The sequence below is a fragment of the Musa acuminata genome, chromosome BXJ2-4 (assembly GCF_036884655.1).
Source record: "Musa acuminata AAA Group cultivar baxijiao chromosome BXJ2-4, Cavendish_Baxijiao_AAA, whole genome shotgun sequence".
NCBI classification, from domain to species: domain Eukaryota; kingdom Viridiplantae; phylum Streptophyta; class Magnoliopsida; order Zingiberales; family Musaceae; genus Musa; species Musa acuminata.
Genome location: NC_088341.1, coordinates 9,388,539 through 9,460,416, shown reverse-complemented (window position 1 = coordinate 9,460,416; position 71,878 = coordinate 9,388,539). Strand labels below are relative to the sequence as shown.

The following is a 71,878-nucleotide window of genomic DNA, read 5'->3' as shown; positions in this document are numbered from 1 at the left end:
CATCTTATTTACTTGCGATATATATATATATATATATATATACAGAACTCTAAAATGGGCAGGTAAAGTTTTTTTTCTTTATTTTCCATAATTAATCGACCATAGAAAAGAATGTAGAACAAAATCTAAGCAGCAGTATTGATAGATGTGGTCGACAGAAGATTGAGTCAGCATCAGGCAATTAGCTTGAATGTGATGACCACACATACACCTATCTATGGCATAACGGAGACACACACAACATTTCTATTGCAAAATCACACAAAAAATCCTGAGGTCGTAAAGTTAGTTCCACGGGATATTAACGTTAAATGTGCAACTTGTCCTATGCAGAAATTTGGTCAAAATAATTTGGCGCTATCAAGACAAACATTTCGACACAATTAAATCAATATTTGAAATATATTTTACCAACAAAAACACTATAATTCAACTCAATTATGTGAATTACTTCCCATCGTTGACCTCTTAATATAATCAATAAACAATAAGGTAAATACTTATAATAAATTTAAATACTTATAATACAATCCATATAATTGAGGTGAGAGGAAAGAAACATGAAAAAAAAACAAAAAAGACAAGATAAAAACGATCTCTGAGCTCCGACTTGATGGGCTGATAGTACCTCGTTGGGCATCAAAGTCACCTGGAAATAGTCTTTTTGCCTCGAGTGTGAGCAATTGTACCTGAAGGCAGAATGAATCTGGTGAATTAAGAGAGACGAAAATTACTGAACAACATAGATTAATAAAGAGAGACCGAAACACTTGTGTAAAGATTTTCCAAATAACTAAATGGAATAAGGCCGGCAAAAGCAAAGACCAGTGGTCTAAACCTCAATGGAATTAGCACGGCCTACAAGTTTCAACAAGAATAAACTGATTTATCTTTTTGATGTCTAAAACTTGCTCGATATCAGACATGATACAGTTTAGACAACAATATCTTGAAGGTCTGTGGTCCACAGTGGTTATAACAAATACCTGAGACCACTTGCTCATGCGGCAATTAAACATTCCGAGAAAAACTGAGTGAATCAGTAATCCTTCTTTATGCTTTAGACACAAAAGATCAATAGTTTAACTTAGTCAGCATGAATCCTGACCTTTTCTGAAAATGTCATGTGCCAACATAGTGAATCACTGTACATTATGTCCCATTTCAATTTCCATTTGTGACAAGTTGAAGTCCCACCTACTAAATTGCCATTCTAGTTTGTGTTTAGTATTTCCTGAAAAAGACACGTTCCAACATGAAACAATTTAGCATATACCTTTGATTTCAGACTAATTACATATTACCCCCTATAGTTAGCTACATTTAGCATCTTGATCTCTACATTTTAAAAATTTATATTGGCATCTCTATAGTTATAAAAGTGAAACATCTAAGTCCATTTACCCATACACCATTACTTTTACCAATGGAAAATCTTAATATTCCAGTTGGTGGTGACAAACAACGTCGGTGGTGACGAACGACGACATTACGGGTGACTGTTGTGGATGAGGAGAGCAACGATGAGAAATAAGAGTCGCTCTGCAATTGCATCGATGCTGATGCAGTTGCCGAGTAGGGAAAGGGTCACCAATGCAGATGTAAAGCGACGTTACTCAGTATATGCATCGATGGCCTTTTTGCTCGACAACTACGTCGCGCCGACGTAGATGCAAAGTGGTACCACTCAGCATTTGCATCGGCGGCCTTTGTAGATGCAAAGCGATGTCGCTAGGCAACTACGTCAACACCAACGTAAATTGAAAGCAACGTCACTCGACAATTGCATCGACATCGACGCAGATGCAGAGCGACGCCACTCGGCAACAGCTTCGGTCACTCTGTATTTGTGTCGATGCCGACGCAGATGCAATTGCCGAGCGATGAAAGAGCCACCAATTCAGATGCCGAGCGACCCTTTCATCACTCAACAACGATATCGACGCCGATGCCAACGCAAATGCAAAGCGACGCTTACCTCTCACCGCTACTCTCCTCATCCACAATAGCCACCCGTAACCCCAACATTACCACCATCCGCCACCACCGACGTCATCCACCATCATCAACTAGAATACTAAAATTACCTTTTTGTATTTTATTTTCATATTTTCGTTGATAAAACCAATAACGTTATGGTAAATAGACTTAGATGTTTTACCTTTGTAACTATAGGAATGCCCATGGAACTTTTTAAAGTACAAGGATTGAGATACTATAGGTAACTAAATACAAGGGGTAATATGTAATTAGTTCTTTGATTTCTTAAGACATATAAACACAACATATTTATATAAAAGGTATATGATTGCAACTTGGGTACGAAGATGCACAATATTTTTCAAAAGATTATTTATGTTAAACCATTTTTATTATTAAATTTATGATCATCAAGGTCCACAAACAAACATCTAAAAATAATATATTGAGAATCACGATAATCAAAAGCGACAAATGAGACAAACCTTCATGTTATGAGGCAACAGAATTAATTGCTCACATGTAGAGTCTCTTAGGCACCCCTTCTTCTAAAACATAACCTTCTCCTTGCCTTCTTGAAGTCTGCATGAGTTACCTGAGCATAAGATGATGTAGCTATAAATTACTAAGATATGTAACTGAGGGCACTCTGGGAATGTAAGATAAAGCAAATGGGTATTAGTTTAAACTCTCAATCCAATGCAGGTCAAATTCAACTAGTCGGTCCAACCACTAAAGACGTGTAGTCCAACTCAAACTAGTCAAGTGAGAGTGTCTCTTCAAAGAAGACTAGTTAATGTCCCTACCATATCAGATTTGTCAAACTTAATATGCACCAAGCCAAGGATAATATTCAAGTATTTGATGATCTTGTTTGAAAAACCTTTGATTAAAACAAAAGTTTGAAAACCATCAGAATCCATATCAACAAAATTAGTTTTGAATTATTAGTATTGTTTCTTATCAACTATCTGATCCAACATGTGCCCAAGAGCAAGAATTTTACTTATAAGTCAAACCAAATTCTTTTACGTTGAACTGATCTTATTCAGTTTATATTTTACTTTCTAAGTTGAATTTTTTCTTTATTTCATTATTTAGGGTTTTGAATGATTCTCTCCCAAATTGTCTCATTTCTCAAGGCTATGGAAGAGAATGGGGAAAAAGGAAACAAAGAACAGAAAATCAAAAATTAAGATGAGATCATAACATTTCCAAGAGCCAAGACATCACCACATCACTTCTCGATACCGGAGATAAGCTGTCATAAGAAATGGGAACAAAATAGATAAGTAGCATCTTTCCTTTCCTTTTTCTATTTTTGGAGGAAGAAGAGGATCTCTATTCTAGCAGCATGACAAACTGTTTCAGTGATCAACCACTGTTAAGACACATTGGTGGAGGTTTAGAGCCTATGACAAACCTTAATTTGCCTGAGTAAGGACCTATATGGATCATATGGTTCAGTTCCAAATGGTATTGTTTTTGTATAATCTTTTACTGATAATGTGTGAAAAAGGTTAGAATATTGCCCGATAAACTGGTGAGATACCAATACAACAAAGTGTCAAGACCAGAGGTCGACCGAGCTTCTAAACCTGGTTGTAGACCTTTAGACTTGAAAACAAGAAGTATAGGCTTGAGTGTTCAGAGATGATCAAAAATGTCACCTGAACAAATTTCCAATATGCTTTTGTAAGTAAATCTCCCTCAACAGGTAAATAAATTTATTACATCCAGGCCATAGAATGATCGTTTCCGGTTCTTTATTCTACTTCTTATAACAAGTTTTATCCAAAGCAATGATACACTAATAAAGCTTGATACAAAATTCAGCTTCCTCAAATGGTCATGTTCCTCTTGTCCCGAGAAAGAGAAGTAATAAGAACTTAAATCAAGGAACCCCCATTCGGATAAATTAGTGGCTTTATAAAATACATACTAGGAACTATAACTGGGGTCAGAAGAAGTCATCTGGACAATACAACTTTATAATATGAATCTGAAAAGCAATCTAATGGAAAACGTAGACTAAATACAGCCTACATGAATCATCACATTTAAATTATAAAGAAATGAGTTACCTTTATAGAATAGGAGAGGTAATATGAAAAGTTCTCCTATCTTTTAGTGATTAATTTCTGAACATTTAATAGGAACATAGGAAAAATTCATAAAATCCCTAGCGTATAGACAACTGGCATTCAAAAGTCAATATCAATTTTCAATAGCATGTATACATCCCAAACAAAAGGTGTATAAGACCACAATAACAATTGCTGATAATATTTATGTAATAACAAAAGCTTTATCTAACAATGACTCATATAAAAGAATACAATTTTACATGTAAATATGTGACACACCTTCATCCTATGCTCTCTTAAAGCAAGAAAGCCAGGTTCAGTACAGATTGTCTTGATATCAGCTCCAGAGAACTCGTCCTTCTTCATGACAAATTCTTCCAGGTTGACATTATTGGCCAGTGTCATTCTAGAGGTATGTATCTAAAGAAATTAACATGAGAAAAAGAATTTAGCAAGAACCCACAAAGTGTACAAAAACATGCACTGGTGTTCTATAAGCATCCTATATTTGTTTATGAAACATAACAAACCTGAAAAATACGATGTCTAGTTTTAATGTCTGGCAACGGGAATTCAATCTTCCCATCAATACGGCCAGGCCAAAGCAAGGCTGGATCAAGGCTTTCAATTCTGTTGGTTGCAAGACCTTAACATCCCCCCTTGAGTCAAAACCATCTAACTGGTTCAGCAACTCCAACATGGTTACCTGTATTTTACGCTCACCACCAGAATGAGCATCATATCTAAAATTGGTCAGATAGAATAGTCTGATAATTTTAACTATGATTTACATACAAGAGAAAGAAAAACGTGGGACTTTTATTTCTCATTTACATACCTTTTGGTGCAAACTGCTTCTATCTCATCAAGAAAGACTATCGAAGGAGAAAGTTCATCTGCCACTCTAAACAGTTCTCTAACAAGTTTTGGGCCATCACCCAAATATTTCTGAATCAACTCACTTCCAAAAACATGCAAGAAAGTTGATGAAGTTGAGTTAGCCACAGCCTGAAATTAAGCATTCATAAATAGTATGAAAAATTAGGACTTTGCAATAACTAATGCAGATACCGTAGTATTCAGATCACCATGCAACACAAATTGTATGGCAAAAACCTTCTAGGTCGCAAACCCACGAGAGAAAGATAATTCCAATTCTAAAGTGAAATTCAGTTAAGCTTTTTTTTTAATTGGCCACCACCATTGTAAATTTGTAATAATAGAAGGTCAATTAAAAAAAAAAAGACATCCATTGATAAAGAAGAAGTACATAGGCAGTAAAAACATCCTTTCTCATTTCTCTTCTCTATTTACTCATAATAAATGCCGGTAGATATACTAATCTATACGAATCAATAAAGTGTTGTCACTAGAGTTAGGGCCAATAAATAGCACACATAAACACATAATACAAATGTAACTAAATAGAGATCGAGAGAAGCTAGAGTTAGAGCTAATAAATAGCACACATAAACACATAATACAAATGTAACTAAATAGAGATAGAGAGAATAGAGAAGAGGGAGGGTAAAGAATGTGTGTGGGGTAAAGTTGTAAAGTCCATGTTATGAAAATTCACATGCTATACTCTCACCTTGGCAAGTAATGTTTTCCCAGTTCCAAGCTCCCCATCAAGGACTGAAATATCGTACCGTACCAGAGTTTCGATCTTCTCTCGGTACGATATGATATTGTATAACGAGCGGTATACCGTTCGATATATATATATATATATATATATATATATATATATATATATATATATATATATATATATATATATATATATATATATATATATATATATATATATATATATATATATCAAACAATGCACGATGTCGCCTCTCTTCTCCCTAAGCAGAGCGACGTCGTAGAAAAATGAGGTGACGTCGCCTCTCTCTCTCTCTCCCTATATATATATATATATAATTTTTTATTTATATATCTATTTATTTATATATTATATATATATATAATTTTAAAAAATGTGCGACGTCCTCTTCTCCCTAGGCAGGCGATGTCGCCTTTATATATATATATATATATATATATATATATATATATATATATATATATATATATATATATATATATATATATATATATATATATATATATATATATATTATTTTAAATAAAAAAATATCGATCGATAGCGAGCGATTCGCGTACCGGTTTCCTATCGGACCAATATGTACCGCCCGTATTGGACGGTATTATTTGAAACTATATACCTTACTCCCCGTATAGTATAACTCCCTTGGGAAACCTAATTCCAATATCTTCATACAAACTCAGGATGAGTAAGAGGAAGTTCAATAGCTTCTTTCATTTATTGAATTTGTGCATCTAAGCCGCCAATATCAGCATCTAAACCATAGGATCAACTTCATCCTGAAGAAGCCCACCAACAGACAAGATCTGCAAAAGATATTTTAATCTAATCACCCATTTATCCACTGAATAACAACATATCCTAATATAATATTTCAGAATTTAACAATTATGTGAACAAAAGCCACCAAGTAAGAAGTATATCATGATATGTCATGTCATGTGAAGATGCATAAAAGGTAAGGATTAGAAACATCTAAAGCACAGACTAAAAAAAAAGGACAAAGACCAATAACTATTTTACACTTTAGTTGAATAAGATACATGTACATAATAATTTTGCAAAATCTTCTGCATTGGAAAAATCTAGAGCTAGATGTAGCTTGACCGGTTTCTTCACCCACAACTATAAACAAGTCAAGTTGTATATTGATTCAGCCAAAAAAAATATTCCAGCCCATTCAGTGTAGGTGACACTGCAGAGGAGACAAAATAAGTGCCAACCAGCTGTAAGAAAGCTTTTCAAGAAAACTATATTTCAACCTCTGCAGCTGTTTCTTCGATAAGGATTGGACCGAACACTTGTTTTTACTCCTGGGAGAAGTCCAAAACAAGAGGTAGACAAGCTAAATAAGACATTCCTCTATTTACAAGAAATGTTTTGAGCCACTTTGAAAATATTCAAATAAGAGAAGAAGTAAAAAAAAAAAAACAAAAGGAAGAGGTGGAGGTGGAGGCAAGACATACAGGAGTGGGGGACCCAAATTTCTTGTCACATTTAGAATTTCTACTTGAAAGCAAGTACACTACCCATCAATTAAGAAGCTAAAGAGGCTACCATTTGAATAATATACAATTATTCAAACATATAGATAAAATATGAACCCAAACTGTCACTTTATCAAAGACTTTGACTAACTCACAGAATTAACTGACCACTGAAAAGAAATGAAACAATCATAAAGGATTAGAATTCAAATCAAACAGAGTAGATAATATAATTTGTAAAAACAAAATCAATGCTCTAGCTACCCAACATAGGTTTGCTTGATTGAGTGACTCAACACACAAACATTTAGATTCAAAAGAAACTAAGTGCCTAAGAAGAAAAGAACATGATGATTCTTAAGCAGGCATTATGCATCAGAACTTGGATCTCCTACAGTCCAGCCCATGAATCAAACATATTAACATGTATCCTAGCAAAATAGGGCTCAATTTACCTTCTAGACTTCAATTCTTTTGTTATATTCTTAAATTTTAGAGATTTAAGATACCCCCGACCATAAAAATTATGTGGGCAAACATATGATGCCCACAAAGGCTTCACAATGTAAGAAATTCTCTCCCACAAAAATTGACCACAAATCACTCAAACCTCAAATCTTTGGCTAACCAAGTTCGTTGAGCCTAAATACTAGTGATCTATGCAAATGCACAAAATATTGCAAGTTATTTTTAACAGGATACTAGCAAATTAGGTATATCAAGAAAACCACAACCAATTCGCACCCTAAACACCAAAAATCTTCACCAATCCGAGATCATGCGATCAAACTATAATCATTAAACCAGCGAAACTAACCTTATTGTGCATAAGAATGGCAAAGTCCAGTTCCAGTTGATCCTTGACGACAAAAGATAGGATCCTAATGTAGTACTCAGTCCGACCAACGACGAAACGATGGCATGGTTCTCGTTGATGAGCTCCTCTAGGTTTCCGATGCTCATCGGCGACTCCCGGAGATCGTCAAACTTGGAGCGGTCCACCTCGTTCTTCTCCTCTAGGGGACGGAGGCGCTCCTAGTTGGTAGCGAACTCCTCCTCCATGAGGAGGTAGTCCTTGACGTGCTCGACCTTGAGGATGCGAAGGCAGCACTTGGAGAGCGAGGTGACGGGCGGGAGCCAGGCAATAGCCTTAGAACCCTTTTGCCTGCGTTGCTTCCGTCCGACCCGGGACGACGATGTCACCGGCTCGAACTTTTTGTCCTTCTTGTTGCCATCGCGCTTCCTATCGCCGGGGAACCCCTGGTTCCCCATGCCTCCGAGGGTTCCCTAAGCCCATGGATCCTAGGGTTTTGATGAGCAGGGTCTGCCGTACCGCCCGGTACGGGCGGTACATACCGGTCCGACAGGTTTTCGGTACGCGGACCGACTGTTACCGTTCCGAGGTACTGTAGCACTATAACAGTTTACTTAGCACTGTAGCAGTGCTACAGTACTCGGTACACCCAGGTGTACCGCTCGGTATACCGTACCGTACCGGTACCGAGCCCAAGTCGAAATACCGGTACGATATGGTATTGCGAACCTTGTTGATGAGTACCACCAAAAGAGCTCGAGATCGAGAGTAATGATTGGGGGTTTGGCTTCGGAAGGGAGGCGACAAAAAGAGAAGCCGATCTAAGTTCTTATTTGCCTTCATAGTGACACAAAATTACAAATACACCCCTCTAAATATAGTTATTATCCTTGTCATTTTAAGGTAACCTCCAATCACTGTCTATTTAATTCTTAAGATTATAACTTACACCAACATTCTATACTATATGACAAGAATGCTTAAAGAATTAATTTTTAATTTAAATATATTTAAGTTACATTTAACTCTTAAGATTATAATTTACATCAATCTTATCTGATAGGAATACTTTAAAAATCATTTTTATTTTAAATATATTTAAGTAATATTATATATGGGATTAGGCTTGACTGCAATAGAAGATTAAACTAATAAAATTATATAAAATATTCAAAAAACAAACAAGTCATGTGAATGATATAAAAAGAGACCAGACATAAAAAGAATTCATCCACCCTATATAGTTGAGGCATTACGACTTATTAGAAATACCGTATAAGAGATAACACATGATTCCAATTATTAGGGATGCCTTATGAAAAATTTTTATTAGAATAATAAAACACATATGTTATATTAAAATTTAATTATTTTCATTCAAATATAATATAGCCAATTATTTAGAGCAAGACTTAAATTTTTTACCTTAATCATCAGGATGTGTTTTTTTCTCTCTTTAATGGTTCACCACATTATTCCATTATGGTAAATAAAACTCATTTGACATTTACTATGTGGAATAATATGATTGCAATCAAAACCAGATTTTAGAAGGGATCCCATCCAAAATACATAAAATAAATAAATAAATACATAGTTAATCTTACAAGAAACAAGCAAGCAAGTATTCAGAGCATAAATACAATTAGTATTTCTTATCATGAAGAGATGGGCAAAATGCTTCTGTTGATCACATCACATCTTTAAGAAACAGAATCAGTTAGCCTATTCTCTTTATAACATTAGCTTAGCAATCTTTTGATGAAATTATGCTACTTATTTTTCAGCCATTAACAATGGACACAGAAGCAGAAAAAAGAATTCTGTAACAATCAACAATGTCAAAATGGCTTATCGAATTACGTAAAACAAATAAAAGGAATAGTTTGTATCGATACTTACCAGCAAAGCAACAGGAGCATCAATGGAGTGATTCAAACATAAAGACCATTCTTGGCTTGTCTGAACTATGCAGCTCTAGGATCACCATCCATGCAATTTCATATATTTTGATCCCTTGTTGCATAACATTAATCAAGTTTTAATTACTTCTCCATGGATAGTTGTTTAAGAGATAAGGTGATTTTGTTTATGGGGGTCAAAATACAAATAAAGGTCGCAATATTTAGAAAAGAAAAAAAGGAAGTCTCTAATAAAAGTAACCTTGCATTTCTTCAGCAATTATCTTTGTGAAAATTAAGTGTTGGTTGCGGAGACGATGGATCTTTTGTTCTACATACTAAGAAAGAAATGGTTTCAGACATTTTCACGTTACCTCATCAGGTCTTGGGTGAGGATGCAGGATCGCAGGATGCTTAGGAAGCACATCTGACACCTATTTGTCCAAAATGCACTTGCCATGAATTTCTTCATAAAGGTCTATGCATCATCTCACCCAATCTTTCTTTCTGAGCACGAGCTTGATAGGCAACATCACTCCTCGAAGCTACTGCTAGAAAACCAGAGCTTTGTTCACAATGTACATGCCAAGAAAATTAATGCATTATTGTGGTGCATATCAGCTTGTGAAATATCTCTTCATAAGACTTATACACTGAGGCTAGCAATTCATATCAATATCTGATTTTTCTATTACAACTAGCATCATGAACTGGTTGACTTCTATTTCCCTGTGGTGACCTCAAAGAATTCACAGCAACCTTAAGGAATGTTTTCTGATGAAGTAATGTACTTCCTAATCTGATAAGTAAGAACAATTATGTCATCATAATTCGTTGAGGTTTCAAGTATTTTTTCCCCTGTAGTTCTAATGGTGAAGCAAACTTCCCTACATAGAAAACCTGGCGGTCAACAAATCATGCATACATCAGAACCAACTGAGAGAAAATGCAGCATAAAAACCACCAGTTGTTTTCTTCTGTTTTTATCATCCTTCCCGAGCAAAATAACATTGAGATACTATTCCTTTTACCTGTGTTGGATGCTGTCCTTGATCATCCCAGCTTTTATAAAAAAGAATACTGGTTGTAGAAGCTGCCATCTAGCAACTCCACTTTTGAAGTGTTTCAAAACAATTATATCGGTGTAACCTTCAACTGTAGTTATATCTGCAAATCATGCTTTCCACTCGTTAAGTCTTCCTTATACAATTCTGGACACCACAAAATTATCCATAATTAAGATCATACCTTCAAGAGTTTCTCCTCGTGGCTAAAGAAAATTCACGTGCTTCTTCTGTAATCAAAAACTTATCCTCCTAACCTTTTTATAGCTGGCTTAAAGGAAAGTCTGGTTGATGTTGATTGCTCAAACAGAGTTACCATAAGATACCCCTCCAGCATATTGCTTCTCAGTGAATTCTTCTCAATCTTTTCCATCTCAATTGCTATTTCAAATATTCCATTCAAAATATCTGGAACAAACTGTTGAGATTCACTGACATCATCAAGCTAGAACTTGTTGCCACATGAAGCTGAAAACTTCTAAGAATCAAATAAATAGCACTAGCTGTCACTCATGGGTAATAATTCTAAAATGACCTCCTTCAGGGTGTCTTGTCAAAGATGATGGTTTGCATAGTAGATTGGTGGAGACAGGATGTACTCTGAGAAAGAGCAATTTCTCAACACTGCTGGTTGAATGAGAAAAGATAGATGCTTGATGGCATCTCGTTGAGCGATTGCTTGAAGTCAGCATATCCTTCTGCATTACAGGACCTGATGGAGTGAACAAAGCCATTGCGGGTGAAGAGGCAACTAAAATAACGCAAAATCATTTCTTAGAACAAATTTGAGTAAAAGAAAAATTAAGTTATAAAAGGAATGTATTATACAAAAATTGTATCATAATAGAAATCAGAAGTTAATTAAAGGGGAAGAACAGAACAAACACAGATTAACTACAAGAACAGAACTAATGTGAGAATTAATCAATATGAAACCAACATCCTAAACGGTGTTAATTTGTTATTCATTTTGATAGTTAGAGGAGAAAAAAAAAGAATTGATGGTAACATGAACAACAATATATATAAATGGCATACGAGAAATTCATCATTTTAGTTATGCAAATCATTTGTTTGTACAAGTAACTTTTTTTACTGTAAATATTAACAGGATTTGCAGAGAGTTCACGCTAGCGCCACGATAGCACAGCCAGGGAGGGCTGCATGCTAGGGACAGTTGAAGTTGAGGCCATCATCTTTCCCTTTTTTTTCCACTCTTTCCAATAACTCCAATAATACTCAAATAATCACAAGTAAAACAGTAATAGTAGATTGGCCAAGTTTGATTCATGAGAGTCAATCTGAATTGAAATATTCCCTTTTTTCAAGTTTTTGTTCATGAAATTAGATTTGGAAGGTCAATAGTTTGATTGATAACTTTTTGCTTATTTTTTATATTATGTCATATTCCAGTGTAATCCTTTGATCTCTCTAAAAAACTCATTGAACAAAAAATCCAAAAAATTAATTCCCTTTTTGCAGATATAAAATTTTGATTTCTTAATTTTATTTAAAAAGTTTATATTATGTTTCTATTTATTTGGAAAATTACGTGCAGATTTTTGCAATATTGATGGTTTTTTTGTATGAGCCCTTCTAAATTTGAAATACAAATACTTAACACATATATGTTATTGTAGTTAATTTCATTAACTAAATTTAATTACTACTATTAATTCTAGATGCCAAAAATTAGCAACCATGAAAAGCCTAAAATTGAAAATGATACTAGTCAAACTATAGGAAAAGCAAACATGATGTTAAGACAAACGTTATAGTTCAGAATAAAAGCCAGCATACACATTCAAAATAGTAATCTTTGGTAATTGAATACGAAAAAGACATACCAGCATTTAGACACGATATTTGGAACCTAAAAGAATTAAACCATATGATCCTCATCTTTAATTTACCAGCCTTGTTATACTGGCAACTGACAGGGTAAGCTGTCTTAAATCTGTAAAGCCCAAATAGGCTGTCAATTTAGGCTAAATCGGTTCATCCCATCTCATCCGAAGATGGCCAAAACAATCTAGCAACAACTTGAGAAAATATCAATACACAAAATGTTCAGTAATTTGAATACTTAAATCTGCAGATCATGGGTAATGACAGCGTCAACGATTCCATGCCGAAAGTACTCAAAGAAACATCAAAAGAATTTATCATTGCTTGCTGCATAAAGCAGCAAACTTTCTAGAATCAGAGAAGTAGATACGGGGACATCCAAGATCATTTTTCACAGAAATGATGAGAATGTATCTGGAAATGGTTTTAGGACCAAATTCTTTTGCCTCCGGGTACCTGCTTTCACATTCAAGAACATGTTGGATGAAGTAAATTTCAACTGTCTTGCACTGCAATCCAACATTCCAACCATTGGCATTCCAACATAGAAGTGCCCGCCACCAAGGATCTACTCGTTATTAACTTGGCAGTAGATAGAGATTCAGAAGCCATCAAAATCTGCAGCTGCAGTATATATTGCAGGGCATTTCAGGGTTTGCTGAATCAACAACAGACAGTCGCAGAATAAGATAGCTGCAGGTGAGAACTATAATGTAGAGCCTCGGTGACTTGCAATTGTCAGCTTTGACTAAGAATCCTATTTGAAACCTCCAGTCTGCATCATTATCCGTGTAAGATATAAAAGCTATTTTACGACACAATCAGCCACACAATAATGTATAACCCTATATGATATATATTGCTATTCTTCTAGTTCAACAAGCTGAGCTGCCCTTCTCTCAGCAGCCTTTTTCCTGACAAAAATGCCCCACCTCATAGCTGCCTTGATCTTGAGCCAACCGACTACTGCTTTACCAGATGAACGATTCCTTTCATCATCAAAGTTGAAGTTAGGACATGGCAAAGGCATATACAGCGGAAAGCCATATCCATCTTCAGGGAGACCGACAGAAGCTCCACCCATGGTGAAGGTTCGGAGCAAATGTTGCATATCCTCATTCTCCAGCATCTCATGGCTTCTCAAGCGAATCTCTTCCTCAGAGAAGAAATCATCCATACAGCGGCTGTCCTGCTGACCAGACCAGTCATCATATATGTTCAAGCCTGAATGCTCCATGGAGTGGCTTGATGGTTGGAATCCAATGCTCGTCTGCTGTGGTAGAGCCAGTGCCAGACTTGTACTATCATTTCTTGTAATTAAGCTCTGTTGACCAGAGCCAATTGCCTCATTCTGTGGTGTGAAGCAGGCGCTTTCATACTGCATGTTTGTATCAGAAGCTACGTTTGGAGGACTACTTGAATATGTAACCCCTTCATTTCCACTATAAACAGCAGTTATGGTACTTCCTGAAGAAAAGAGAGCAAAAATTAGTATTCTAAGGAGTGTTGCTTTCCTTTGGATGATGGTTATAACATCCACAAGATGATATCTTCACTACATATCCTAGTGAGGCGAAAACGACCTATGATATTGCATGCACAGGATCATCTACGATATAGCATTCGGCATTTTGTGCACCTAGCTAAGTGATCATGTTGTGGTTCACAACTCGCCAGATAAACATAATTTTTATCATCACCTGCAACATCCTAAGTGCCACAACCTAGGTATTTTTAAATTAATGATAAATAAAATAAACAGAAACTTCAAAATTATTTGGGGTCACATCTATAGACCATCATTCTCGATCATCACTTTCAAGTCCGTCCTACTGCTGTACAGGAGCTAAATAACATGCTACAAGAGAAATTATTCTTATTCATGGTAGAAATTTCATACCTCCCATATCAACCAAAGGATGCTCCAAAGGAAACGAAGCTTGTAGGTTGACTTGAGACTCTTCATGATCATTTGAAGAATCTGATAGGGCTTTCTTTTTTTTGGTAAAGTTCAGAAGAGCCTTACCATCATATTCTATGACATGCATCCAATTATCATATGCCTTCTTGACCAACACATCTGTAAAGACCTGCAAAAAATAAAAGAGATTGCCACAACCTGAAAGTCAGGCACCAGCTTTATCTAGGTATTGGCATGAGAAATCCTCCAAATTAAAAAAAAAATGATTCATATGAACAGATTTTAGTATATTGAGTTTGCATCTTCATCTCCAAGCATGATCTATCAAACATATGCATATGAGAAACATGTTCATTGCAACCATAATGCTCTCGCATCAAATACATAACATCCTAGAACATACTGACGAAATTAGTCCCATTTACTTGGAGAATCAATAGCACTTTTCGATGCCAAGAGTCTGAATATCAACATTTATTATTTCCAGAAACATCTTAGAACAACAGTTGCTACTGTAACATAGCTGATAGTGCCATTGTCCATAGACATACAGGATTTTCTTTCCACTGCTGTTTATTATGACTAAAAAATGCATGACAAGAAAACAATGCAAAAGTAGATTATGACAGCTCTATATCAAGCCAACATAAGAAGACCTATGTCCTTATAAAATTCATTTATTCAATATAAGAAATATATGCATCCATCTTTCACGATAAGTTTGTCTAGATCATATACTAGAAGATATCTGCTATATGCATCTAACATAAGTATATGGTCTCGAGTGTAAATCTTAATTTATTGTCTATTTTCATGGGCTTCTGGAGGTCATCATTGATGTGGATATTTTATGCGATGCTAACAATATGCTTTAAGGAAAAACAGGATAGAAGAGACACAAACAAATGGAACAATAAAGCAAACATGTCATAGCAGTACTTAAACATTGCCAACTAAAAAATTTTCTAGAACTTGCCACGACTGCCAAAATTAGTAGCTACACAAAAATGATAACAAACATGCCATTACTGCCAACAATTCTAGCCCAAAATTTTGTGGGAGAATTTACATGTGACACTAGCTGTGAACAGTAAGTCCTCTTATGAGTGCATGACCAATCTATAAATAGTAATTTAAGAATGCAACTGTGATGATACAACACTGCTTCTCTTCAAATATGTGTTTTGCCGAAGATATTAGCTCCTCCTATTCAAGGGCTATCCAGTTCAAAGCAAGCATCAAAAGGTCAGGTCCAAAATGGAAAAAAAATGAAAAAAACATTGCATAATCTCACATCTCATTGAAGACGAAAATAGCACATCATTGGGTAACTAACAACTTTGCAACATTTGGTATTAGTTCATAGTCAATCTCGTGCACATAATCATCATGACACAAACATTAAGCAGGGTGCCTCTTTTTTAGGAGCTTCTCCATAATTGAAGAGCAATTTCTCCATCAACAGAGAAATTCAGCCCAATGCTACTGAATGCTCTATAGAAATAGCTTATTACCCTCATCTTTGTTCCTAGTTACTACTAGACCTGAGCACTCAATCTCGTATGAAAATATTTCATTCCCCATGCTATGTTTATAACTAATAGCTCAAACTCCCCCATTTACAATTACAATGGTGTGTATCATAAACAGATTATAATATTAAAATGAATTATTGAACAATAGAAATAAATATACTAAAGCTGACCTTCTGATTGTCATTCAGGTTTTCAGCAGAATAGAACTGCCCACCAGCAATCAGGCCACAAAACTCATAAATGTTATTGAAAATTGCACCAATATCCCTTGTGTCATCAGAATAATATACATAGTACTTTCCACTTAAGACACAAGTCTTGGCATGCTCCACAAGACTCTCCCACATCTTATTGGGCATACCACTTCCAAGAACCTACATTGTGAAGTAAATTATATCCACAAACAGTGGAGGTAATAAGAGACTCATTACAGCAAACAAGAAAACCAAAGACTTACCTTGCGGAGTTTCTGGGGATCCCTAACAACAAGTCTGAGAAAGTCTTCAACTGTAAAGATTCCATATTTATTCAACCTCTTGTGGAATGAACCATCCTTACCAATCTTTTCCAACCTCCAGACTTCATCTTTCAATTCAGGTGGATAGTGTTTCTTGTACACTATAAACATCAGAAAGAAAACTTAGGTAAATGGAGAAAAAGAAACCAAAGATAGTGCAAAGCTGACCTACATTCCCCTCTGTGGTCCTTCACAGTGAAAGCTTCTGTTTTCGCTTCACGGACTCGAATACCATCACAAAAACCTGAAGCAATCTTCAGTCCAAGCCTAAATTTCCTACTCCTTATCCAACTAGAATTGTCTGTAAATGTGAGCTCTTCAAGGGTTCCTACACCTTCTTTCAATGAGACATATAAGTCTCCAGTCAAAAGAGGCCTTTTTCCTTCGCGTTCTTTCACTACGTGACTGTCAAACTCTTCTTCTGTCCAATCATCATTGTCTTCATTGTTAAAATCACCCTCAAGGACTAAAACTTCTAGTTTTGCAGACGACTCAGGTCCTGATGTGACAACATGGCCAGTGTTTGCATCAATCAACACAACATGAATTTCAGTTCCCTGTTCCCCTTCTACTTTTCCTCCAGTAAAATGGGATAAGGATAGTCTTGTCCGGAAATGAAGCTGGAGATTTCTTCCATCAGGACCTTCAATTTGCTTCGGTGAAGACCTGCATTTCTTGAATTCAGAAGGATCCTAAAAGAGTATTACATAAGTAGAAATTATTCATGTAAAGAATTTTCATAGTTGGTTAAACCATAATTTCCCACCAATTGTGAACACTGAGGGAAACTTGATAAATTGGAGAACAAGAAGACTGAAGCAAAACAACAAGCCTTCTTGAATAACGTTAGTCTTTATTCATAAAGCACCTAATCCAGGAATCGAAACAAGCATAAATAGTCAAAGATGCATATTAGGCATAGGATAACTCATATGTCCAAGTGGCAGGGCTGAGTTGCAGTACCAATTCTGAAATTTGATGATTCCAAGAATGTCCTTGATCATCCCAGCTTTTATAAAAAAGAATACTGGCTGTAGAAGCTGTCATCTAGCAACTCCACTTTTGAAGTGTTTCAAAACAATTATATCGGTGTAACCTTCAACTGTAGTTATATCTGCAAATCATGCTTTCCACTCGTTAAGTCTTCCTTATACAATTCTGGACACCACAAAATTATCCATAATGAAGATCATACCTTCGAGAGTTTCTCCTCGTGGCTAAAGAAAATTCACGTGCTTCTTCTGTAATAAAAAACTTATCCTCCTAGCCTTTTTATAGCTGGCTCAAAGGAAAGTCTGGTTGATGTTGATGGCTCAAACAGAGTTACCATAAGATACCCCTCCAGCATATTGCTTCTCAGTGAATTCTTCTCAATCTTTTCCATCTCAATTGCTATTTCAAATATTCCATTCAAAATATCTGGAACAAACTGTTGAGATTCACTGACATCATCAAGCTAGAACTTGTTGCCACATGAAGCTGAAAACTTCTAAGAATCAAATAAATAGCACTGGCTGTCACTCATGGGTAATAATTCTAAAATGGCCTCCTTCAGGGTGTCTTGTCAAAGATGATGGTTTGCATAGTAGATTGGTGGAGACAGGATGTACTCTGAGAAAGAGCAATTTCTCAACACTGCTGGTTGAATGAGAAAAGATAGATGCTTGATGGCATCTCGTTGAGCGATTGCTTGAAGTCAGCATATCCTTCTGCATTACAGGACCTGATGGAGTGAACAAAGCCATTGCGGGTGAAGAGGCAACTAAAACAACGCAAAATCATTTCTTAGAACAAATTTGAGGAGTAAAAGAAAAATTAAGTTATAAAAGAAATGTATTATACAAAAACTGTATCATAATAGAATTCAGAAGTTAATTAAAGGGGAAGAACAGAACAAACACAGATTAACTACAAGAACAAAACTAATGTGAGAACTAATCAACATGAAACCAACATCCTAAACAGTGTTAATTTGTTATTCATTTTGATAGTTAGAGGAGAAAGAAAAAGAATTGATGGTAACATGAACAACAATATATATAAATGGCATACGGGAAATTCATCATTCTAGTTATGCAAATCATTTGTTTGTACAAGTAACTTTTTTTACTGTAAATATTAACAGGATTTGCGGCGAGTTCACGCTAGGGCCACGACAGCACAGCCAGGGGAGGGCTGCATGCTAGGGACAGTTGAAGTTGAGGCCATCATCTTGCCCTTTTTTTCCCACTCTTTCCAATAACTCCAATAATACTCAAATAATCACAAGTAAAACAGTAATAGTAGATTGGCCAAGTTTGATTCATGAGAGTCAATCTGAATTGAACTATTCCCTTTTTTCAAGTTTTTGTTCATGAAATTAGATTTGGAAGGTCAATAGTTTGATTGATAACTTTTTGCTTATTTTTTATATTATGTCATCTTCCAGTGTGATCCTTTGATCCCTCTTAAAAACTTATTGAACAAAAAATCCAAAAAATTAATTCCCTTTTTGCAGATGTAAGTTTTTGATTTCTTAATTTTATTTAAAAAGTTTAAATTATGTTTCTATTTATTTGGGAAATTGCGTGCAGATTTTTGCAATATTGATGGTATTTTTGTATGAGCCCTTCTAAATTTGAAATACAAATACTTAACACATATATGTTATTGCAGTTAATTTCATTAACTAAATTTAATTACTACTATTAATTCTAGATGCTAAAAATTAGCAACCATGAAAAGCCTAAAATTGAAAATGAGACTAGTCAAACTATAGGAAATGCAAACATGATGTTAAGACAAACGTTATAGTTCAGAATAAAAGCCAGCATACACATTCAAAATAGTAATCTTTGGTAATTGAATACGAAAAAGACATACCAGCATTTAGACATGATATTCGGAACCTAAAAGAATTAAACCATATGATCAGAGTGAAATAGGATAAATAAGCTCTTTAATGTCTCTATAAAGTTGATATTTTGAACTAATGTTTAAGAAATAGTTTAGTGCATCTCTATTGCAACACATAAGCTTCATTGTTACTCAAGATATGCATACAAATCTCTTCATATTATAAATAGAAGATCCAATACCTCAAAAGGTTGGCCTCAGTTACCTCTACCGTGTAAAGATCTTTGGAGACCATGTTGAGCCAATTTTCTCTGCTCCAGATATCACTCTTCATTAGCAACCAACACTCAGCACAATTATACTTGTTCTGATAAGGAAGGGATTGAAAGCCTATCATTGGCAAACACCAATGACAGTAGAACAGTTTGTTTATTTATATCCCCGGGATATTTTTCAAGTTTATCACATAAACCCAGTTACACTCCTCTGGAATTACTATAGTATAGAACGGAAATAAGGTAGTACACTTAACTATTACTTGGTTTCACAGAAAGCATTGCCTCAGTTTTGCCTTAGCATAAAGAAACCCATCTATTTATCTATCATAAGCAATCTGAATGAAGAAATTATAATGCGAGTCTGTTTCATGCATCTTATTAGTGCACTTATAAGGATATTATGTATAAATGAGTTCTTCATCCACCCTTCTGGTCTTAAAGTTCCTAAATATTATGTCGATCTATATTTAAATGAATTTTGCAACTGTAGAATACCACCAAAATTTGAAACTGGGAGTCTTGATGATGAGATGCATCAGTCAATGGTCAGTCCAAACCACCGGAAAAATGATCCTTCAGAAAGAGCATTTTTAGATTTCACTGATTCATATTGCTACAGAGAATTCAAATAAGCTTTCCATTTTCCCATGGTCTCATTTTTTACATGAATATTATAGGACTTTACCTCCATTAATCCTTTTCATTAAACTATAAGTCAATGTTCAGCACTCGAATGATAATGCTTAATTAATTGGCAAGTTCAGCCAGAGAAATAAAGCATATGTTTGGTTCCCTTATCCATTAGCATGGGCAATATTATACCGAGAAATAATTTGACAAGGTTCAATGAGTTAAAGATGTTAAGGCTGACTACGAGACATGGTGTCCAATAGAAAAAATGGGGGCGTGGATGTATTAGTACAGAGTAAGATAATGTAACAATCATGAATTAGGTGCCAAAATTGAATAATCATGAATAAAAGCCTATACTGAAAATGATAGTTGTCAAACTACAGTAAATGTCAAGATAATGTAAGACAATGTCGGTTATAGTTCAGAGTAAAGGCAAGCATAAACATTTAAAAACAGCTAACTTGGTAGATGAATATGCCTGCCAAAGATATACCTGCACTCAAGGCAAAAGTGATTGTGATAGGACTGCAGACAGCATACTTAAAACCCCAAAAATAAACAATTTAAACATATGATCAAAGCAAAGTAGGATAATTCATCTCTTATAATTGTACTTATAAGGAGATGAACAATTGAGAGTTCCTCTATGACCCTTTGAAACACAAGATGGCACTGATTGAGAAGGGATAAAAAATATGAAAGCAGTTCTTAACTCGCTAGTGTTAGATCATTGGCTAAAATATGAAAGCCTAAAATTGGATTCTGCTGTCAAGTAACTCTTTTCTGAAAGACAAAATGCATAAGAAAATCTTATTATTTCTTGAGCTAATTTAAATGGAAAGAAGTACTGAGAGGTGAACAAGTATGAAACAATGGTGTATGCAAGTCATCTATTTGGCACTCTGGTTGCTGAATAGATTTTATCAGGAAAATTTTGCACGATTTTTGTTTGAGAAGAAGCTGATTTTATTGCTCGTGGAATCAGAGGACAGATTTTGACTGTGTATCCACCTTTTTCACAATAAAAAGAAAAAAAAATACCCATTTTCCTTGTAGCTGAAGAAGTTATCGCAGATGTTGCTGGCCTACTCTTGTTGCATCAGGTGCAGCAACTCAGCGAAGGAGGCCTCATCGTTCCCGTAGAAGGTATCGGGCATACTCAGGAGCTCGTGAATCCTCATGGCAGTGGGATCGGAGGCATCGTCGACGATCGCCGCGGCGAGAGGAGGAGGAGGAGGAAGAGGATCTTGAAGCCCTAGGATGTGATGGGAGCTCGAGCACTCCGGTTCCTCCGGTAACTTAGTTCCGCTATTTCTCAGGGACAGGATCTCTGGTTCCAGCAGGGACCTCACGATGGTCCAAAGCGCCCCCTCGTCGTCCCACGCCTGGTCGACGGCAACCTCCTCCGGGGGCTTGATTTTCGGCGTTTTATTGATGCCGGGACCGGCGCCGTCACCGTACTTAGGGAGGCGGTGGATAATGCGGACCACCTCTTTCCGGTCCTGAGGCCAGGTGAGGAGGTCGGGGACGGCGCCGGGAGGTGCATCATGTGGAGCGAAGGAGATGGCGGCGACGTCGGTGGCGGTGAGGGTGGAGAGCTCATAGGCCTTCTTGAGGAAGCAGGCTCTCCTCTTCTTGAACGCGGTGCGCCGTGCCCTAGGGTCGGCGATGAACTTCACCGGCCGCTTCATCTTCGCCCGAAGAGAGATAGAGAGAGAGGAGGGCACAGAGGAGGATTGACCGCGGACGGCGAAGCCAAACACGGAGAGAGGGAGAGAGATCGAAGGCGGAAGAGAAGAGAGAGCGAGAGCGGGAGTGGGAGGGGAGAGACTGGGGATATATGTATATATAGGCCGCGTTTAGTTCGACTGGAATCGGATCTTCAAGTGAAGCGGATCCGAAGCATGTGCGATGCGACACCGACTCGAAACGGATCCGAAACATGTGCGATTCACGTGCTGAGTAGTCGTACGGGAGAGAGAAAAGGTTGCGGTGTGCTTATTCATTACAAACACAATAAAATGCTGTCTTCAGTATTTAGCGCAAAAATTATATCTATAATGATTTAATAATTAGCATAAAATGTTTTCAGAATTCTCACCAATAATATATATATATATAATTTTTATAGCAAAGGAGAAGAAGATAATCTCTCTCTCTCTCTCTCTAAACCTCACGGGCAACTAATTTTGATAATAATTATCCTGTGAGAGAGCCCAAGAAGAGTGAGCAAGCCATGAAGTTGTTCTTCCTCCTCACAATAGATAGACTTTTATTATTTGAAACATTATTATATCATTTTTATGCATGATGTAGAAATTATGTCAGATTTTAATGTGATATTGAACGTTACATTTGATTCATACATCATAACATTACATGTATGTTGTTGTACATATTAACATCCATTAGATAATAATTGTTATTCACTATGTTCACAATATACCATATAGCATGTGTTTGAGATCAGATCTTAGAAGTTCAGAACTTTAAGTTGTTCTCTATTGCTTAAGTTTTTTTAATGAAATTTTTTATGAAACTGCTAACCAAATTATTCACTTCTTTTTGTGCTTCAGTTTTCTTTCAAAAAAAAATAAGAGATTTGCCATAAAGACTTCACAAAGAAAGTGTTTTATAATCTCTCTCTCTCTCTCTCTCTCTCTCTCTCTCTCTCTCTCTCTCTCTCTACAAAAGAATTGAGCACTCTATAAAGTTAAATGGACTAACAAAATTTTGCTGCTCAAGAGATCAAATAACCAGGAAAACACAAAACAGAGAGAAGACCAGTACTGGGTGGAGTGCACCATCAAATAAAGTAGTATCCACCTCATCCCTACTTAGAGAGAAACATAGATTCAAGTCATCCCGATTGCCTCCAACAATCTTCCGCTGCTACATGAGGTGGCTTGAGTTCAAGAATTGGCAGGGATTTCATGGAGCAAATGACTCAACAATGTGATGTCAGGAGGCACAACCAGACCAAACAATGGTGTTCATGCTGATGTGTCTCATATGATGGTATAATTAGAGAACAACTGCATCAGGTTGTGAAGAGCTTCAGGATAAAATTTCCTAGCAAACAAGTAGCAAGGTCTCTTCAATCCATTCCACAAACAAGGTTTCACAGTCACCACTTTCTGCAAAATAAATAAATAAATAAATAAATACATGATTGATATGAACAAAAAAGAACCCAATACTATTGCTGCGGTTGGTCTTTGATTATAAAACACTGGGAGGACAGTTAAATAGCAGATTTGGTGTACTCAAGTTTGAGTGATTAGTTTCTCTTCCAGATTGTGTTGTATAATTGTTAGCTGAAAACAGATAGCAGCAAAGATTTTGTGACGATGAATACAAGTCAAACATGGAAAGAAAATGAAATTCTTGTAGCATTAGTTATGATTCGGCATGAACTAACCAGCATTAGTTAAACAATTATTTGATAGCTTCAAGAGTAACAGTATTCGGAACATAGCATAGTTGATCACTTTGAACAATTATTCGATATTCCAACGTAGTATACATGCTTGTCACGATTTGTAACCTATTGTTGTTGTTATTTTTAAGCATGACTTAATCTTTTAGTATGCAGAATTTGCATAATGGGTAAGAGATAGTAAAGGACCAAATAATACTATCTAAACAAAAATGAAAATTGATGCTTTTGGTGACATTATTTTTGACTTCTTTGGACAGATGACATTATTTTCTTACAAGTCATACCGGCTTGTAATTGAGTAATTCTATTTCATCCATCTGCATATTTTTTTATTTGCTTCTCTGAAGGTTCAGATTGTAGGTCATCAATCCCTCCATATTTTTTCTGTGCCGCACGAATGTATCGTGCTACTCTATATGATTGCATAGTGTTTTAAAGGTTATGGTTGACATAGACATGTAGAACAAGCATTTTCTTGCAAAGTCCTACCACTTACCACTATCTATGACAAAAATGCAAGAATTTTAGATGGATATCTGCAACATGTTCCAATTTCCTATTATATGCTTCATTCAACCTAAGCACATGAATACACTTAAGTAACTCAGAGGAAAAGAAAAACTATAGAACTTGCCAGTCAGCTTGCAAAGATTAAGTTACTTTTGCCTAATCTGATGTGCTTTCGGTGATGACAACTATAGAGAAAGGAAATCAGGAATAGTTGAACCAGAAAAAGGAAAGAATCAGCATATATGAACACAAGTTCTAAAAGATTTACCTTTTCATCACTGGTGACATGGTAACTCTCATCAATAGACTGTCAACAAAACCCATATCAGCCAATAAGAATTTAGAGGCATCTGGACATTCTAAAGTATGAATTTTTGAAAGAAAGAATGCTTACTGAAATGTTCTTCAGGATCTCAAAAGTGACATCTTGTGCTCGATATGCTTTTGGATGCCACTTTCCTTCAGACCAATCAACATGCGTTACCGACCAATTGGCAATTCCGGTAGGATCCACCATCTGCAGGATGTCGAAATGTCCTGTCTGGTTAGTGATACTATTAAATTCCCAGATAAGCTATCACTCAAGAAAGCCAAAATGCAAAATGATCTAATGTACTTACACTCAATAGAGTTGGAAGATAGTGTTCGTCAGCATAGCAGTTGCGACTATCAAAACCTGGCTGAGGTCAAGAAATGGACAAAAATAGCAATCAGTATTGCTGGTTGATCAATCTGGGGGAGCAGCCATTGGCAATGTCATGGCAATGACAATAAGTTAATGAATATTATCACTTAATCTGCCTATCATAAAAATTTATAATAGTTAGTTGAATTTATATTTACTTCAAAAGGCAGTTTGAAACTTGGGAAAATGAAACATATTAATGAGAATATCAAAATGCTTTCATAGCAAAGGAGAATAAACAGAACATAGCTCGTTGCATAGGTTCACAAAAGACAAGCAAGAAGCTATGATTCAGTTCATTATCAGAAGTGTACAAAGCTCTATCAAATGAAAGCAAATTAGCCGAACTAAAGATGTAAAGGAGAACAAGAAGTTTAGGTTTTTTTATATTTCTGTACTTCGCCTCATTTTACCCTTTTGAGGTTGTTTGAAGAGCTGTGCCTCCAATCTGTATCAGCCTCATTTCCCTTCTTTCTTCTTTTTAAAATTTTGGTAAATTATTGTCTATCAGTGATGCTGATTTAGCACTTAACAAGTATCAATAACTACATGTATCAATAACCTCAGGTTACAGCAAATTCTTTTGAATCAATTAGGAAAGTAAAACCCCATATCTTCTGTTTATAGATATCACCTGAATCTTCTACACACATGCTTTATGCATCAAGAATTAAAGAAGGATGAGCAGGTATGCGTTCACCTTGCAATAGAGCTTGAATTTTGTATAGTAAAGGCTGTCTGCCAGCACTATTAAAGCATGTCGCCGCTTCATTGAGAACCACTGCATCACATACAAGAATCTAAATGTCACAGGTACTTTAGAAAACATGCTACATAACAAAATGCAATTTATATTTACCAATATAATAATCTAAAGGCTTTCCTTCTTCTTCTCTCTCCCAAACTCCAACCTGAGCTAACCTCTCTTTTCTCCTTCCCAATACTCGACCCACCCAAGTTGAACTTCAACCCTCACATTCATCCATCTCCTCATTCTCTCAAGCTTAATCCTATCTCTTCACTCTCTTCCAATCCCCATCCAAGGTAAACCGACGCTCTTCAGTCCTCTCTCTCTCTCTCTCTAGCCCTCTCACCCACCTCACTCAGGCCATTATCAATTGTACAAGGACTTTCGAAATGGAACAGATCCAAGGACATTAACAGAACATGCTCAAACCTAACTCAAACCCACCTGGACCCCTAACAATTCCCAGTACCCATCCCGTCCCTGATTAAACTGACTTAACCCATTTCACATATGGGCTTACTTGAGGTGGCAGCTAATCTCAGAGACCAACAAATTTTGAGGTTTAGAAGGGACACCTACATAAAATCAAGATTTAGGGAGACTATATGATATTTCATACTTTTGAGCTAACGCCAGGAATAAAGCTCAGAGTGGATAGCACACTGGTAGCTTTTTTTGACAAGCAAGCTTTGTCCTTTTCTGCACAATATGGATAATAAAATTTCTAGTGGCAATTAAATAAAGGAAAAAAGTGAGCACCTGTGAACCCTTCCTGAAGTCCTTCTCTTCAATCTCAGGCAACATATGCTCGGTGTACCTGGCATTTCCATGTGGGCCAGGATCCCAGAAGCTGGCAAAAACAGGTAGCAACAAGGTTGGGAATCGGTTTGTTAATGATCAGTCAAAGATCTTGTGAAAGAAGAAATATGTTATGTAATATTTAAGGAAAAAAGAACAGCTGTTTAGAAGAGTTGCCAGAATTGGCAACATCTTCTTGATATAACAAATAGCCCAAAATGAAAGAAAGCAGAACAGGTGTTAGGGAAAACTTGATGATGACATTACCAGTCAATAAAACTGACATTTGTTCCCATAAGATAGTTGTAGACATAGTCAAAGTTATGCAGGGGAACACAGCTGTCATACAAGAAACATGAGTGTCCTTTATATTGGTATGATAAACAGGGCAAGGACATTCAAACACAAAAGTTCAATACCTGTCAGAGAGCAAAACAAAATGCTGATTATCAGGATCTTGGAGTGCATTTGCTAGGAGTCTCCTCTCTGCATCGACCATAGAAATCTTTCCCCACACAACCTACATGTAGAAACATTATTTTTATTCTCTTTTGAGTCAAAGTAGATACCTTTCGTTTGACCATTAGTTTCACATAAGCATAAACACAGGCTGGCAACATTGCTCTTGACTTGCAATTACCTCATGAACATTTCTAAAATGTTCTATAGGCAGTAAATGTACCTATGTACTATTTACAGTTGAAGCACAAATGATATCAAAGACATTCCTTTTTATTGTTTTATAGTGTAGGCCATCAATAACATGTATCAGTCCAGGAGAAGAGAGGATTTCAAGTACCTTCCCACTTTGAATGTCCCGGCCAACAAACAAAGGACTAACATGATCTGGCTTCTCTCGTGATGCATGTACATAGATGGAGAATCTCCCCTCATGGCCCTGTAAATAAAGATTTAAGCACATGCTTCAGTCTAAAAGTTGAATAAAACTCTGTATTTTGACAACTAGTGAAGTAACTTAGTTGCATTTCATTGTTAAACAATCTTCTGGTCCGAATCAGAACAGCCACCGCATGAAGAAAATTCCTTGTTCAAATCAAAAGTGTCCTAGGCAGACAGTGTACTATTTTATAATGATAAATGATAGTAGTGCGCCAACTAGGTGCCTATATATTTAGTAACTTTCTGGAATATTCATAAGTTCCAAATGAAGGGTTTGTTTCAGATGGTTGCCTTTCTCAAAGATGAAGTGGAGTTTGGAGATCATATTAAGCAAGATGAGAAATGTTGGAATGCGAGTAGCTGAGTAAGACTTTAGATTTATTTCCAATCTCCTGGGATGTCCACTATCAAGACTTGGCATGACTACATAATTGTTTCGTATTTACTATCATATTCATAAATATAAACATGGTGGTTTTCTTCCCACATTCTTTCTAGAAACTAATCAAAGAATGTGAGTCACAGATGAGCTTCTTAGTGATTTTCAAAAAATCTAAATCTCCTAGCACTTCCCTAAAAGAAAGAAATTTGTATCGAACAGTCAGGAGATGCTATTTTATGCAGGCTGGTTAAGGTCTAGGCTTAACCAAGGCCCAGGCAGAACAAACAGTCGTCACCCTTCAGTCTAAGTCCTTGAAACCAACCACCCATAATTGAATGTGAGGCTTTATACATATTAGAGTACGGTCCATAAGTTTGCCAAAAGATGAGGGCAAAAACTGATTAGAAAAAAGTTGTAAGGCAAAAAGGTAAACAGTCTAACAGAAAGCAGTTTGAAATAGGAAAGAAAAATACAAATGTACCTAAAAAATTGCAAAAAAGAATTAAGATGATACAAGAATGAAACTTCAGAAAAGGGATACACTACAAAACCATAATTTTTTCATCGATGAGATGGACAAAGACAACATGAATAACTTTCATGTGTGAGCAAACAGAAGCTAGAAACTTTGACATCAAACCTTCGAATGATATTGTCCAGTATTACCTGGGGACTTCACCTTTTGGTTTTTATCATGCCAGACACTTGGACACTTCAAACAATTCTAGGCATTCAGTCAATTTAAGAAACGATGACGCAACTAACACTAACTGAGTTTTCTGACGCTCACTGAATTGTAAGTATTAGTTGTATACAATTTTATCAAATCATTAAACAACTATTCCAGTAAATGAGATAATATCAGTGTAATTAATGAACAAACTAGTGGATATTAGTCTAACTAATGACTAAATGAGTGTGAACCCAATTCAAAAAGACAAACACATGACGTGACACATGGTTTATGATGTCTCAAATGTTTTCAACTAAATTTCATTGTTACATCAATGCATTTGTCTTGACCATTTTTACTTGCTGGAAATCTTGAGTTGCTCTATAACAATCATTTGGCTCCCAGTGAAAGACTATTAAAGGTACATTGCTGTGATAAATTATTAGCATTCATGTGTTTCCTTGATAAGTTAAGTTTTAATGTAAGGTTCAACAGGTCTCTTCTGAATATGAAGACCATTTGCATTATTTAACCTGCAAAAAACTCATAACAAGAGATTTCATGTTTTTCAACATAGTTTACAAAATGATCTTATGTGTGTATTCAGGAATAAGCAGGTAGCATATCAAAGGACAACAAAATTGGTAACAACCAAGTAAAAGTTTCTGAATGCCCTCGCAATGTAGAATAAAGGTGATAAACTAATTGTAACAGAAACATTTCAATTCATGGGAAAAGAAAGTGGTCAAATTAGAGACTTACCAAAAAGAATTTCTCCCAGAGCTTCTCGAAAGGCAGTGAACCAGGAGTCAAGAACATGAAAGCTATTTTTGGATTCTTCGGCTCTTTATATGGCGCAGAAAGAATGTCGTTAATCAAAACATGGGAAGCAAACTCATCGTCGGTAAGAACATGGGCTACAGGAGGTACCCAATCAGTAAAAGGACTACAAATGCTTGAAGCAAAAAAGTAGCAAGCTGAATATCGGTGAGGTGGATAGACATATGCCCCAATCAAAGAGACACACACCAAACATATCAAGATGATGATCCAATGAGGCCTCCTTGAAGTTGGTCTGTGTCGTTGAACCGGCATGATCTGCACATTCCCATTGCCTAAATACCATGCATGAGGCATTTTCATCTTCCGCTTCTTGTTACGACATTATGCCTTCTTTATCATCAGCTCCCGCAACCAGACTTGTATACCTCAACGACTATGGACAACCCAAGGCTGAAAGTTCCCTCAACCAAATTACGATCCAACTGCTAAGAAGAACATATACATTTCATGTTAGAGCGTCAAAATCATTGATTAAAACCAGATTCAAAGTCTAAATACCAACTTGTTTAAAGGTTAAAGCACAAACATTGCTCAAAACACGGTACATATATACCAACCAGTTTCCCCCACTCTATTTTTGGTGAAGAAAGAATGAATACCACGAATCCTATATAGCTAGACGACTCATGTCCTCGTAATGCCCCTTCTACACACAAGCCAACCTGGTGTGGTAGTTAGAAGACATGCAAAAAAACATGAAAGAAGATATTTTCCCTATGATCCTCTCAAATTCTTTACATTTCAAGACAAAAATCCGCTGGAATTTTGCCTTTTTATCTCACGTTATGTCAACTCAGTTCGAGAAAAGAATAAGGATAACAAAAGAGTCAAATCCAAATAAATCATGGTCAAAAGGAAATTAACTAAATTGACTTAGTTCTCTGGGGAAGACAAATCCAGGATTGTTGTTAACCGAACGTGCCAACTCATTACTTCTAGAACGGATTCGACAACCTACACCAGCCGTGCGACAGAAGAAACCCCACCGACATCGATCAACGAAATCAAACCAAATCCAGCTATCGAGCCACCGGAAAGTCCCAAAACCCAATTGTTTTTTCCTCCGGATCGAAAAGAAACGGCAGTAAGAGAAAAAACCAAGCCGATTCGGAGGAAGAATCGTACCAAAAGCAGCCAAAGATCGGATCTTTAATCGAAGAGGAGAGAAAGTACCTCCAAATCGAAAAGAGGTGACCCGGGGCGACGAAGAGATCTACGGAGACGAAAGCGCAGGGGAGACTTGAAAGAACTACTTAAATATGTGTAGATCGAGAACCCTCTCTTTCTCTTTCCTTTTCTGACGAGTAACTTCTCTTTCTCCTCCTCCTCGTTCGCTCCCTTCGACAGCTCTCTCGCGGAAAGGTCAAGAAGGAAGCAGTCGTAGCTCTCTCGCACCTCTCTCTCTCTCTCTCAGAAGAGAGCGGCTATGTGTTGCGTGTGTTGTCGGAGAAACCGTCTCTTTTTGTGTGCTGCTTTTCTGGCAATGGATGCGCGTATTTGTGTAGCATCCGCCGAAGACAGATATTGACAGTAATTCCACGTACGCGTATACGACCGGAATGGTACGATGCGGTCTTGAGTTGACCGGGTCCACCATGTCTGCGGCGGCGGCAACCAACCAGAAGACGACACCTCAGCCTTATATATATATATATATATATATATATATTAGCATCACTGCAATAAACTCAGCTTAAACATTCTTATTATTGTATAGTTATACATATACTTTTGTTAGTATTTTTACAATTATATAATTCGATTAATTCTTATTTATACGGTCAATGATTTAGCTCCAAGATATATATATATATATATATATATATAATTTAAAAGTGACAAAAATAAAATATTATATTTTTGGAATGTCTGCATTAATTCGACATATTAAAATTGAATTAGGTCATTTTTAATTAGGTTTGAGATGAATTCATACAAAAAAAATATATGACCAAACTCAATTTTGAATTTTGATATGATAAGATTTATATGTATTGGATGATAAATTAGGGAATATTTAAATTTGAAATTGGGTCAATTTATAGAGAAATTTTAGTTGTAATGTTCACATAAAAGAAAAGCTCGATGTATAATTGTGACTTCCAATTGCAATTGAGATAGAGAATAAAATCATGGATAGAAGTAAAGTGGTGGTCGAGAAGACTAATAATCCAATTTTGACTCATTTAGATATTTTATTTATATGTGAGTAGATTACTAGTTAATGTCACATTCAAAGAACAATAGAAACAAAGATGATCAACGATAGGATGCATATAGTTCAAGCGATAAGATCGTGGGACAATGAGACATTAGATTGTTAGGTGGGGAAGATGGTAGTTGATGGATGTTGACTAACGTATGCTTGAAAACCTTATTTCAAACATTAGAAGAAACAAAAGTCTAATATAACTAATAGAGATCCAGATAAATAATATCATCATGATATTATTTTACCCCATTCCTCTTTTCTATATTATCTTTTCGGGACGAATTATATCAAAAGAGTTATCCATAATTCGAAGGAAATTAAGACATTTCATAAAAATCCGAAATGTAGCTGAAATCCAATAATATTAGAAAACATATTTTTAGGTCGTTTATTTGTTATTTATCATCCTATATTCGAAGAAGTATTTAATATATGATAAAAGTGATTATTTCGATGATATTGAATCGTTTAGGTCGTAAAAAAATAATTTTATTGTTTAAATATTATATATATAATTATCACAAAAAATGATCAGAGTATCTATTTTTTTATCTTTATAATTATTGGTTCATAAAATACTCCAAAAATCTTCAAGGAAATTCTAATTTCAAAAAAATTGCATGCTTTAATCTATTAGGGATCATTACAACCTCATCATCACCTTCTTAAGGCATGGCATATGACAGTCTAACATTACAATTGTAAGAGCCATCAAAGGCTTTGGTCAACGCAACCGTTGACCTAACAGTATACATCCCTTGATAGTTGATTATCTGCATGCTCTGAATCCTTCAACTTTCCCTTCCACAAACAAAGTTTGACTTGATTTAGGGCGTACACCTTCTGAGATTTCATTAATTGCAGCCTCTGAATTCTTCATAGTTAAAATCATTCATTGGTACTGTGGGGAAACAATAATAATAATAATCTCTTCCTTGCAGGCAAGTAAGTTTTCAGGTAAATGGAGAAATATGGTCTACTTATATGGCTGGGGAGAAAGGGAAATTGATGCCCAGGAAATGGTCATGAGAATTGAGTGGAGATTGGTAGTAGGATATGGATTGGTTCATGAACATTGAAGTTTATAGGATGAGCATTGAGATGGAAGAGACAACAATGGAGTTCTTGTTTCCCTCATAAATGAAGAAGAAGACAGCTTCAGCTGCTACCATCATGTTATCTCTCACAGCAGGCAAATCTTGATCTCCTCTGCGTGTGAAAGTAGGCAGCAGCAATAAGATTGGTCATCAGAAATAGAAGCAAATCCATGAAGTATTCAAGTAGCATGAGAGCTCTTTCAATGATCATTAGATCTTTCAATGAGACATCACTGGTTCTTCACTCCATCTTTAGCTCATAAGGTCAATGAAGATGCCAAACAAAGTGAACACAGAACTTGAATTGAATGAGAAGAGGAGACTCGATCTCCTTGAAAAGCTAATGCAGCTCAATCTCCCAAAATTAATATTGCAGTCAATTAGAGAGGGACAAGAGGACGGTCATAGGGTTTGAAGAACTGTCCCCAACTGAAGTAACCACTCACTGCTTACTTCCACTGATGCAGCTTTGAAGAATGTAAACTAAGTGTCTTCTTTTGCTTCCAAGAAACTGAACAAGCTACCTTGATTCCATGTTTAATTCAGGATCACCAGCTTGTGTGGGAGCTGTGTCAAGTAAAGAAGAAGACTGAAACTTGCTCTAATCATTTGATTTGATCAAGGAGTGTGTCATGTGCATGCAAGTGGTCTACAAATGGCACATTGCTGCTGAGAGATAGCTTCACATGACTTGCTGATGGATCGTCCACTAAGGAGGTGCTCTTGTAGAATTGTTGTAGTTGACATTGTTAGGAACCTGCTCTTCTATGAGATTTGACCAAGGAATGCCCCCCCGGTTGTCGTTAATCTAATTCAAGTTGCATCAAGGAGATAGATAAACTAGAGAGCTTCCAAAGCTGGGAAACAAGAACATGATGCAGAGTTGGAAGAAGATTCGAAATGGAAGGAGGTACTTTGGATCCTCAGATTTGGACGGTAGTCGGAGTTCGAATGAGAACCTTGAGATGCTCGATCTCAGGATGAGTAGAGCAGGTGTTCCAGTAAACAATGGTGAAACCAAATGCTTCTTGCAGTTGGTATAATATTGGAAGACCTCACATGGGCTCTGATCTCCACCCACCTCTCCCATGTTCTTCCGAGAACCCAACTCCGTTAGAAAAAGCTCCAATGGCCGGTCGTACAAAGAGGTCACGCACACCTTAAACTTGAAGCTCGAGCAAAGCAGATAGCAGCATCACATCGATCGAACTGCGCGAAGATAACATGCTTGTCGTACTTCTGCTTGCAGTCGACCCACGGCGTGATGCAGTAACTAATCTGTGGTCCTGACATGCAAACCCACAGAACTCAAGAACACTTGATTTCTGATGCATAGTACACGAAGCAATATAAAGATCTGTCTTCGAGAGCATATAATAGTCGAAGAAGATGACCCCAAACCCCTTTAAATACTCGCAGCGTAGTGGCCATCACCCACGGAGGCTTCCATGGATTCCAAGAAGTCCAACAAGATCACGGAGATAGTGAGGCTCCAACAGATCCTGAAGAAGTGGAAGAAGCTGGCGGTGACGCCGAAGAGCGGCGGCGGCAGCAAGAGCATCAAGTTCCTGAAGAGGACCCTCTCCTTCACCGACGCGTCGGGAGACGTCCCGAAGGGATACCTGGCGGTGTGCGTCGGGGAGGAGATGCGGAGGTTCGTGATCCCCACGGAGTACCTCGGCCACAGGGCCTTCGCGGCGCTGCTGAGGGAAGCAGAGGAGGAGTTCGGGTTCCAGCAGGAAGGCGTGCTGCGGATCCCATGCGAGGTGGCCGTGTTCGAGAGCATACTGAAGGTGGTGGAGAAGAACAAGGAGGGGCTCTGCTACTGCTCCGCGGAGGCTGAGCTCGCCAGCTCCCACCTCCCACCAAAACCAGTGTGCAGATGAGCGGCAGAGGAAGGAAGCGGTGCGGGTGAGGGATGATGATGATGATGCACAAACCTTCTTCTCCCCCAACAAAATTGACCATGGCTTTCTCTCTGTGTTTATGTGCTTCCTCTGACTTCTTCTTCTTCTTCTTCTTCTTCTTGGTGGCTTGAGGTGGTGGATGTGTTCTGCACCAGTAGCAGAAATGGATACCAGTTTTGACACTTCTAATGTTGGTGCATTCTCATTACTACACAGTCAACTTTTTTTCTCTCTCATTTCTTAGAGAAAAATGGAAAGATAATTGAACATCTGATCATACTCTCACCTTCATTTTTTTATATTTATATCTAAATATAAAGAGAATATTTTCATGACTCAAACATTACTTTAAAAAAAATTATGATAAGAATTATCAATGCATATGCTAAGAATTATAAATGTAAGTAATTTATTTAAAAATGAACTAGCGAAATTAGAGCGTCATAAATGTTATGTTTTAATTTTTTATATTAATTATTCTTTTTTTTTCACATACAATATGTACTTTTTTTTTCGTCCAATAATAGTTTTTGACAGCATACGGAGATACGAATTACTTAACGAGTCCGTACAATTATGTGACCAAAAAACCCTAAATTCTTGTAGCCTCGAGCTCGGTCGAATCCAAAAGGTTCAAACTTTGTCCACCTAAAGAACGCATAACTCAGAACTCATAACATCAATTCCTTCCATATAAAGAGTGCCACGTGGTCCACTCGGAGTGGGATCCAACTAAATAGGGAGTGTGATTGGTTGTCTATGCCGTCGCGCACACTCGAGGCGGGTTCGGAATTTCGAATCGCACCAGCCCAGAAGCGCGAAGGTAGGAAAAGAATACTTTTTCTACTATTATGGTCGTTACCCGTCGGCTACCGCCGGCCCCACGATGCGTTCCATTGAAACAATACTTTTCCGGCCAATATAAATATAGGTCATAAATGTGGGTATTTTAAACTCATCCGTCAGTAATCCCTGCTCTCGTTATCTCTCTGGACTTCTCTCTCCTCTCATCCCTTCCAAGCTTCCGTCTTCCCTTGATGTCTGTGCCCCTCTTTACAAGAGCCAATTCGAATTCTAATCCTCTCTCTCTCTCTCACTCTCTCCCGTCTCTCTTCTTCTTCTTGTTCTTGTTCTTCTTCTTCTTCTTGTTCTTCTTCCATCTCCATCACTACTCTCTCTCTCTCTCTCTGGAGTTGTGGAGTTCATCTCTCTGTATCTTCCACTTTCTTTATCTCGTCTTTTTTTGCCTTTGCTGAATAAAGATGGTTGATGTCTCTTTCTTCCTCTTTATTTCTCGCTTTCTTTGATCCTTTTCAACCCTAGCGGAATAAAACCATGGAAGAAATTCTCTCCTTTTCGATCAAGAGGCCGATCGCCGCTATGGCCTCTCCGCATTCCCTTCTCGCTGGAATCCCCGGAGGGGTCCGTATAGCAAACCCCCGAGGCTAAGGTTTAGCGTCAGGATTGCAGATAATAGCAGATTGGAAGTTGGGTCGGTTTCCAGAGTAGAGCGGCGATGAAGCCCCGCGTCGTGGCGCATTCCAAGGCCAGATCGGGCGGAAAGGCGGCCGTGCCGCAGCAGGCCGTCTTCGAGATGAAGCAACGGGTGATCCTCTCGCTGAACAAGCTCGCCGACCGCGACACGTACAATATCGGCGTGGAAGAGCTCGAGAAGGCCGCTTTGAAGTTGCCCCCCGACATGATCGCTCCCTTCTTGTCGTGCGTCGCCGAGACCAATGCCGAGCAGAAGAGCGCCGTCCGCGCGGAGTGTGTCCGACTGATGGGTACCCTGGCGAGGTCCCACGGGATCCTCTTGGCTCCCTATCTCGGCAAGGTGGTCGGTTCCATTGTCAAGCGCCTCAAGGACACGGATTCCGTCGTCCGTGACGCCTGCGTCGAGGCGTGCGGCGTTTTGGCGACCAGCATTAGAGGCGGGGAAGGCGGCGGAGGGGCAACGTTCGTTGCATTGGCCAAGCCCCTTTTCGAAGCTTTGGGTGAGCAGAACCGATACGTGCAGGTGGGTGCGGCGCACTGCTTAGCGAGGGTCATCGATGAGGCCAGCGATGCTCCGCAGAACATCTTGCCACAGATGCTCACGCGTGTCATAAAGCTGCTGAAGAATCAGCATTTCATGGCTAAGCCGGCGATCATTGAGTTGATCAGAAGCATCATACAGGTTTAACTTGGTACCTTTAGCTTGCAGGTCGTTTTCATTTTACTTTTGGTACATGTCTTGAATGTGGTCTAGTTGTCAAAACAGCATCACTAGCTCGCATTTTACCATCATTGGCTACCCAAGTAGTAATATCCCATTCATTCCTGGAAGATGGTGATGTGAAGTCTAGATTAGGAGGAGAAGGATGTTAAAGAATATAATTTTGTTGGTTCCAATGGAAGTCTCTCTCGTTCACTAACCTTCTTGTCGTAGTTTGCAGCTTGTTATTTTTAATTTCATTTTCAATCATGCACATTTCTTTAATCCCATTTCATTCTGTAAGATGGTAAGATCAAGATTAGAATAGGAGGAGAAGGTTCCATTGGAGGTCGGTCTCTTGTTCTCTATTTTTCTAGATGTAGCTTGATCTGGGAAATCGTAAATTTCTCCTTAACATAATATAATCATAATTTGCATTATCTTGTGATTATCCTGGTGCATTCTAACAGACTTGTGATAGTTTACCAGTTGCTGGGAATCATCTTACTTGTTCTAACGATACAGATATTTGATCATTCAAAAGATGGATTGTTAATAGGTGCATGCTAGCAGTATATATTTTCCAACTTAAATAGTCACTTTGACATAAGGGGATAAAGTCATATGGTGGCTATGTAAAGCAGCATATGTAGCTCTTATCATTCGAATCTCTTGCCTTACTGTCCACAAGTTTATTATGCTGAATACCTTGTTTGACAAATATTTTTTGTCTTCTCAAGAAAATAACAAAGCAATGAAAATTTGGTTGAATCTTTTTATTACCCTGTTATTTAAATTTTACATCACATTTCTAACTCATATAACCAGGCAGGATGTGCTTTAGCAGAGCATACTTTATCTGCTGCAGTTACGAGCATTTTGGAAGCTCTTAAAAGTAATGATTGGACAACACGCAAAGCTGCTTCTGTGGCATTGGCTGGAATCGCCGTCAACCCTGGATCTTCTTTGGCTCCTCTGAGAAGTTCTTGCCTCCACTTCCTTGAATCCTGCAGATTTGACAAAGTCAGTTCATGCTATAGTTTCTTGTTATCTGAATGTCAGTTTTGTAGACATGTCTCCAAACTTTTCTTTTGTAGGTGAAACCTGCGCGGGATTCAATCATGCATGCCATACAGTGTTGGAGAGCTCTCCCAGTGACCCATTCTTCTGAAACTTCAGAGGCTGGATCATCCACAAAAGGTATAACTGTTTCTGGGAAAATGATCGAAGAATGCTTGTGATGCGACATTATATAGCTGCTTTTCCTTGCTTGAGCTTATTAACGTGCACACTTTTCAACAGCTGCATTAATTAGTTGAAATCTCCTTTCTCTTTGCACAGTATACTGACACCATGTGCTTCTTTCGGGACCTGTCTAGATTAAATTAATTTTGAAGTGGATGAAGCCAAAAAGATATTTAATTCCTCATCTCAGAAATTATGGTTTTTAAACATTAGAGGAAGTTTTATGTTTATGATCTGATTATATACTTAATGTGAGGATTCTACATGTCTAAATTAATTTCTTGTCACCCATTTTCGATTACATGATACCTCTACCAGCTATTTCTATAGTTCTGCTGTTCTAGTAGATTTATGATTCGACATCACCCCTTTTATAGAACTATGTTTGTATTATCAAACTATTGTTGATGATAATAGTCTTCTATGTTGACATTTCAGAAAATTTTGGCAAAGACATTAATGTAGTCACCGGTGTATGCAATAGTCGATGGAGAGACACATTGTCTAGAAAAAATGGTCCTGTTTCTGACTTATGTGGAAATTCCACCAGTACAACACAAAAAAGAGCTCCTCTATCTGTCAGGAAACCATGTACAACTAATATGCAGAGTCATCAACGTATGAAGTCAAACGATTGGCACATTGCGATATCAATCCCGAAGACTCATGGTACACCATTGGTTAATAGCAATAGTGTAAAGTCTGACAGTAATGTAATAGATCTTTTAGAAAGAAGGATGCTAAATACTGCTGAACTCCAAAATATCAACTTTGATTATGGTTCTGTGTTTGATAAGCCAGAATGCTCTTCCGTATCCGTTCCAGATTATCGGATCTATGAGATGGAGCATTTAACTGTATCTCATGACTGTGATGGGGAGAATGATTCTGAGGGCAATGATTCAATAAGTCCAACAAGAAATAATCATTCTGCCATTGAGGACAATGGACGAGAATGCCTTGGTACCCAGGAGCGGAAGAGTCCGGAGTCCACTATTTCAGATTTGTGTTCACGCAGTATGCATGGATGTTGTGTGCATGCTGCAAATGGACTGGCTGCCATCAAACAGCAACTCCTAGAAATTGAAACAAAACAATCAAATTTGCTGGATCTCTTACAGGTAATCTGTTTTCTGGATGCACTGTAAAGCACATACTTCCAAAACTAATTATTTATTTTCCAACTATTTATAAGACTGCTTTATTGATTTTCATCCTTAATAGCCAAGATGTATTAGATGAACCTCAAACATTGTATTAACAAGGAGCTTACTAAAAAAGATTTTCTCCTGGGAATTAACATTAGATTGAACAAAATAGGCTGGAATCAGAAAAATCCTTTTGTAGGTGTCTTTGTATATATAGAATTTGATATTATTGATGCATCTACCTTCTCTATCTTCAAATGTCAATTATCTGGAATTCAAGTTCTAGTTCTGCCCTACTATTTAAGCTATTGTTACAAGGATAATGGATTTTACTCGTTCTTATCTTCTAGTGTCCAATGAATTTCCTGTAAGAATATAAGTGAAAATTTTGCCTGATAATTCTAGGTTCTTCAATTTATATGCCACTTAATTACTCGTATTGACTTTCTTTCTGAATGCAGTATGAATGAACTGACTTGAATTTGAGCATGCCATAACCGAATGAATGCTTTTTGTGCTTGAAATCTTTAAGATTATAGAAAATTGTATCCTTTTCCACTCTCCAAACTATAACAAAAAATTTTCTGATAGCATCCGTTTTTCCACAACTAATGATATTTGGTTTAATTTTAATTTTTACATAAGATTGGTCAAAATTTCATATCTAGCCCAGTTTGTGGACTAACTTTGTCAGTCTTTGACAATGCACAGGCAGGACCTTGATATGCTGATGGCTTGCATTTTGTTTAGTCTTATATATATTTATATATATGTATATGTATATATGTATGTATATATATACATACATACATATATACATATACATACATATATATATATATACATATACATACATATATATATATATATACATATACATACATATACATACATATACATATATATATATATATATATATATATATACATATACATACATATATATATATATACATATACATACATATATATATATATATACATATACATACATATATATATACATATATATATATACATACATATATATATATATACATACATATATATATATATATACATATATATATATATACATATATATATATATACATATATATATATATATATATATATATATATAACATGCTACTGTTTCAAAGATGTGTGCTTTGTAAAGTATTGATCTGTTTGTGTTATCTAAAGACACATTGGGTCTTCCATGCTCATCATCCTGAAATTTTAAATTTGTGCAGGTGTTCATTCGAAACTCAATAGATAATGTTTCAAAGCTACAGTCAAAAGTGAATTTCTTGGAGCAAACTCTAGACAAGATGACACATTCTGTTGCTGAATGTGAAAATTATTCTAGCATGGTTTGCTCAAAAATATTGAAGAAAGTTCAAACAGTGTCTTCGTCCCCTAAGCTTACACCTAGGCCATCAGTGGATAACAACTACAATGATTCATCACTTTTATCTTCAAAAAGCATGGAGATTTGGCAGGATAATTTGTCTTCAAAGAGTAGATCTAGCACTTCGGTCATAGAGGAAGGGGAGATTTTGGAGGATTCATCACTTGACATACTGCAAAGTCCAATACCCAGAGGTGTAGGAAACAACTCAGGAAGAATCCTTATATCTCTAAGAAACCAAGAAAGAGATGTGAAAGATGCAAGCGTCGGGGCTAGCAATTTGAAAGATGTGAATGGATACCTGAAACGAATTAAGGAATTTCTTAGTGCAGGGAATTTGGAGTCAGCTTATGTGGAGGCAATACTTTCTGGTGATGATCGTAGTCTTGTCCTGCTCATGGATAGAACTGGCCCTGTTCTGGATAAATTGTCACACGAGACTACGAATGAAGTACTTTACATTATGGCCACAAACTTTGTCAATCGAAGATATCTGGAAGGTGCAATTCCATGGTTGCAGCAGGCAAGCTACCTATCCCTAAAGATTGTGTGACTATGCACTATGTGTGATAATCCATTAGTTACATATGTCCAAATAACATTTATTTTCTTCTTAATGCTTTCTAGGTGGTTAATTTGACCATGGCTAATGAACCGAGGAACCTCTTCCTGTCTACAAAAGCACAGATGGATTTCCTATTAGCACTGCAGGTAGCAGCAACAAGGGGATGCGCTGATCCAGTAGCAAAGACGTCCATATCGCGGTTAGCAGTAAAGTTGAGCAAATTATGGCATGGTGACCCATCCAGGTAGACTAATATAGCTTTAAACTTTCACTTCAAATCTAACTCAGGAACTTCACTTACACTAAATGATGATTTTAATGAACATATTTTCACCAAGTAACAAGTAGTTGGTTTCTTGTATTTTGCCTGACCTTATCATCTGTTATATTTTCCTTTCTATGATTGATTGAAGTCAAATGTTTATATGGTTATCAATCGATAGTCTTACCTATTTTTTAATTCAATACTTTGTGAAGTCACGGTTGCTGGATGGGGCACATCAAAATGCAGAGTTAACCATAAGAGTAGTTCATAATTGTTATGATGATGCCACTTGGATCATGGTGTTGTTTTCGGACTTACTGTATGAAATCTTTCTGGAAAGGTATTCAAACAGATAGATTTTGAGAAATTCAAAGATATAACAGTTAATTTTCATTGATTAGCGTAGTCCTCGCTATCTCATTGGGTACCTGTTCGGTGCATCAAATAATGTTCAAACAAATACCAACATGTCAAAAAAGATTCTGCATTTTTATTGTTATCCATGATATCTTTTACGGAATGCTCGTTGCTCCATATGCCATAATGAAATCAGATCATTATGCTTAGTTGCTTATTGTTGCAGGAAGGGTCTGCCTCCGAGAGGATCACAAGGGAACAAGAAATGTGCGTTCTAGAGCAAGGAGATGACATCTATTTCGCATTATATTCAACTTCTGAAGATTTTGTATCATGATACTTTCTCCTTTAAATAAATTTTCGGTTCACCCATGTCGTTTCTCCAAATCTTACAATGTAAGTGATAGAAAAATGCAAATCATGACCCATACAATGGAACAAAAATAAGATGCCTGATCCATACAATCAATATTTGTTCTATATGTTTATTTATTGTCTGTCGACTAAACCAGCATCATATCAATCATATAAGATGGCATTTTATGTGCATTGAAGTTGTTCCAATATTAGACAAACATAGTGGACGAAGTGCTTCCTGAACATTAGTGCATTTTGTTGGTCAATGGTCAAATTGCTCTTCTTTGTCGCCTGTTCGTCTGTTTCCATTTGAGCAGAATGATCCTTCTCAAGTGGAACCAAATAGAGAAAAATTTCTTGGCATTTGAACTTGCAGACCACCAGAGAAAATATAAGTATTATTTTCAAAGTTTGCTATTTATTTTTTATTGTATTGACCATTCAAATTAGACCTAACCACTAGAAAAGTAATTTACTTGCAATTGATTAAAAGCATAACAAATATGACCGGCAATACATTAACCGCCAACAATAATAACATTTCAATGGCTGCATACAGCAGAAAACGTAGCTAGAAAATATTGTTGCAGCAACACATCATAAAAGTTTTTGTTGTTCATAATTTAACCATCTGGTATAAATAGAGCTACTAAAGCAAATATTAACAAGCAGCAAGTAGGGCTTCTTAAACATATCATTGTTACTACCAAGTATTTGCTTAAACATTTCAGCTTCTTCAGCATCACGAAAAGAAAACAAAGATCGTAGGAGCGTGGAAGCTAAATTATTCATATGGCATTCCGATCGCACTTTACAAAAGCTGGTAAGAAGGACCAGATCTGCTTAAAGATTGCCGATCAGAAGGAAAACAAAATGACGAGGAAAAAAATACAGAATAGAGAGGTACCTTCTATTTCCTTTTCTCCTTTCAAATGGCAAACAAACTATACAACTGCTTCAGCAATTCAAGAGCTAATACTACTAAGCAGTCTTCCAATGTCCAATTCACCATACTATGAAGTGGTCTGGAACAGGAGAGGGTTATAGTTGTTGATCTTGCTAGCTGCTTGTTGTCGCAGGAGTAGTCTCTGATTTCTGCAGCTCGTCAGGTTTAGGAGCAACACTAACACTCAAGGAACTATTTTTATCTGTTGCTGGGTCAGCATTGTTTCTTTCTTCCAACCTGACAGCACTAATAAAGTTCTTAGATAGTCGGTTTATGAAGTCACCCGAGATGGCAGGAGGGTTTCTTTGCTCATTCCTAAAAGCAGCTCGAACAGGCCCTGCCGAGTTGTACATCTGGTGATGCTTGCGAGCCTTTCTCTCCTGCATGGCTTTCTCCCGCTCCTCATAAAACTCAAAGTCGTCAATGATTGATACTTCATATTCATGCTTCTTAAAAATTCCTAGCATCTCCAGACCCTTCTCCAATTTCACCTGCATGCATTGAAACAAAATACAAATTTAATAGACAAGGTAATTATGTGTGAATCAAATGCTAAAGAAACAACTTATGTAAAAAAACATAACCAACAAACGCAAGCCCTAGATAAAACAATGGAGTTTTGCTAAAACAAGAACCAATTTGTTAAACAGGATAATCCTTCACATAATGGTTTAGGTTAAGGAATAGTAGAAAGATTTAAGAGTGTTACATCCAAGCTCATACAAATCTCTTGATCAATATTTGAAAAAAGTCTTAAGTATTTGACCCCAGAGTGATTTATTTCACCCCACTATCATCAGCATGTTTACTGCAAAAAAGAAACAAAACTATTAATATTTGATAATAAGTTTGCTTTGAAATAAGCAGATGCATCCCAATCCTTGTGGTATAGGATCCTATAACTCCAAAAAAGGGTTCAACTCAAGGATTGTCGTTGAGATTCATATCTTGAGAGTCAAACATGATAAGCCATATGATAGCTCTCCGACGTCGCTAGCTCCATGCAGAGATGATTTGATCTAGCAGCACTACTTAGGAAAAGAACAAACATCTGATCAGAACCAAGAAACACAAACTAACACTGATCGTGTTAGCTCCAGACAGAGATGACTCTGGGTTAGCATCACTACCTAGGAAGAGGACCACAATTTGGTTAGATCCTTCCACAATGTTAAATTTAGAAGAATTCCAATGGTTAACCAATATCTGGGCATAAAACTTTTTAGAAAATCGAGGAATGAGAGATGGGGCTGTGGCAAGGAGATAAAGGGTCACTCCTGCAGCCTCTGTGAAAGCACAATAGAAACAATATTTTCGCTGGCTTCACATATTGAATATTCAGGATTTAATGGATTTTACACATATATTCCAAAGAAAGGCTGTATCATTGATTTCATATCTCATCAGATCCAGTATGACGCTTAAATATGGGCACTTGTAGAAGTCTCTTTGAAGATATTTATTGAAGTAAATCACTAGAAACAATTAGAAGTTCAAGTCTTGCAGTTATAACATGATTCAATGTTACGGTTCAACAGATCATCAGTTATTTGACACTAGAAACTAAATTGGAGTGAGAAAACTTCTGCTTGAATCCAAATGAAACATTGATGTATAACCCGATTGGATTCTGAATAAGAAACAAAAAAAACCCAGGAACCAAACAAGCTATGCACTCAAGAGTACAATCAGAATAGGTAGCAGAGTTTCTGTCAGCATGGTGTATTGGATATTTCTAGTTGGCTAAATCAGTCCAAGAAGCAACATAAGTTGGTGCACTTGAATGAAATAGAGATCCTCTTTTTATTGTTTAATTTCCTAAGTCTTCTCTACCTCTCCTCGCATCACTAGTTTTGATTGATTCAACTCATCTAACAATAGCATATATAGCTCTCCCTTGAATATGTTCATACCATTTCAAATATTTTTTCCACATTTTATTCTATTTGCTACAAAGGCATATCTCTCCATGATACTCAAAGTCACATGACTATTGATGCAACATCTTGCCTAGAGCTTAAGAAATCCATCACTCTCTCTCTCTCTCTATGTAGCAAGCATTCTCTAGTTACACTCTTAAGGGATAGTTGATATCCACAGGTAACTTGATTGCTGACTCCCTAAAATTATTATTTTAAATTTTGATCATGTTCAATAAATTGACTTTGTCAAACTAAACTAAATTTCAAAGCATTTTGTCAAAGATAAACAGCCTGTCATGTAGTTGATAAACCAAAAAGAAAAGCTTACTTCTTGGGTGTCTCTGCTGTTGGTGACAGGCTTATTTTCATTGTTTTCGAGTATAATATGTCGAAACAAATTGTTGGGTACATCTTTCACCATATGCCACTTGACAGGAAACTGACCACTCCACCTGTCTTGCTGCCAGTAATCCACACTCTTTTCAAAATCAACAGGTCCAATCATTTCAGATACCCCACAGAAATGTGCACTTGCATTTACCTGGTCATGGTTATTATTATTATTATTATTTTGCAAAGAACTAATATGATTATTCCAATTTACTAAAAAAAGGGAGCTATTAAACACAGAAACATACAAATATAACCTATGAGATTAATTTGAAAGAGTAAAGTATGAAGTTACCGAGAAAAATAAGAAAACTGGGCAAGGATCTTCTTTTTGTTTCGCTTCATGGTATGCAGAATCCAACTTCCTATTACCACTGGAAGTGCTAGCCCAAACACCATATTTAATGCTCTTGTGAACATTATCCTCACTGTAAGACTTAATTATGAAAAACATGGCATCCTTGTGCTCCGTAACAAAATCAGGACTATTATACAATTTATGATCGACCCCTGTGGTAGAACTATCTTTCTCAGTGTCAAGTGAAGAATTGCATTCAATCATCTGAATTTTTGACCTATTTGCTCGTGGTCCTCTGTTTTGCTCGTTTAGAAAATCGACAGTGCCATTGCAACTACACAATAAAGTACTTTCCTTTCCTCCCCTCCTATTTTTGTCCAGAACAAATGAGCTCTGGTCTTTAATTCCCAAGCTGGGAATAGATGTCTCAAATGTGCTATTATGATACTGCCCACTGTGCGAGTAACCTCTATCGATAGAGCTGATAGATGATCCAAAGCCATACAAAGATCTCTGTTGCTGTGAACCCTGAAAATAGTTAGAAAATAAAGTGAACAAACAAAAACAAAAAGTACAAAATTGCAGTTTACAGTGCATAAATTCAGTCTTAAGACTAAAAGGTATCAGTGGTAACATAAGCACGCCTCTAATTGGAATTTTCTAGTAAACACCTGGGTGCATTGATTTCGGATGAATAGAAAATTGATGCCACTCATACCTAACACTAATATACAGATAAGCGAAAGCAACATTAATCCAAATTCCAAGACCCAAGAATTTTCAGAGGCTTGATCTCTGGTTTTTGCTATTAAAAAAGCTAGAACAACTACATCATACTATAGTTGTTTAAAATTTCCAATGCAAGCCTTTTCCTAGAATGGACCTTGACATAAAAAAAGAAGTTTCTCAATGAGAACATTCATGAAAGATTCCTACTTCACAAAAATCTAAATGAGTATTTTTTTATTGAAATTCTGGCAATTACTATGTATTGAACAGTAAACGGTATCGCGAAATGCCACAAGTATGCATAAAAGAATGAACCTGCACCATAAAAGCTATGTCCTTAGGGAGACTATTGGGACCATAATGTAAAATCTTTTAGGATATGTCAAGACTCAATTTGGTTCACAACAGTTCATCAAAAACCATCAGATTTTGGTATTGTTGCATCATATGCTACTTGGTGGTCGTATCATAATTAACTGAAAATATCAACAAATAGCACAAAATAGAATGATCACAGCTTAAATAACTTTTAGGGTCAGATATTGGGATATTAGATTAATATTTTAAACTTACAGTAAGCTAAATGACTATCATTTACTTTTCATCTACTACATTAATAATAAAAAAGGCATCAAATCCAACTGACAAAAAGTACTGTTCCAACTACATAAAATAAGGAAACCACAACGGTAAAAAGAACAATTTTAGCATATTGAAATGATAAAATTGAAATTTATATCATGTTCAGTCAATGTTCTTGGAAAGTTGCAAAATGTAAAAGAAAAATCATGGATTAAAATACCGTTCAGACTAGCGGCGGACACATAACTAGGTCGCAGACCCAGTGTTCAGTACGATATGGACCATATCATCAGGTACACAGCGAATCATGCATACCAGGAGGTAAATAGATCAGTATTGAGCAGTATCAAATGGTAAGCCTATCTCCTAGTTTGGGTTTTATAAATTCTCACGGCCATCTCTTTCTCTTTTTTTTGTCTAGTTCTCTCTCTCTCTCTCTCTCTCTCTCCCCTCCCATGACTCCTCCCCACTGCATCGCTACTGCCTCCTACTCTCAGTGCTCTCTCCTCCCCGTCCTACCAATATGTTCCTTCCTCCTCTTCTTCCTGCTCTGCCTCCTCCTACTCTTACTCCTTCGCTTTCTCCTCCTCCTCCTCTCTTTCTCTGGTTGAGCAGTACCAACTAGTATTGATTCTATTGAACCCTATCAAGTATAAGGACGTCTGATATTGTACCAGTCCAACCACCAACTAGTGTCGATATTGAACCAAGATTTAATATATGGAACACGTACAACTGCATTTAAAAATTTGAAGGAACAAAAACAATATTTCATGTTATCCAAGATGCTAAAAGGCTATAATGTAGATAGGAAAACACTACCATTCCTGAAGTTATAGGCATGGCCCCTTGACCAAATGGCATTAGGCCACCAATTGGTTGAGGTGAAACTGAAACTGTTGGTAGTGATAATGGAGTCACAGACCCAGTGCCATCTGGGGCTCTCGTTAAATCTGACCAAAAATCACAAGAACAAAAGCCATAAATCATTGTTATGAGTCATGAAAACCATGACTGCCAGTTGTACTACATCCGAAAGAGTCACAGGATAAATGATTACCTGGTCTTGGTCCAAACATCTGGGTGTTGAAGTTTGAAGTATCAGAAGTAAATACTCCTTGTTGATCAATTGGCACTGCCAGATCAACTCGTGGTATAGGAGTTGAAGAAGACAGATACGGCATGTTAGGAGGAGCTGACTGCTGGTAGTATGCACCTGGGAACTGGAACTGATGAGGCGAGTAAAGCTGGCCATCTCCACTAAGAGAAGTTAGAGGTGTCATACCCGGGGAATACGGTCCATAAGGACTGTAACCATATCCAGTGTGATATACAAGCGAAGGGTTCTCGTTGTAGACACCCTTCAATATCATAAAAACTTAAGGTTCAAAAGAAAAATAAAAGGTAAAGAAAGAGACATATGGATGTTTATAGTATACTTACAGCCAAGCCAAATTCCACTCCTTCAACATTTACATATCGAGATTGATCTTCCCAATCACCAATTAGATTCTCATATCCTGAAAAAATTGGAAATTACAATAATGTTCATGTCCAATTTCAGATTCTAATCAAACATATAAGTAATAAAAAAAAAAGAATGATTCAGCTGAAAAAATTTGCAAGTGAACATAATTGGAAGATTCTGAACCAATTCTTGTGGAATTGCTTTAGGTTCAAAGTGAAAATAGATGCATAATAAATTTATGCAAATAATTGAACAAGAAATATAAGAGTACAAAGAACCTAATTTCAAATTGTAAATACTACTTAAGATGGAACTTAGTGCACAGTTCATAAGCCAATCCCCAGATGACTCAGATTCTTGGCCTGAAGTATAAGGGCATCTCATCCCAGAATTCTGTCCAGCATAAGGACCTATGTGTTCTCCAACAAACCTGCATGTGGGATGCATGGATAATGTTCCACTCTTCCTCCCGAGAACTCTCTCAACCTCTGTTACGAATACCTTCTCAATAGAGTTCTCGTTCTCTCACACAAACATGAATGTGAAGCCAATAGGTGAGATCCCAATGTTCCAGTCTGAAAACTCTTATCCTATATGCTCTCTCACAAACTTGAATGTGGTGCCTGTAGGCAGGTCATGAGAACCTAATCCATGACCATGATGGTCAAATCTGTAACTTGTGAGTCATATAGGATGAGAAACTTCTAGGGAGGAATCTTCATATGAGAACTCTTAATATAATATAGAATGTAGACCTAATCTTTTTTTTTCAAAAAAAACTTCAATGCCTAAGCCCCTAGATAGTGAATCATTATAGAAAATGTTGCCCTTTGTTACCTCCTTTACTAGATAAGGATGACCAGCTGATTCCACATAATAAGAGAGGCATGTAGGGAAGAGAGAGAGGATGCATCACATCTCCTACTCTACATCTTTCCTTGGCAACTTCTTGTATGTTATCTGTCCATCAAAATAAAAGGACACAAGGTTTGGCCTCCGCTACCCAGCGTCGCCAATCAGTACACCAAACAGCCAACCAACATCGTCACTAATGCTACCTGTAGGTGGTGAAGAGCCAATGGCCAACCTACGGAAAGGAGGTTGACATGACCTTTCCTTTGTCTGATCACCAACTTTCAAAGAAAAGAAAAAGATAGAAATATTAGTACTTGAGCTATGGTCTAACTTATCAGAAAGTTTCTCAACTTCATTGAAAGACTCCAAGGAATTTATCTTATGAGGGTTACTAGACAAGAGCCTATTGTCAACTAGAGGAATATGCATAACAGCTGTGCTATGTGGTACCCGGAGGCTCGTTGGATTAGATTAGATCGGGTGAAGATAGGATAACAGAAATACCTTTACCCAGTATTTTTTATTTTTTCAAATTACTTAACTTTGTGGCATAGATGAAAACTAAAAAGCACAAAAGAGCATTGCATTTTTTTCATAACAAGACTACAGGTTTTGTGCATACACGCACGCTCACAGAAGTTTCATTCTATTGATAAACTTCAGAAACCTTCTTAAGGATAAAATATGTGCATATCTCATACAAATGAACAAAAAAATATTAGGACATTTGCAATCAAGACTAGGAAGTAAGCTTTCAAATGTGACAAAAATTGTGAACATGCAAAATTGTCAATCTAGTAATGGAGTAGAGATGCTGTATATGAATCTGGCAGAAGAAAATGCTAACATGACAAGTGAATGAATATTTGGAGAAAAACTAACCACCATAGAAGAAGGAATGTGCATGAGGGGCAAAAATGTTGGATTGATAAACTGCATTATGATCAATAACTATATCAGAAGAAACCAAATGCCCATGTGCATCTCTTGAGGTATCCATGTCATTTAAATCATGTGAAGTGGTGGTGGTTGTCAGTTTCTCATCTTTAGCAGGTGGCTGACAGAAGATAAGACAATTATCATTAACAAGAAGTTCAATATAGGAAAAAGAAGTGCATTGAAGAAGAAATTACCTGTTCGTTCGGGCTTTCAACTTTGACAGGTTTCAGATCAGCATTTGTGGTTGATGATCCCAATGATTCTAATGAGTCTACCAAAAGAATTATCAAAAGAATTTGTTAATTCAACTAGATAACAATATGCAAGTAAAATACAAGTGCCTATACCTATCCTTATGTATGCATTCATATAAATATGTACCTATATAAAAGCTAATGTATAGGTAGACATATATGTCACATCCACATAACATATATACATACATATGGATATTTATGTGGATAACTGCATGCATACAAATATATAGTGGATATGTTGTGTATGTGTGTACATATAAAGCTTCAAATCCCAAGCGGCACCTAGAAACAGGAAACTAAAGGACAAAAACCAGAATATTAACATTAAAAAAAATTCAACATAATATTTGAATACAATTGCTCATCCAAATATCAGTTGTTCAGGCAGTATGGAACAGTATTCTATAAGCAATAAGATGTTAAACTGCATCAGATAGAAGACCTCTGTTTAAAGCTCTAAATTACTGAAGTAAAAAGATTCTAGAAAAAACCTCCAGAACTGTAAGCCCTTTCCAAAAAACTATATCTATGAAGAATTAAGAACCTAAAAAATTATGAAATCAACACCCATAGTCACAGAATCTAACTTCAGAAAAATCTCAGTCAAATGCTAAAATGAGCTTAAGGGAATGCCAAAGGCTCAATCTGTTCTCACCCTTTTTTGGCACAAAGGTAATCTGATTAAATAATTACAATTCTGCTGGGCCAAATCCAACAATTGCTAAGCTTAATTCTCCAAGATTACTCTCTAGGGTAAACGTAGGTCATTTGATATAACTTGTTCAATTCATGGGCAGCGAAGCTCAATGATGGAAAGGATTTGTATAATCAACCTCAAATAATGGATAAAATGGCTTCACTGTTGTAACAAATCATATGAGTTGTTGAAGCATCTGAACTCGGTACTACAACTAACCAAAGATCTAAATTCAGATTATAAATCAATTTTAAATTCATAAGCATTTCTAGTTCTCACATTTGGTAAGGAGCAACAATAGCCTAATATATACGATACATGATCGTTATGGCACAAAAAACTTGGCATTTACAAAGCACAACAAACATTTCCAACAATTTGTTTTCCAAAATTGCTTCGTTCCTCCCAACACAGAAAGATTCATATGGGTCTCTAGATAATATATTCCATGGCGAAAGCTGGAAAGTCTATGAAGATCCACCCAAGTTAAACTACAATTGTTCTCTAATGATGGTTAAAAATATCAGTAAGCCCTAGAATTAGCTGACTAAGTATTACAAATCTGTTTTCAAAATTTATAAGGTCATATGGCATGGTGTTTTTCGTCTTTTATAAAAGCACTACAAACAGTGGCAGACGTATCAAATATAAAACCAACACTTCCGATATCACCGTAATTTTAAATCAGAATGCTCGCTACAAAAGTGACTACCATTAAGACCAACTAAAATCCCCCGCAATCATCATCACCTTGCGGTCCCTTCATATAAACAAAAAAACAAAGATACTATGACTCACTCCAAACGTGAGCAGTCGAAAGCATAAAAAAGATATCAGAATCCAAATCGGAAAACATCCTCTTTGCTACGTCAACTGCACTTGATCCGGATGAAGTGGGAGGCCACGGGACACCAGCTATCTGGTGTCCAGCATCATAAATCCAGAGCAGTCCAAAATAATAGATGCAGAGAGCACAATCTTGAGAAGAAGAAATGCATATTCTCAATTTAGTAAAGAAACTTATAAACAGGACATGTCATCAGCAAAATCTTACTACAGTCGTGGATCTACCCATGTTGAAGGTCAATGCAATCTCTTTCTATTTAATCTACTGTAGAAGGCGAATATATCGAGCTTACATAAAGATTTAAAGGGAGATCTAAGAAAATTCCTCAAATGAAGCCTCCAGATCATCAACGCTTCTAGATTACACAATTCCTTAACCAGCACTGTCACACAAAGCAAAAAGAAACGGAAGAAACACAAGAAGATCACGTATTTATCGAGGTCCCAAGTCCGACACGACGCACAAACCAAAACGATCCAATCGAACCAAGCAAAGATCACATCTTTCGGATTCAAACACGCAAAAGATGCAAACTTGACAAGAAAACATCACATCAAACCCATAAATCTGGTGAAAGAACCGGAGATACCGATACGACCCGGCGGCTGCTGCGTCGTCGCCATCTGCAGCCGAGATCTCGAGGTCCGACTTCTTCTAAAAGAAGGAAAAAGATGACGAATCTAGGAACCCCCCTCGAGCTCCTCCTCGAGTCCCCTCCCTCGCGATCTCGTCGGTAGGAAGGCTGGGGTTTAAAGGAAAAGGGAGGGAGAGAGTGAGAGGGAGGAGTAGTCTTCGTTCCAAGATGCGACTTTGGATTGGGGAGACGAACAACAAAGCAGATGCGGCCTCATTAATTGCCGTCCTTCATAATAATCACAACAAAGACCAACAAGGAATATTAGAATATATATATATATATATATATATATATATATGTATATGTATATATTCCTTCGAATGCAATGAATTTTATGATATTAATTAGCTTAGTCAATAATAACATGATCATAATGTTAATTTGAATATTATATATATTCCTTCGAATGTGATGAATTTGAAGATACTACAAAGCTTAGTTAGTAACAACATGATCATCATATTAGATCTCATATTTCACTTCCTAACCTTTAGAAAAAGAAAACTCTTTTTGATATTAATATCCTCAGGTATAACTATTATTGTTATTACGAGAACATTAAAAGTTATTTTAAGTATTTTGATATTCTAGTAATTAGGATTAGCAATGAATCTCCTACGAATTAGTGTAGGATATTTATTGAAATAATTGAATTATATATATATATATATATATATATATATATATATATATATATATAAAGGCTGGGAGGGCTGTGGAGGCAAAAGGTGAGTGTTAGAGAGGGAGGTGTGTAGTGGAGCTTTTGGGGAAGAACCAATAACATAATGACTGAGATCTACTCATCTCAAACATGGTGGCTCAAATAGGAGGCTTGATGGGAGTTCTTGAGAGGGATGATGGACCCCAACACCAACAGAAGGGCAAAGAGGGATCCAAAAGATGGTGGGGGCCATTTTGGATATAGGTTGTGGTGGGACCCACTTGGAAAGGGCACAACAAAAAAAGGGGGGGGCACCATGGGAAGGTGGTGGAGATTGAGTTGGTTCTATGTTGTGAGTGGGCCATGTGTGGCTCATCATTGTGGTCAAACTTTAATTGGAATCTCTACAAAGAGAAAAAATAATAATAATATTTTGTTAATAGAAAAAAGAGTTAAAACAATAAGGACTGCCAAGTTGATGACTTGTGAATCTAATCATATTGGATTTGAGACTACTTGGGTTTATTAAAGTTAGAATTGTTTCACTCCATTAAGGTTAGGTTCTGTTGAGGTTTTGATCTCAAACACAACCATGTCCACAGGAGATCTTTTGATGTCACAATGACACATGTTTGACCCTATATAGATGATGTTGACTTTGTGTAATTTGCATAACATGTACCAATCCTCATCTGTCAAAGAAAGCAGTGTTAATGTACTATTCAGGAACTGTGGCAGTTCAAATTCAAGTGGAACAAATATACTATCTTCATCCATGAGCAAAAGTTGGAATCAGTATCACCAAGATTGATGCAAAGATATATTGCAAGGAATTCTTGCTAAATGAAGAGTACCATAACAAATGTGAGAGAAAGTACATCACAAGGCACAAGAGTTCATAGTCTAGTGAACATTATACAGATCATGTCCTTGGATCCACCAACACCTAACAAATGAGAACACCACATATAGCTGTCCTTCACAACCATGCAGCAGCAGCAGCTTGAGACGAAAGTTAGAAGAAACTGCTGTGTCTTGGCAAGAGTACAAGTCGAGAACAGAAGACCAACCATCGATCTAAATTCCAAGTATCAGTCGATTGACTTCTCGAGGTCAATATATCTGACTAGGATCGAATATAGCATCCCGGTATGGGATTTTTTGCAGCTGGAACTCCTGGGGCTGGTTGTCATATCTGCGCATGATAAATGGAAGCAGTTGGGCTTGTTGAGCTAGAGGCTGCCCGTAGATCCAGTGATTTGAGGAGTTAGCATCCACGAACTCGGTGACGGGGGGCGTTTGTCTGGGGTCAGGAGAAGCCCAAGAACTGGTTGACAGAAGAGAGAGAGCACGCCGAAGATCCGGTGCTCTGTCCAAGTTCGAAGCTCCTGCAGATGCCTCTGAACCTGTAAAGAGAGAAGAGGCGTGTATTAGCAAAACCAATCTGGAAGGTTTGTACCATGAAGGATAACTGTGTTCTAAATGAAGGATTTAGAAGGAAATTGTTTGTCGGTTTACAGAAAGACAATGTCTCGGTTGCAGCCAGAAGCACAAGCTTTGATGAAAATAGATGGCAGCTGCCTGAACGAAGATCATGGCAGCAGCAGCAACACTTGTGTAAGATATAGGACCAGTATTACCCGGATGATTGGATTTTTAAGTTCTTACCCATGACGCTACATGCCGACTGTCGGAATCTTTCGGAAAAATTCAAGTACCTCGATGCTGTTGATCTACAATAAGTTCTGATCCCATAACCATTACCATTATATCCAGAACTTAAAACTCTTGTTATTGCATAGGCCATCAAATCTCAAATCACAATATCCATACCTTCTATCAACTTAAATTAATTATGAGACAGTCATCTGACAAGCTTAGGGTACCTATATGGCAAATGGGGTTGCATATGGAACCACATGAGCTAGGTGTGTTCCCATGTCACTTTGAAGGTTCCTGGGCTGAGTCCTTTTCGGACACCTGGATATTTGATACCCTAGTCCTGATGCCATTTCTTTCTGAAAACAAACTCGTGAAACAGTGCTAAAAAGTTTTCAGGTGTATGCTCATTTAAGAAAAGAAAATTAATAATTTATCAAGAAAATCTACTCCAGATGCCACTGGTATATATAGTATAAACTGGTGAAGTAGTGCCACACGCTAGCAACTATGATTATTACATTTGGAAAGATTACTGGCATAATTGGTGGCAAAAGTCAAATTCTCAATCAGATATTTGCATGAAGTATCTTAAAAGATAACAATCTACAGAACTAAAAAAAGGACAATATTAAGTCCAGCTATAATGTAAATGCTAACTAAGATGGGCTCACAATCCGTATAGTGCACTGAAAGTACCAAAATGTGACTGTTCTGTCTCTAGGATATATAACAAAAACAAAAAAAGAGATTGAAGACATTCCCAATAGATGCTTTCTGAGTAACCGATAACATAACATTGACCAAATTTTCTATTGACTTCACTTAGAGACGAGTTTAGGTTTATATGATGAAGCTACCTTGATATTGCACAATGGATGTCGAATCAGTTTAAAGTTATTGTGACAGGTGAATTTATAATGATGACAGAAAAGCCATCTGAAGCTTATGCTTTGAAAATTCCTTTGGCGTATTTTTTTTTTTTTGCAGTTTGTCTAGGTTCCATTAATCACGTGTGCTAAAATGAACTAGACCATAAGCTTTAGTGGTCAATCTTGGTAAGCAACACAATGCTTTGTGAGGGGTGCAGACCACCAAACTTTGATTTTGTTTTGAGGTTTTTTTTTTTTGACCACCAAAACCTGTTAAGATTAATTGCAAGCTGTTGATATAGCCTATAATGGCTATTTGGTAACTCGGCCAGAGTATACTTTGCGGTGGAATGCATCACATCTTGAAGCTTTATTTAGGGGTCTGTACAGGCTTTTGGGTAAGAAATTTAGACTTCCATTGATGCCCATTTCTGGGAGAATCTGTTTGTATTTCCTTGAGGCTCTTGTATTTTCCTTTTTAGCAGTCTCCTCAGATAGATGTAGACAAAAAATCAATAAGAAGTTAACCGTTCAACAAATTAAACCAACAAAAATGACTATTTAATCTAGACATTGACAGGCTTGTTATGGTTTTTGTGGTGTTTTATCAATAGGCATTGGCCTTCTACAGTGGTTTAATACCTTCTCGGTTTAGTTAGATAACATAAAAGACCACGAGTTTGCAATGCTTAGAAAATTAACAATCATGCAGAACAATCAAGTAGACAAAACATGAATAAGAGTGAGGCAAAACATGCCATATTTTGCTTAATCGAGAAGGAAATAGGATCAACTACCTAATAAAACATGGTCAGCTTTATCAGAAACAACCGAACTAATGCAGAACAAGTCACTTGGATACAACCAAATCAAAACAAACAGCAATCAACAATCTTGGAGTCTACTTGCTTTAGAAATAAACCATGAGATCCTAGCAACAAATATTGGCTTTTACTTGCTTTAAACATATAGCTTGAGACTCTACTAAATCAAAACATGCCCAAGGTTGAAGATCTTAAGCTTAAAAAAAAAAAACTTTTTCATGATATTTTTGTTGTTGAACTTCGCTTCAGAGGCGAAGGGTTATAATGTAAAATGCCTCGAAGTGCTGTAAAAGTATGTCAAGCTTGACAGTGTTCTTAAGACATTAGATGTCTATATAATATGAGAAAGAAAGTTAAATCAGAGAACAAAGACTGATATGTAAAGTACTGCTTCTACAATTATATATGTTTTCATCAGATAACTTCTCTGCAACCATATCTGGCAAATATGAGTTTCAATTGTGAGGAGAACAATCCAGAACGTAGAGGAATCTCCATAGAACACTGGACATAAGTAGCGCATGAATGAGATCATTGAAACTAGTAACTTGCATCAAGACTTCACTTACCTTGATTTAGAACTTCGGTGGCAGTGCCTTTCAGTGGCAAGAGCTTGTCAACATCATGATAAAGTGCGGGGAAGCCATTTGATAGCTGAGTGTTTGGCAAATGCAGCTGGCCATCAATGCTGACTTCTTTTGTTGATTTCATCCATGGCGCTTTAATTTGTGTGAGCTTGAAAGTTTGAGAGCCTTCACTTTTGCTGCTTGCCATGGGTTTCATGTGACCAAAAGGAGCGTTATTCCACAAGTAGTTCATCTGATGCTTATTATCTGCAAAAGCCATGTAACTTTCATCAATGAGAACTGCAGTGCGACAGAAACATCATTTCATGTAAACATTAAGTATCTTGTTAACAAACAGTAGGAGAAGTGCACAGAAGATAAAATAGGTTGGTCAGATACAAGTACCCTATGCAATCAAAAGATTGAACAAACAAACTATTTAGCACTCAATCACCATTAGTATAATGGCACAATGGGAGCTAATCCGCAAAGTTACACTTCTACTTTGATCACCGTCTTAATAAGTTGTCATCGAATTGTTCTTACTCTTTTAGAAGAGCTAATATCGAGGATGTACAACTAATTGTTGTCAATGATTATATCAAAACTCTATGATCAACCTAGTAAGTGAAGTGAAGGATCAGATGCTCTCATTAGACCTCTGGGCTGTCATCAGTATAGGTTTCCCAGTGATAATGGCTCTTAAACCATCCAGTGACTAAAGATCTTTCGTATCTCATACTAAAACGTTCAAACACAAAATATATCAGAATGCTTTACCTGTTGTTAGAGAATAACGGTAGTGCCAGACGTATTTCCACAAGTTTATAATTTTGTAAATCCGGTAGGTTATAAAGCAATCACTTCTTGATGAGTGTGACCATGCAATTTCTTCTGTAGCATTATAAATTTGGGTCACAGCACAAGAAAAGCCCAAATACAAAGACCACAAAGCAACAGGAAGCAAATATAGTTGATAATGATCCAAATTAATGTGCCTGAGCAGTCAGTTGAAGATCATTCTTTGGAGTTTCCTTACTACGGTCATTTGACTGTCCAGATTTGACACCTATAAACTATCTTAGACACAAAATAACAGTCTTATTTTTTTTCTGAAGATAAAAGAGGGTCATAGACTATAAAGTCAAGTCAAGTAGTTGATGTTGACTTTAGGCCTACCAAGAACTAAGAATGCACGCATAAAATTACAAAGCAATAAGATGGTGAATAAAAATATATATATATAAATATATATAGGCAGATGTTTTGCCATCAACACTGGTCTAATTTAGTAAACTAGTTAAAAAAAAGAAACACAGTATTTTTAGTGTCACAAGTTGATCTTGCTACAAAAGCATACACATCGATCAAGAAATGCAAGTCTTCTTGAAGAAAAGAGAAAAAAACAAAGCACCTTTTAGAGTTCCATTTCATGTGAGAAACAATGTCTGAAAGCAGCACAGCATGAATTGTGACCAAAAAAAAGAAAACAAAACTCGAAATAGAACTGTCGGTAAAGAAAGAATTCTTTTGTACCATAAAGCAACGGAGGAAAAGTTGTTGAACTGAAGGAGATTATGTTGGGTCGTGGCTTGCGACGCCGTGCATTATGATCGGATAAACGTCTACGGCAGCTTCTCTTTCTCTGATCAAACTCGGACAAATCATGGAACCTTAAACATGAACAAATCAGAGCATGCAAGATAAGGAATGACTGTTGCATAATGATTGGGATGGTACCAAAAAAAATTCAGATGCAAGCAATATTAGCAAGAATAACTTGTATAAATTTGATTTTGTTTCTTAGAAATATACACTAAATTGTTCGATCTCAAGTAACCTGCTACACTGCTGACAAAACCGGCGCTCCTGGCCCGCGACAATGACCTTGGGGCATTTAGAATGGGTTTCACAGACCCTGTGCTTCCGGTGATAATCCTTGGCTCCACTAAGATCAATGTTACAACCTTCAACTTGGCAGCAGCTACTCTGTGCACTTTGATGAGACACCCTCGGCTTCTTGACCAGAGCAGTCGATGCCGCCGGAGAATCCAAAGATGACAAAGGGTTCTTCACGCTGCTCTCGGCAGAAACATCCTCAAAGTAGGTTCTCTTACCAAGCTTTAGCCCTATTTGTGACTCCTCCAATCCAGCCACCGACGCCGCAACCAGGGAAGAACCAGCCTCCGGTAAAAGTTGGTTCTTGCCGTGGTTCTTCAGGTTTGTGACCCACTCAGGTTCCTTTCCTGCTTTGGACGAGGAATCAACGGACGCAGAGATGGTGCTCTTGGACGAGGAACCAGTCCCCAGTTCAGAGCCAGAGGAAGCACCGCCGCCGCCCGACAGCTTGAAATTCCCACCAAATGGCGCGTGGTTGTCCCAATCCCACAGCAGCGAAGCGTTCGCATTCCAATCCATCGCCCAAGCAGAACTATCGCATGCGATATCGGTCAGCAGAGATCAAGATAAAGAATCCAAGCCCCCCAAAAGAAAAGATGCAAAAAGATCAGATTTTTCATGTGTAAGACAATCGAAACCAAGAATCAAGATTTCATGCACCACCGCACAGCATGACAAGCAAGAAACAAAAGCATTTCATGGGACCTAAAGCAGATGGGGAAGAAACCAAGAGACAGAAACCCTGAGAGGAGGGGAAGTAGTCATCGCACCTGCGCCGCTGTCGTCTCCAAGGAAGGCCAAACTCCAAAGTCAAACAGGACTATCCATTCAGTGACAAGTGAGCCATTGCATCTTTTTAATCACCTCTCTCTCTCTACAGCAACACTCTGTGAAACAGTAATCATCAAGCTCTGTTACCCACATGGGAGATTTTTACTGTTTTACCGCACTGAATCAGCCTGCATGCAGGACAGGAAGTAAGAGAAAATGGTTTTTTTTCTTTTTTCTTTGTTGCTGAATCCAATCAAACAATACTTAAGAAAAAGAAGAGTGAATCTAAGGTAGATTTGTTTTAGATCCCCCTCCTGGTACAGCAGCCGTCACATGCATTCCTGACACCAACAGTGGCAGGAACTTATTGGAGGAAGTGACATCTCTGTTGATTACTCCTCAGAGGAATTCTCCAATAAAGGAAGACAAGTGTTCTTGGAATTTTCTTCTTCACTTGCTAAGATATCAAACCATATCAAAAATACTGCATAGATTTGGACCTGATATACCATCGTCCGTACTCATCCAAACTTGACTTGTTTCAGATGGACTCGGACATGATGAAACGGAGAACTACAAACCAATAGATTTGGCAATCTCCACCTGGATCTGTCAGCTCAGGGTTGACCAGCAAATCTTGCTGTGTGCAGGCCTCATATACTACTACTACTACTTGGAATCCAGAATGGAACTACTTTATTAGCACATGGTTGTGAACAGGCAGGCTATCATTACCGAGACAGAGTTAAAAGTACACACAAGATGATCTTGGGGGGCTTTCATGACTTACTTTTTCCTCAAAAGAAAGTGATACAAGGTGAGCATTTGTGACCATTCCAAGTGCCTGTCCAGATCTTGGTCTCAACCTGGCCATCCATGGAGCAAAACCTTGGCATCAAATCCATAATTCAAGGAGAAGTGATGATGATGAACAAACAACACTGGGCAATTATAATGTAGGCCAGAACAACCATGCTTTTTCTTGGACTGGGAGACTTGAAAGGAGTAGTATAAGAACAAGGAAGCTTTGTAGCAAGAGCTTCCCGGAATTCAGGTGCTTTTCCTCAGGAAACTTTTGAGGAGAAGAGACTACTTTGTTGCATCCTTTAACATTTCTTTTCTTTTTTCTTTTTTTTTTCCCTTTCAGCCAAAACACAAAAAAAAAAAAATCTCTCTCCTGAGACTTACCCACCACATCATAGAGCAACTGAGGGTTTGTTCTTACAAGTAATAGCTGTTTCCACTGTCATAATTAGGAATGACATTTCCACTGATTTAGCAGATATGGATATCTGAAGAAAATTCAATTCCAACACCTTTTTTTTTTTCTTTCATTTTAACCTGTCTCAACCTAACATAAATGGATTGAATAGATTTGGATGTTCAAAAAACATCTAATCTATTATTGTTAATATCAATTTTGATTGTTAGTTTAAATATGCTAAGATGGATAAAATCTCTAAATTTTTAATGTTGTCTAAGATTCCTATAAAACTAATATCGATACCATATGGTCGATGAGATCTTTCCGACATTCAATTCAGAATATACTCGATGTAATGAAATAATATTATATATAAGAGAGAAAGTTTGCTTATGTCATATCAAATAGTGTTTTGACCTTAAATGGTTAGAAAAGATTTGATAAAATAAGGACTACAATAAACATAATAATTATTTAGAAACAAATGTGAAACTCTGTGTTTTTCATTGACTAATTAGTTCCAAAGCATCTTCTTTACTTATAATAATAAAATTACATATATTGAACAGAAATCATTACATAATTATGATATTATTTAGTTTTCACAACAACTAGTGATCTTCAATGGTATGACTTAACATGATCAGAATTGAGACTTCTTTTGCAATTTCTCGATAAAAAGATTAACCTTACTTGTCCATCCTCATTCACAATTGAAAACATGTGTTGGGTATCCCACTGGCCACCAAGGAAAGGAAGAGCGATGGAAGGCTTCATCTTTGAGATCCCATTTGCCACACAAATCATTTCCTTTGACATCCATGTCTTCACCCATCAATGATTTAAATCTTCAACACACAAGGAGGGAGAGTGGGTCCCAAATGTACTTACCTTACTCATCCATTATTGGACTCATAAATGTCACAATTAACATTCATAAATTGCACATAACTCTAAATGCAATTTTTGTGACCAAATTTACATCCACATCAAAATTTCATAAAGTAGCTTAAACTCAATAGAAATTTGTTAATGTAGCATGGCTAATACATGATGCAAAAGCTAATTATGAAAATCACATCAACCAAAGAGCTAGTTTATGCATAAAAATTAGAAGAAGAAGAAGAAAAAAATATGACTTAGGATTGGTCCACTAGTCTCTCAATCATCTTGGAGATGCTACTTCTATGTTGATGCATGTAAGAGCTCATTTTTCTTTGCCTACATAACAATTGTTCTCATAATTGCTCAAGTGTGTCTTAAGTTCTTAAGATATGAAAATTGATCCATATCTTAAGTTCCTAAATTTCTCATTTGCCTTTTGATTTTCTCTATCAAACTACTTTAGGCAAAAAAAAAAAAGAGGGGGGGGGGGATGGGATAGAAAAGATCAATGACATGACAAGAACCAAACTGGTTTGCTTTCCATGGCCTACTTTGATATAGATTTCTAAGTCATGCATGCACTACCTACAACTTGTAGGTGATAAAGACCATGTTGCCTTTTGTGTTTGAAATGATCAATCTAGACTTACAATCCATCCATAAAAAGATAAAGAAGGGATTTTTCTATTCTGATTCTGTGGACAGACATCTTGTTGTCTTTAAGAGTTCCTTATCCTTACCTAAAAAAGTTGGGAACTTTTGTTAGGTAATGTGTAGATGAAGCACTTAGCTTGTAGTGGCAACAATCATGATTAGCATCAACATTTACCTTAAAAGAGGCCACTTCTTTTGTTGCTTGCAGTGCCCATGCCATGCCTTGTGCCTCATGATTTGGTGCAGTTTGGGGCCAAGCAAAAGCTGACTCAATGGTGCCTCAAGATCTCCTGATGAACATCCATTATTCTCAGCACAAGTTCATGTCAACAAAGCCTTGTTCTATGTCCCTTGCATGCATCTTGAGGATGGGTAGTGATGATGTAGAGACTTCTCTTTATTAAAAGTAGCAAACATGTTAAGTATTATATGCTCAAGGTATAATATTAGTTGTTAACTAAAGGAAAAAAATGATTACAGATAGATAATGAGATATCCAATCTCAAAATCTTACTAGTTTAATTAATATTGAAATGCAAGTTCAGAATCTACCTCAGCAAAACTAGCAAAATAAAATATGGTGATGGATTTCATTGGGCAGAGTAGAAGCAATTAGTGTTAAGTTAACTGTTCACAATATTTAATTGAGAGGCCGAGGAATGATTATTAGGATAAGTCTTACTCAGCATGCACAATCATGTTTCGAATAGAATTGTTTATGAGAACATTTGTCTTACTTAGAATTGTTTGTGAGAACATCTTGAGGTCTCCAATTGGAAGCAAAAAAACAATTCCATGGAGAAAAGAAAGTGAGTTAATGGCAACAAATTATGAATTTGATGAATTAGCCCCAAAAGAGAGAAGGAAAAAAGAAGAAGAACAAAAGAATTCTGCTCACCATCTACTGTAAGCAGTTCATCAAATTTCTTGCAACTGTCACTGACTTCATCAAACCATACTCACACCAGAAGAGACTGCAATCTACTCCTATGAACATGTCAGTCACTGGAAGCACTGATGTCATATCATCTGATCATTGACAACATATCAAGTAATAGCATGATGCCATAGCATCTGTATATCCTTGAGAATATATAACTGCATGAATAACATAGATGGTGTCAATTTCAGCAGCACAACAAGACATTAACTCCTTTGCTGTTGCTGCTGTCTAGCAAGCAATCATCTCCATCACAACTCAAATAACATAAAGCAATGTTTCATTAAATATAAGCCTCTGATCACATATATCAAATGCTATTCCACATAAAAACATAGTATACATGACGATCACAATAGATCACATACAGCTTCACTGGCTGAAACATTCTTCTGAGGACAGTAATTGTAGTTCCCTTCTCATGAAAACATAACTGAGAAAAGGTTACATGACCGATAGGTCTTGGAAATATGAGGACTAGCCACAGCCTTTTTGCCCACTCGAGCGAGAATTTTTTTGTGCAGAAAGAATCTTGAATACAGATGTGACTGTTATCTGCATGATCCGACGAAAAAATAATACAGCGAGATAAGAAGTGCAACATATCGTGATCCATGAGACAATCCTCGGCCTAAGGAATCTCAGAATGGCTAGAGGAAGCCTCTTGCTTCTTCATAAGCGATTCATCTTCTTCGAGAAGAGGCGCATGTTGGTCTACGTAAGGGATCGATGTGGATGATCTTGCCTCCTTGTGGCGAGCCCAAGTGACTAGGTATAAGCCAACAATGATCAAAATCCCTCCTACAATGCTGTTTACCACAAAAGATGAGAGGTCGATTATGGAATTTCCTTATCAAGAGAAGTTCAATATATATTTCATGTGGTAAACAGGAAAGGTGGGCCTTCTACCTTTAGTTTTGAAAAAAAAAAAGGGGAAAAAAGTCCTCTACAAGGATGTTTCGGTAGAACGATACTATAGCAGTTGACATACATTGAGCAACCATGATATGTTGCTTTACACAAATGAATGAACAATATCATATCAGATTTACTTATCAAGAAAGTACAAATATATTTCAGCGTGTAGTAGATGCAGAGATCTCGAGCAATCATAAGAAATAGCATAAAAGAAGACATTTTTTGAGTGGCAAATTTTAAACAAGTCACATGCATGTCAATAGAACTGTTGAATTTTGACAAGCAAAATTGAGAAGAAGATTAGAGGAAAAGTTAGGAAACAATCATATTAAAATCTAGGTGGAGCAGTACCTTCCAAGATAAATCGCACTTCCAAGGAAAATGGTCGACAATAAAGTCGACATGGCTGGTTGAAGTGGATTGTACAGAGAAACCATTGAAGGCCCTAGAATCTTGTTGGACCATGTCATTATCCCATAGTTCATAGCAGATGCAACAATTCCCTGAAAAAAAAAATAATTTATTTGTTGCAGTAATAAGTTATGCAGGCAATATATTTTGAATGTTGTTGATATATCTGGTATCAAGCACTATGACAAAAATTGATGCACAAAAACCATGAAAATTGTGATTCCCTTGAACAAAGTGCCACACATTAAAAATAAAAGTCAACCATCAATCCATCATATTGTCGTCTAAAGTTATAACAACAACAACAACAACAAAGTTGTAAGTCTCAACTATTTGGGGTCGACCACATGGATTTTTTGTCGCCATTGAAATTTGTAAGAAGTCATATGTTTAATTAAATTCAAAGCACTTAAATCTTTCTTTTTGGTTTCTATTAAAATTTTTTTAGGTTTTCCTCTGCCTCTCTTCGTACCATTAACATTAACACTTCCTTTGAGTATCGCATCTGGAGGTCTCCTTAACACACGTCAATATCAACTTAAATAATTTTCTCTCATCTTATCATCTATCGAAGCGATACTTATTTGTTCACAAATTAAAGTATTTCTTTTCATATCTTTCCTAATAACTCCACATATTCATCTCAACAACATAGACTTTTTGGATATATTTTTACCTAATTACCCAACACTCAGATCCATAAAGCATCATTAGTTTCACAATTGTCTTACAAAATTTTCCTTTGAATCTCAAAGGTATCCGATGATCATACAAGAATCCTGACACCTCTCACCATTTTAACCATCATATTTTTACTCAATGAATAATATCTTTATCGATATCTCCATCTTGTTAAATAATTGATTCAATACCTAAAACTTTTACTTAAAAAGATTTTTTGTCCATCCAATTTAACTATATTTTCTTGTAATTATACTTTGCATGTACAATTTCCTCAGACAAAACAATTTTGGAATTAGAATCAAGTTCATGAGGAATGGGATAGACAGGATTGGTAAATTAAACTTTCAAAAAGACTAAAACTACAACAAAGTCCTGACGGAAGATCATCATATATAGTTGCTTTTTGTGTGGTTTGAACTACAAAAGAGGCAAGACACAAAACTTTATTAAATGTGCAACAACTATATATAAAAACTAAAAGTCATATGCAAGTTCCTAAATGATGTAAAAAGGCTGTTGTCTTCATCAAGGATCACCAATATCATGTTTTGGCCAATGAACAGACATGTGTAGTATGCCAACAGTAATAAGGGAAGGTTTGGTGCGGGTTTATGTAGAGTTGACAAATGAATGGTTTGTCCATAAGAATTAATGAAATTTTCATTCTTACAGCAAGTGATAAGACATAGCATCTTTCCATGGGATTGTGCACTGAAAGATAGAAAGAAAGGTACAGTCTAGAAATAGTTTATTATGAGTTAATCTTTAAGTTTCAATCCAAGTGGAAGAGGGGAACCGTAGCCAGGAGATCCATAGGAAATTTGTATGGTTGTACATTTGTCAATATGACACTTTTAAGGAAATCCAATGATGCAAACAGAACTTTCCCATATTTCAATGATTTGTGTTTCTGATTATGAACATGTAAAAGATATATACAATAGTATATCAAAAGGGAAAAATATTCTAATTGAATTTGCTAAACTATGTGCGGACTCAGCATCAAACTAAGTAGATTTATATCAAGCATATGAAACCTTCAAAGATGAAATAGAAGTAATAAGGGCAGATAATGTCAGTTGTAGATGTACAAGATAGAGAAATTTACGAAAGGTAGAGCAAAGTATTTGATTGGCCGAGCTTGTAAAATATTAACACTTGAAAGAATCAGAATCTGAGGCTTACAGCATATAACACAGAAACTATCTCTGGCATGGTCAAAATCCACTCTTTGGAGCCACTTGTGGTAAATATTCCAGTCAATACCATCATCAAAGCCCCAAAAGAGTACGAGTATGCTGTCAGAGATAAACTGGCAGGATATTTTATCAACACTGGGGCCTGAAAGAGTTAACATCTCATAAGCAAACAAGAAAATTACCATATGTAATGAAAAAACAAACATAAACAGAAGAAACACAGGAAAAAGAATCACCGAAATTACTCTGTGATAGTAGCTATAGTTTTATCATTTATGTTCCTCGCATGTTTCAAGGTTATATATTTTTTCAATAGATTGTATCAGAGAAACTTTGCTAATTTAGAGCATGCTAAGAAAAGGAGGTGGAGATCATTAGCAAGATACTGTTTAACAGAACCATCACCAGATGCAAAACTTAAAACCTGTGTCTTTCAAGACACTTTTCATATATTAATTTATGGAGGATCTATCAAATACTTGACACTTTAGCATTGTGTTTGTTATAAATAAACGCTAAAACACAATGTCTAGATTTCAGTAACGAGGATTGCTATGGTGTTCACATTTACATACCTGTAAAACTAAATAAGCAGCCATGCAAAAACAGTTCCCTATCAAGCACAAAACACCAAGATGCCACTTCTCAAGTCCAACTCCAAGAAGACCAGATGCTAACCAACCAATGGGTTCAGGCTGAGGCTTCATGCCTACCGCAACATGATCAGATAGATCATAAACTCCGGATCCAATTATAGCTGGACCTCGATAGAAGACCATTAATATTGCACCAGAAACACAAACAAGTGTGCCAAGAATTTTCATGCGGCCTTCGTTTGTGACCAAGTTTATTGTCTCAATGCTGTAACCATTGACAATCTAAATCAATACTGAAAGTAGAAAGTTAAGTGGATATTAGGGAAACTATTGCAAAGAAAATCACCCCAGTACTGCAGCCAAGATGAACGTAAAGACTGGTATTGCAGGCTGAATAGCTGATGCATAAGTTGGGTTTGTGTAGCTTAGGCCGAGAAGAAACAAAAGCTGATTTGCAAATATCCTGATCAAAGAATATCCAAAAATGATCTGATTATTCTCACGACCACAGAAGCAGCAAAATCTTATTTCTAAAACATGTCAAGAAAGTACAAACTTAAGTCAATTAGTGAACGACAGAGCTTACCCAGTAAAACCAAGAAGGATAAAAGATGCAAAGATGCGCCGAGTTACTTGAAGGCCAACATTTCTGTCAAATATGTTACCACATTTATTAACCAACCATCCTTATCATTCTATGAAACAAAATAAAAACCATAAAGAAATCCATCTAAAGAAGCAGCAATATTCAATAAAATGAATAAAGACTTGATGAAGTCAATCAGAGACTTGACGAAGTCCTTATATAGTCATATTGCCTTCAACATAATGTTTTAAATACCAGCTCTTTGCTTATCAAAAATAACCTCAACAAACAACCAAAGAACATCTTCAACGAAAGTATGAACAAAGTGGAACAATTTACACCCTGCCTTGCAGCATATGATGATAAATTAAGATCCAGCCCCAACACACATCAGCGGCTACAATGCATAGGGTTGAAACGCAGTGGAGATGGCTAGTTCAGCTCAAGTTACCAAATTAAAGAGGCTATGCTTCTTTCTTTCTTGTCTAAACTTAAAAAGAAATTTTGTCCCAATTTAACAAGCAGCCTTGGTTTAGACTTTAGACCGCATCTTTCTCTGTCCTTATACTAAACAAAACCCTCTACTGATGTAACCTTGACTGACTCATGCACCTTCCCCAGGATAGAATACCAAATGATTAGAGCACATTGACGAGTGAATTTTCTTCTTTCATCATACTTACCAAATTCCTTTACCTTTTATTTTCCCCATTTTCTTTTTCCCAGTTACCAAATTACTCCACAATGGAAGGCACAAAATTATCTTCCAACCTTCTCCATGATTCTTGCTCAGCAGATTAGTATGTCCTGAAGTGGCAAACCAATTATTACACTATCATTTAGGTAAAATGTAATACTACTAAAATGTTGAAGAACTTCGATGAAGCAACCTTAAATCCTCTTCCAACCATAGGAAATTTCTGTAAGCTTTCATCGTAAACACATAATCCTTGTTTGGATCGAGTGTCGAAGTTTAGCAATCAGCTAGCAGCTTCTGTTGTTTCATGCCTTCAAGCAAGGAAATTGGAATCTAATAATCAATCTAGAATGCTTCCAGTGGGATCATGAATCACAACGAACTCACACGCAAAACACGGAAGCTGGTGGCTTGTATTAGGAATCTTTTCATGGCATAAACAATTTGCCCAACCATACTCGAAATCTCCTTTATGGCGTCTTCCGTCTTTTTCCACCAATAAGTCAATGCCTTGCGTTAACAATCTACTGGTTCTCCCGATCTTCAAGCAACAGCCAAATGTTCGAAAACGATCGATTTCTTGAACGGGCTACACTCCAAATCCCCTAATTTCTCAATCGTTTATTTTGCTGGCATCTGAATTCTTTGTTCCTCGATACCGTTCTTGTTTGTCCAACCTCCTAATCCAATCCCAAAATTCCATTAATCCTCTGCACATCAAACAGCCCAATTAATCTCGTTTTTCCTCATCATCAAACATCAAATAGAGGAACACGTACCCTAACCTCTGTTGATCGACAAGTAATTGAACCAAACTATTTACAGAGAAACAGATCGTCGTCAGGTAAACAAATGATCGATACAAGAAGAAGAAGAAGAAAAAGAGGAAAGACCAGAAACCTGCGGTGTTGGAGGAAGGCGAAGGGAGCGAGGATGGAGATGGCGACGAGGTCGCGGTAGACGCAGAAGACGACCTCGTTCATGCCGACGTTGAGCATGGACTTGGTCAGCACGTGGTATCCGCCGTAGGTCACCTGAACCAGCGCCATCCCCAGGTGCGCCCGCAACACCTCGTTCCCCCGCATCGCCATTCCCACCGCCATCCTTCCTGTTCGGCTTCTTGGATACTGCAACGCAGTACTGTGTTCTCTCCCGAAACTTTTCGAGACTTGCGGATAAGAACGGGGAGAAACAACGTGGATAGCTCGTCTTTAATGCTTTCTGCGTCATCCTCGTCGGTCGCGTCGGCGCCACAGGAGGCATTGGCGTGTGCGCAAGCTACCGAGGCTCCGACCGCGAGATGTCGGATTCGCTCCCATCATTCCGAGATCTACGGCTTGATTCGCACGCCTCAGGGACAAGGGGTTGACCCCACCGCCATGCCGCATCTTGGGAAATGGATACGGCAATTGGAATATGGTAATCGTGTGTAAAATGTTGCTCTCTCATCGATCCTTTTCGATGGAAATTAACTGATACGAGTGCAAAATTTCAATAAAAATATCTTTCGATGGAAACATTTAAGATAATTATTTTGGACGAATCAATATTCCACGGTCAAACGTGTTGACCGAGAAAAGTCTTTTGCGTCGACTGAGGGGCAGAAAAGTCCAACGAGAGCTGCCTTATTTGATAAGTTGTTTGGTGACGACCTAATCAAACTAAACGTCCTTATCGATGCATGATCTAAATCACCTTTATGATTCGTGTCGTGGAAGGGATCCCCACCAACCACATGTGAGACTGGTCGTCTGTGATAGATTATCATGTATTTTAAATTTCTTTTATCAAATATAAGCTATCACGGAGATGAAGAGACAAGATTTCATGATGTCTTCCGATTCTCCTAATTAAATTTATTTTTTAAAAAATAAATAATAATATTATTAATATTAAATTATAAATAATAGTAATATTTATAAAATTTATATATCATAATAATATTTAAATATAAATATATCTAAAAACATAATCAAATATATCCAAATATAACCACAATCAAATAAAATTAAATATATTAAAATAAATTAATAAATTAATAATTTTCTTCATTAGTCCTATTTCAATTTTTCATGATCACATATACGCGTAAGATGAATCCTCCAAATCTACATAAATAAAAAAATATAATAATATAAATAATATGAAGATATATATATATATATATATATATATATATATATATATATATATATATATATATATATATATATATATATATATATATATATATATATATATATATATATATATATATATATATATATATATATATATAAGGTGGAAAGTGCATAAAACACCTCATCCTATTAGAGGTGAATCTCTATCAGTGCTCATATCGGCATGCATAAATTGATCTATTTAATCACTAGAAGGTCATATGCACTTAAAAAACTCTTACCTTATTATTATTATTATTATTATAGTTCGATGATGGAGATAAAAATTAATCCTAGAATTTAGCTATCATATAGTAAAATTCTATACTAATTAGGTTAACTAATATATTTTATTATTTTTAAAATAAGATTTGGAATCCTAATTAATAGATGATGAAACATAGAGACGAGGTGAGTTAAATAAGCAAATCCTAATCCTAATTTTTAAAATAAGATTATCAAGTATTTAGGATTTTTTTTTATCAAGGGATATCAATGGGATAAGATAGGGACCAGTGGTGTTTCCATCCTCATCCCCATCTAGTCCTTATCCATTAGCCTCATCAATTGCATTAGGTGAAGACCAAAACTCGTGATATCTTCATTTTTTTAATTAATTCATTTTTAAGAGATCAGATTATTATTAAAATTAATTAATAATATTTTTTTTTTAAGCTTGTAAAGTTGGTTTTGTTTTTATTGGCAAAAAAACAAAAAAGTGAAGGTCATTTATCTTGTCCTTTTGAATATTTTTAGTGGATGTGTTCTGCTTCATCTCATGCAATTGAATTACTTCAACATTTTCAACCTGAGTCTTTAACATGTTAAACTACTCACAAAATACAGAGCCTTCAACTCACCTCAGTCATCATTTGAACCCTCCACAA

General features: G+C 36.7%; 6 protein-coding genes and 2 pseudogenes across 7 annotated transcripts; 2 read left to right on the top strand and 6 right to left on the bottom strand.

Annotated features, from left to right (window-relative positions):
• Positions 1–2,496: 2,496 nt before the first annotated feature.
• On the bottom strand, positions 2,497–11,685 carry LOC135586978 (26S proteasome regulatory subunit 4 homolog; annotated as a pseudogene).
• Positions 11,686–13,110: 1,425 nt separating this feature from the next.
• LOC135609907 (calmodulin-binding protein 60 B-like) lies at positions 13,111–17,758 on the bottom strand (annotated as a pseudogene).
• A 5,311-nt stretch (positions 17,759–23,069) lies between these two features.
• On the bottom strand, positions 23,070–30,955 carry LOC135609906 (glycosyltransferase BC10-like). The gene is made up of 11 exons (XM_065103698.1): positions 30,673–30,955; positions 29,419–29,921; positions 27,501–27,599; positions 27,121–27,221; positions 26,969–27,040; positions 26,663–26,753; positions 25,856–25,936; positions 25,091–25,150; positions 24,865–24,987; positions 24,739–24,777; positions 23,070–23,655 (listed from the first exon to the last, which is right to left on the bottom strand). Exons 2-11 carry the CDS (start codon positions 29,797–29,799, stop codon positions 23,527–23,529), a joined length of 1,176 nt encoding a protein of 391 aa, XP_064959770.1. The 5' UTR covers positions 29,800–29,921; positions 30,673–30,955; the 3' UTR covers positions 23,070–23,526.
• A 3,301-nt stretch (positions 30,956–34,256) lies between these two features.
• LOC135608995 (protein SMALL AUXIN UP-REGULATED RNA 12-like) lies at positions 34,257–35,026 on the top strand. Its single transcript, XM_065102088.1, has one exon. It carries the CDS (start codon positions 34,257–34,259, stop codon positions 34,692–34,694), a length of 438 nt encoding a protein of 145 aa, XP_064958160.1. The 3' UTR covers positions 34,695–35,026.
• Positions 35,027–36,088: 1,062 nt separating this feature from the next.
• Positions 36,089–42,305, top strand: LOC103981685 (TORTIFOLIA1-like protein 2). Its single transcript, XM_009398427.3, has 7 exons — positions 36,089–36,891; positions 37,738–37,932; positions 38,007–38,109; positions 38,593–39,275; positions 40,538–41,218; positions 41,323–41,504; positions 42,109–42,305. The coding sequence occupies exons 1-7, from the start codon at positions 36,232–36,234 to the stop codon at positions 42,158–42,160; spliced, it is 2,556 nt and encodes an 851-aa protein (XP_009396702.2). The 5' UTR covers positions 36,089–36,231; the 3' UTR covers positions 42,161–42,305.
• Positions 42,306–42,900: 595 nt separating this feature from the next.
• On the bottom strand, positions 42,901–53,019 carry LOC103981276 (YTH domain-containing protein ECT2). Of its 2 annotated transcripts, XM_009397945.3 has the most exons (10): positions 52,759–53,019; positions 50,563–50,639; positions 50,312–50,486; positions 48,550–48,626; positions 48,392–48,467; positions 48,167–48,322; positions 47,929–48,059; positions 45,793–46,323; positions 45,436–45,648; positions 42,901–43,676 (listed from the first exon to the last, which is right to left on the bottom strand). In XM_009397945.3, the coding sequence occupies exons 1-10, from the start codon at positions 52,790–52,792 to the stop codon at positions 43,299–43,301; spliced, it is 1,848 nt and encodes a 615-aa protein (XP_009396220.2). In that variant the 5' UTR covers positions 52,793–53,019; the 3' UTR covers positions 42,901–43,298. The 2 variants fall into 2 exon arrangements, with proteins under 2 accessions (XP_009396220.2, XP_009396219.2); XM_009397944.3 differs by having other exon boundaries at positions 48,167–48,467.
• Positions 53,020–54,300: 1,281 nt separating this feature from the next.
• LOC103981275 (squamosa promoter-binding-like protein 3) lies at positions 54,301–60,669 on the bottom strand. The gene is made up of 5 exons (XM_009397943.3): positions 60,058–60,669; positions 59,229–59,819; positions 58,925–59,061; positions 57,392–57,655; positions 54,301–54,873 (listed from the first exon to the last, which is right to left on the bottom strand). Exons 2-5 carry the CDS (start codon positions 59,804–59,806, stop codon positions 54,581–54,583), a joined length of 1,272 nt encoding a protein of 423 aa, XP_009396218.2. The 5' UTR covers positions 59,807–59,819; positions 60,058–60,669; the 3' UTR covers positions 54,301–54,580.
• A 3,335-nt stretch (positions 60,670–64,004) lies between these two features.
• Positions 64,005–70,030, bottom strand: LOC135609905 (WAT1-related protein At5g45370-like). The gene is made up of 7 exons (XM_065103697.1): positions 69,733–70,030; positions 68,136–68,198; positions 67,896–68,012; positions 67,529–67,814; positions 66,940–67,095; positions 65,011–65,162; positions 64,005–64,550 (listed from the first exon to the last, which is right to left on the bottom strand). The coding sequence occupies exons 1-7, from the start codon at positions 69,933–69,935 to the stop codon at positions 64,373–64,375; spliced, it is 1,155 nt and encodes a 384-aa protein (XP_064959769.1). The 5' UTR covers positions 69,936–70,030; the 3' UTR covers positions 64,005–64,372.
• Positions 70,031–71,878: the final 1,848 nt, after the last annotated feature.

Bases quoted from the DNA above. Each gene is read 5' to 3' on its own strand.
- LOC135609906 (XM_065103698.1), bottom strand. From the start codon at position 29,799: ATGAAAATGCCTCATGCATGGTATTTAGGCAATGGGAATGTGCAGATC. The intron at 27,041-27,120 runs GTATTGAACTTT...CTTGTATGACAG, and splicing joins TTTGTTTTGCTCTCTGACAG to CTGTGTTCCCCTGCATAACT. The intron at 26,754-26,968 runs GTAATGTCATCA...TGTTTTTGCCAG, and splicing joins AATGTCAGTTTTATTGACTG to CTTCTGGGATCCTGGCCCAC.
- LOC103981275 (XM_009397943.3), bottom strand. From the start codon at position 59,806: ATGGATTGGAATGCGAACGCTTCGCTGCTGTGGGATTGGGACAACCAC. The intron at 57,656-58,924 runs GTACAAAAGAAT...TGGCTTTTGCAG, and splicing joins TTTTCCTCCGTTGCTTTATG to ATAATAAGCATCAGATGAAC. The intron at 54,874-57,391 runs GTAAGTGAAGTC...CTCTCTTTACAG, and splicing joins CACCGAAGTTCTAAATCAAG to GTTCAGAGGCATCTGCAGGA.
- LOC135608995 (XM_065102088.1), top strand. From the start codon at position 34,257: ATGGATTCCAAGAAGTCCAACAAGATCACGGAGATAGTGAGGCTCCAA.
- LOC135609905 (XM_065103697.1), bottom strand. From the start codon at position 69,935: ATGGCGGTGGGAATGGCGATGCGGGGGAACGAGGTGTTGCGGGCGCAC. The intron at 68,199-69,732 runs GTTTCTGGTCTT...CATATTTGACAG, and splicing joins GCCTTCCTCCAACACCGCAG to AAATGTTGGCCTTCAAGTAA. The intron at 65,163-66,939 runs GTAAGCCTCAGA...TTTTTTTTTCAG, and splicing joins TAGTTTCTGTGTTATATGCT to GGAATTGTTGCATCTGCTAT.
- LOC103981685 (XM_009398427.3), top strand. From the start codon at position 36,232: ATGAAGCCCCGCGTCGTGGCGCATTCCAAGGCCAGATCGGGCGGAAAG. The intron at 39,276-40,537 runs GTAATCTGTTTT...AAATTTGTGCAG, and splicing joins ATTTGCTGGATCTCTTACAG to GTGTTCATTCGAAACTCAAT. The intron at 41,505-42,108 runs GTAGACTAATAT...TTATTGTTGCAG, and splicing joins TGGCATGGTGACCCATCCAG to GAAGGGTCTGCCTCCGAGAG.
- LOC103981276 (XM_009397944.3), bottom strand. From the start codon at position 52,792: ATGGCGACGACGCAGCAGCCGCCGGGTCGTATCG. The intron at 48,468-48,549 runs GTAAGTATACTA...ATGATATTGAAG, and splicing joins GAGTGGAATTTGGCTTGGCT to GGTGTCTACAACGAGAACCC. The intron at 43,677-45,435 runs GTAAGCTTTTCT...CAATGCATGCAG, and splicing joins ACAGCAGAGACACCCAAGAA to GTGAAATTGGAGAAGGGTCT.